The sequence below is a fragment of the Lithobates pipiens genome, unplaced genomic scaffold (assembly GCF_037356315.1).
Source record: "Lithobates pipiens isolate NorthernLeopardFrog02 unplaced genomic scaffold, aLitPip1_a1.2 Scaffold_16, whole genome shotgun sequence".
Lineage (NCBI taxonomy): Eukaryota > Metazoa > Chordata > Amphibia > Anura > Ranidae > Lithobates > Lithobates pipiens.
The window spans coordinates 410,793,147-410,865,235 of record NW_027507748.1 but is presented as its reverse complement, the minus strand read 5'-3'; the positions used below and the strand labels follow the sequence as shown (position 1 = coordinate 410,865,235).

At 45.6% G+C, this 72,089-nt stretch overlaps 1 protein-coding gene across 1 annotated transcript; it reads right to left on the bottom strand.

Moving 5' to 3' along the window:
* Positions 1-33,269: 33,269 nt before the first annotated feature.
* Positions 33,270-70,350, bottom strand: SH2D1B (SH2 domain containing 1B). Its single transcript, XM_077482441.1, has 5 exons — positions 70,157-70,350; positions 60,248-60,311; positions 43,281-43,467; positions 38,485-38,532; positions 33,270-35,555 (listed from the first exon to the last, which is right to left on the bottom strand). The coding sequence occupies exons 1-4, from the start codon at positions 70,288-70,290 to the stop codon at positions 38,492-38,494; spliced, it is 426 nt and encodes a 141-aa protein (XP_077338567.1). The 5' UTR covers positions 70,291-70,350; the 3' UTR covers positions 33,270-35,555; positions 38,485-38,491.
* Between the last annotated feature and the right edge of the window lie 1,739 nt (positions 70,351-72,089).

Below are 72,089 nucleotides of genomic sequence, written 5' to 3'. Positions count from 1 at the left end.
GAACCCCCAGGAGGAAGTCAGCACAGCACAGGGATAGTGTGATCCCTTCATAATAAGAACCCCCAGGAGGAAGTCAGCACAGCACAGGGATATCATAAGCAGCCCCAGTAGAAATATGACACCGCTCAACCTCTTCAAAGAGGAGGGTAGGGGCATATAGTACGGTGTGCTTTTTTGGGTCAAGGAAGTGAGCCAAATGAATTAAGAAGGTCTGTGTGCTTGATTAAAAAAATAGTTTATAGACATATACATGGTCTACTGGTCACATGTGTTGAATTCCTCCGAGATCCATGCCTCATTCATTTTTAGAAATGTGAGGTAGTTAACACTGTGGTGAGCTAGGCGAGTACGCTTATCGGTCACAATCCCCCCTGCTGCGCTGAACGTCCTTTCGGACAGGACACTGGATGAGGGGCAAGCCAACAGTTCGATTGCAAATTGGGCAAGCTCTGGCCAGAGGTCAAGCCTGCCCACCCAGTAGTCTAGGGGTTCATCACTCCTCAGAGCGTCCACATCGGCCGTTAACCCAATGTAGTCGGACACCTGACGGTCTAGGCGTTCCCTGATGCTGGATCCGGATGACACCTGTCGATGGGTCGGCTGAAAGAATGACCTCATATCCGAAGTCACCAACACATCTTCAAACCGGCCTCTTCTTGCAGGCGCTGTTGGATTGGTACCCGCAAATCCTTCTCTGGGAGTGGGAATTGCTCCTCTGCCAGCGCACGCAAAAGCAGAATGCAGCATTTCTCGAAGCAAGGCCTGGAAGTGCTGCATTCTGACAGCCCTCTGCGACGGCGGTAACATTTCCGCCATTTTGTGTTTGTACCGGGGGTCTAAGTACGTTGCCACCCAGTACTGGTCCTTGACCCTCATGCTTTTTATACGGGGGTCCCTATTAAAACACTGGAGCATGAAGGCCCCCATTTGCACTAAAGTGGAAGCGGTGTGGTGGCCTGGCTCCTGCTCATCATCCAGGATAATGTCGTCCTCTTCATTCTCCTCTCCCCATCCTCGCACAACAGGGATCCCAGAAAGGTTTAAAGCATGCTCTTCTTGCTCCTGCTCATCCGCCCCGGCACCATCCTCCTCTGACTCCTCATCAGACTCCTGTTGTTGACTTGTCTCAGATAGAGTAGCCCCCCCTGGGAATTCATCCAGCATTGCGACTTCCTCATCTTCCCGCTCCTGCTCCTCCACAGCCTGATCAATGACACGACGCAATGCACGCTCCAGAAAGAAGGCATAAGGTACCATGTCACTGATGGCGCCATGGCTGCGACTGACCAGTTTGGTGATCTCCTCAAATGGCCGCAGAAGTCTGCATGTGTCGCGCATGAGCAGCCACTGGCGCGGTGAAAAAAAACCCAGCTCCCCAGAACCGTTTCTTTCGCAGAGTTCATACAGGTAGACGTTAACTGCACGTTTCTGCTGGAGCAGCCTATCAAGCATATAGAAGGTTGAGTTCCATCGCGTCGGGCAATCGCAAATAAGACGTCTGACCGGCAGATGGTGTCGCCGCTGAATGTCAGCAAGGCGAGCCATGGCCGTGTAAGATCTTCTGAAATGGGCCGAGATTTTCCTTGCCTGCCGCAAGATGTCCTGGACCCCAGGGTATTTGACAAGGAATCGCTGCACGACCAAGTTTAAGACGTGTGCCATGCACGGCACGTGCGTGATTTTGCCCTGTTTCAATGCGCTAAGCAGATTGGCACCGTTGTCACACACCACTTTACCAACTGTCAAATTGAGCGGTGTTAGCCACTCATCTGCCTGTGAACGCAAAGCTGAAAGGAGTGCCGGGCCAGTGTGGCTCTTTGCTTCCAGGCACAACAGACGCAGCACGGCATGGCAACGTCTCACCTGGCATGTGGAATAGGTTCTGGGGAGCTTGGGCGGTGCAGTGGAAGAGACGCTAGCAGCGGAAAAGGAGGAGGCAGCTGAGGAGGAGAGGGAGGAGGATGGAGTAGGAGGAGGAGAAGAAGAGTCAGGCCTGCATGCAATCCGTGGCGGTAAAACCAAATCTACACGGGTGCCACGGGTTACATGCTTGACGGCCGTCAGAAGGTTCACCCAGTGGGCAGTAAAACTGATATACCTTCCCTGCCCGTGTTTGCTAGACCACGTGTCTGTGGTCAGATGTATCTTGGCACCGACACTGTGTGCCAGAGATACATTCACTTGCCGCTGAACATGGCCATATAGCTCTGGGATGCCCTTCTCTGAGAAATACTTCCTTCCTGGGACCTTCCATTGTGGTGTTCCAATGGCCACAAATTTGCGAAAGGCCTCCGAGTCCACCAGTTTATATGGCAGTAGTTGGCGGGCTATGAGTTCTGACAAGCCAGCCGCCAACCGTTGGGCAAGAGGGTTATCCGGCATCATCATTTTTTTACGCTCAAACATTAGGCCCACGGAAGCCTGCCTTTTTGCAGAAAAATGTGAGCTTGGCGTGATGGAAGGTGGAGTGGAGGACAATTGTGAGGAGAGAGGAGAAGGAGAAGTAGAAGACGAGGCTGGACGGTGAGAGCCTGCAGTGTGGCTTTGTGTGTTCCGTTGCTCCCACTGGGCTCGGTGATGGCTGCTCATGTGCCTTCTTAAGGCGGTCGTCCCTAGGTGAGTATTGGGCTTACCGCGACTAACGCGTTGACTGCAAAGATTGCAGATGGCAACGCTATTGTCAGCAGCGGACACGTTAAAAAAAGCCCACACTGCGGAGCCATGTGCCGGTGTCCTGGGAGCGCCAGATGTGACCGTACATGGTCGATGACTCGCTCCTGATACATTTGCAGTCTGCTTTGTCCCTGCTGTGCAATGTAAGTCATTGCTGCTTCTCCTCCCTATCTGCTGGTCCATATCTCCCTCTGAACTCCCCTCCTCTTCCTCTCTTGTGGGCACCCACGTGACATCACTAGACACGTCATCATCAACGTCACCTTCCCCACCGCTATAAGTAGAGATCTCGGAGTAGGCAGCAACACCGGGGACCAACCTCCTCCTTGGGCTGATCTGGGTACTGGCGTCAGACTGCTGAGTAGCGCTTGTTGCTACCTCCTCTTCCTGATCCAATACCAAGAGTGGCTGCGCATCAGAAATGTCCTCTTGATATGGATCGGAAAATAATTCCAGTGACTCAAGCGGAAGGTATGTGGTGGTGGTGGTGGTGGTCGTGTTGTTGGTGGTAGTGTCTTTGGGGGTGCACATAGCAGAGAGTGAAGAAGAGGGTGCAGATCGAGAGGATGAGGAGGGTGCAGAAGAGTAAGGCTGAGCGAGCCACTCAACCAAGTCTGGTGCATCCTTTAAAGTAATTGAACGCACCTTCTGCAACTTCCCACTTTGGCTCAAGCCTGTTGCTCCTGCCCTACCCCTACCACCCCTGCGGAAGGGCCTGCCTCTTCCTCTGCATGTCATTTTTTAAATGACCCTGTGACAAAACTCTTAGTCCCTATACCGCTGAAGGACTGCTGCAGTATAGGTGAGCGGTCAGCAGTGGTGCACGTCAACCCTATCTATTGTGGACCTATAGCGGTCCTTACAGAACAGCAGACTGTACCGCACTCAAGCCTATGTACCGTAGCACCCTATACCAAGTTACCAGTCCTTATAAGAACTTTTGTGGACCAAGCAGGTTGTGTATTAGTGTTTAGCAGACTGTACGTCAGTCCCTATACCGCTGAAGGACTGCTGCAGTATAGGGCAGCGGTCAGCAGTGGTGCACGTCAACCCTATCTATTGTGGACCGATAGCGGTCCTTACAGAACAGCAGACTGTACCGCACTCAAGCCTATGTACCGTAGCACCCTATACCAAGTTACCAGTCCTTATAAGAACTTTTGTGGACCAAGCAGGTTGTGTATTAGTGTTTAGCAGACTGTACGTCAGTCCCTATACCGCTGAAGGACTGCTGCAGTATAGGGCAGCGGTCAGCAGTGGTGCACGTCAACCCTATCTATTGTGGACCGATAGCGGTCCTTACAGAACAGCAGACTGTACCGCACTCAAGCCTATGTACCGTAGCACCCTATACCAAGTTACCAGTCCTTATAAGAACTTTTGTGGACCAAGCAGGTTGTGTATTAGTGTTTAGCAGACTGTACGTCAGTCCCTATACCGCTGAAGGACTGCTGCAGTATAGGGCAGCGGTCAGCAGTGGTGCACGTCAACCCTATCTATTGTGGACCGATAGCGGTCCTTACAGAACAGCAGACTGTACCGCACTCAAGCCTATGTACCGTAGCACCCTATACCAAGTTACCAGTCCTTATAAGAACTTTTGTGGAACAAGCAGGTTGTGTGTTAGTGATTAGCAGACTGTACGTCAGTCCCTATACCGCTGAAGGACTGCTGCAGTATAGGTGAGCGGTCAGCAGTGGTGCACGTCAACCCTATCTATTGTGGACCGATAGCGGTCCTTACAGAACAGCAGACTGTACCGCACTCAAGCCTATGTACCGTAGCACCCTATACCAAGTTACCAGTCCTTATAAGAACTTTTGTGGACCAAGCAGGTTGTGTATTAGTGTTTAGCAGACTGTACGTCAGTCCCTATACCGCTGAAGGACTGCTGCAGTATAGGGCAGCGGTCAGCAGTGGTGCACGTCAACCCTATCTATTGTGGACCGATAGCGGTCCTTACAGAACAGCAGACTGTACCGCACTCAAGCCTATGTACCGTAGCACCCTATACCAAGTTACCAGTCCTTATAAGAACTTTTGTGGAACAAGCAGGTTGTGTATTAGTGTTTAGCAGACTGTACGTCAGTCCCTATACCGCTGAAGGACTGCTGCAGTATAGGTGAGCGGTCAGCAGTGGTGCACGTCAACCCTATCTATTGTGGACCGATAGCGGTCCTTACAGAACAGCAGACTGTACCGCACTCAAGCCTATGTACCGTAGCACCCTATACCAAGTTACCAGTCCTTATAAGAACTTTTGTGGAACAAGCAGGTTGTGTGTTAGTGATTAGCAGACTGTACGTCAGTCCCTATACCGCTGAAGGACTGCTGCAGTATAGGTGAGCGGTCAGCAGTGGTGCACGTCAACCCTATCTATTGTGGACCGATAGCGGTCCTTACAGAACAGCAGACTGTACCGCACTCAAGCCTATGTACCGTAGCACCCTATACCAAGTTACCAGTCCTTATAAGAACTTTTGTGGAACAAGCAGGTTGTGTATTAGTGTTTAGCAGACTGTACGTCAGTCCCTATACCGCTGAAGGACTGCTGCAGTATAGGTGAGCGGTCAGCAGTGGTGCACGTCAACCCTATCTATTGTGGACCGATAGCGGTCCTTACAGAACAGCAGACTGTACCGCACTCAAGCCTATGTACCGTAGCACCCTATACCAAGTTACCAGTCCTTATAAGAACTTTTGTGGACCAAGCAGGTTGTGTATTAGTTTTTAGCAGACTGTACGTCAGTCCCTATACCGCTGAAGGACTGCTGCAGTATAGGGCAGCGGTCAGCAGTGGTGCACGTCAACCCTATCTATTGTGGACCGATAGCGGTCCTTACAGAACAGCAGACTGTACCGCACTCAAGCCTATGTACCGTAGCACCCTATACCAAGTTACCAGTCCTTATAAGAACTTTTGTGGAACAAGCAGGTTGTGTGTTAGTGATTAGCAGACTGTACGTCAGTCCCTATACCGCTGAAGGACTGCTGCAGTATAGGGCAGCGGTCAGCAGTGGTGCACGTCAACCCTATCTATTGTGGACCGATAGCGGTCCTTACAGAACAGCAGACTGTACCGCACTCAAGCCTATGTACCGTAGCACCCTATACCAAGTTACCAGTCCTTATAAGAACTTTTGTGGAACAAGTGAGTTGTGAATGTTTAGCAGACTGCAGCAGAAGGGCAGCAGTCAAGTATAATATCCTTTCTATATTTGGAAGAAAGAATATTATACATGTACAAGCCTATTACTGTACCACTGATACCAGTCCTGAAAAGAACCTTTGTGGAACTAATAATAACAGCAAGTCTTTAAAATTACCCTCACTGCCTGACAACACTGCTTCCTTCCTGTCCCTATACAAATTGGCAAAAAAAGAGAACGATTAGTGGTTACTGGAACAGCTCTTTTGTGGACCTTGATAGTAACAGCTAATGATGATGATGATGATGATGATGATGAAAGACTAATCTGGCTGTCCCTGTAGCATACACCGTCCTTTCCCTTTCTCTAAACTAACAAAAGACACTCAGGCTGCTGCAAGAATCAGCAGCACAGCAAACCTATCAACACCTAACACCTATACCAGTCCTGAAAAGAACTTTTGTGTACCAAATAGCTAGTGGTTTATCTCTCCCTACTCCACACAGGAACCTGTCCCTATCTTAACAGAAGAAAGAATGTAAAATGGCCACCGGATCGGGTGTATTTATAGGTTAGGGGGAATGTACAAGTGTCCATGTGCTGTCATGTCTCAATTGGCTGTCCTGTATCACATGATAAACGTGTCACCAAAGGTTAAAGTTCTTGTATACATTAAACACGTAAGTCCGCCGCGGCGAACGACGGAAAAAGGCGTTCGAACGTGCGGACCGCGAATGTCGGAAATTCGCCGCGAAACGACCGCCGGGCGAACCGTTCGGCCATCACTATCTGTGAGGGGTTGCAGTGTCGTGGCACCAGCACCAGTGCCTAAAGCCCAATTTTTCAGCCCCTGTTTAACAGGGGCATGTAATTACAAATTTTGATGCAATACTTTGCAGCAGGGCTCATTCCTGCTCTCCAACTAGAGTTTTTGTGAGGTGTTGCAGTGTTGTGGCACCAGTGCCTAAGGCACAATTTTTCTGCCCCTGCTCAACAGGTGTATGTAATTAAAAATGTTGAGATAATATTTCACAGCAGGGCCCTTTCCAGCGCCCACCGAGAGTAACTGTAAGGAATTACAGTGTTATGGCACCAGCAGCACCACCACCACCACCACCAAAGGCCCAATTTTTCTACCACTGTTCAACAATGTCATGTAATTACAATTTTTGATATAATAGTTCACAGCAGGGCGTTCCAGCACCCACCAATAGACACTTTGAGGGCTTACAGTGTTGTGGCAACACCAACACCTTAGGCCCAAATTTCTGCAGAGCATATCCTTCTTTTAATAAAAAAAAACGAAATTTTCAAAAAACATTGGTCATTGGGACAGAAAGTGAGGTGAAATCTTCTGAAGAGGTGCGCAGACAGCAAGAAAATGTTACAGGGGTGATAAGCCTTCCCTATGTTTTCCAAAAAGCTTAAAAATTGATTTTTTGACTGGAGCTACAATTTACAAATGTACCAGTTCAAAATTACAAACAGATTCTACTTAACAACAAACCTACACAGTCCCTGTCTTGTTTGCACCGCCTGTATACTGCTGTTCTGAGTATATAGGACCTGGTGGCCCCATGCCTTTCCTTTTTTTAATTTGGGTACGGGGTTCCCCTTAATATCCGTACAAGACCCAAAGGGGCTGGTAATGGGCGGGGGGGGGGGGGGGTTACCCATGCTATTTTTCTTAATGATTTTCATCCACATTGCCGGGACCAGACATTACATTAAAACCGCAAGCAGTTTTAAATGACTTTTTTTTTCCGTTAGAAATTTAATTTTGTGCAGGGACTGTTCTAAACACGGGAAACACATGCCATTTCACAGGCATACTATAGACACCCGACAGGAAAGATATTTAAAGGAATATTTCAGTTTTTTTTCAATTTAAGTGTCATTAAAATCAGTGCTCCCGAAAATACAGCCGTTTAAAAAAAAATTTTTTGCATTGATACATGTCCCCTGGGGAAGGAACCGGGTCCCCAAACTCTTTTTAGGACAATAACTTGCATATTAGCCTTAAAATTATCACTTTTGATTTCGAGCGTTCGAGTCCGATAGACTTTAATGGGGTTCTAAAGTTCACACAAACTTACGGTCCGTTCGCAGGTTCTGGTGCGAACCGAACCGTGGGGTGTTTGGGTCATCCCTACTCATCAGTGTAGAGAATGTTCACATAACACAGCATTCCGTATTCCAATACTTGAAGCTAGAGAAACCTGAACTTTTTCCTTTGGAAGCTTAAAGAGGAAGTAAACCCTGATGAGTTTACTTCCTCTTTCATTCCCTGCAAAGGCAAAGCATAATGGACTACTATGCATCGCATAGTAGCCCATTATGTGTCACTTACCTGACACAGGAGCCAGCGAAGTCGCCACTGTCCCCTGTAGTCCGCCGCATCCATCTTGTTGGTGGGGTCTAGCAGCTCCGCAGCTGTCATTCGGCGAAGCCGCGATGATGTCACTCCCGCGCATGCGCACGGGAGCCAACACGCGCGGCAGCTCCGTCGCTGAGAATGCCACGCTCAGTGCGCCTGCGCGCCGCTGTCTATGCCTGTTTTCGGGCATATATCTCCTAAACCATATAGGTTTAGGAGATATTGCTTGGACCTACAGGTAAGCCTTAATCTAGGCTTACCTGTAGGTCAAAGTGGTTTGTAAGGGTTTACAACCACTTTAAGGATTGTATATAAGGAACAAGGTTGGTCATATACTGTATAGCATATTGAACAGAAAATGAGATACTTTGTTGCATTTTCAGGGGGGCTCATATAGTCTAAAATCGGCTTAATTTATTTCCCATTGCTAACATTTTGTTTTGCGTTCATTTTTATATAGCTAGTGACCAGGACATTTTATAGATAGGCAACTCCTATCCTCATATTGATTAGTGGTTCCAAATGAATAATAACTACTACAGTAGGGAACAGACATAAAAGATACGCTCAGCATCTTTCCAAATAACTGTTCTGTTTATTATGACGCAATTGAAGGTTTTTATAGACATGATTACGTAGGTATCACATTAATATTACAATTGCACTTGTATGGTAACAAGGGGCGTTACATAGGCAGGCTAATTCTAATCAGGACTCGAAAGAATGCAAACGTACTGAAAACATTATTAGTGCAGTCCACAGTGAGGGCAGTGTGCAATACATACAAAATAGAATACAATTATATACAGAACCTGCAAATTTCCATTACAATCTCCTTTCTTTTGATCAATATTTTGATCACTAACGATACCCGCTATCACCTTTAACCTGGAACCTCCACACGCTTAGGTGGGGGTAGTCCTGGCCAAAGAGGCAAAAAAAAAAAACTCCATTGTGGAGAAAATAATAGCTGAGAAGCTTTTTTCATAACAAAATGACTTTTCATTGTGAAAAACAAATGATTCATAAGAAATATTTACAGAGTACTGGCTGTACACTCCTGTGGCCAGAATTGCCTTCTAGCTGAATTGTTGGCATGCTGACTTCTCAGCACATGTAAACACAGACAATTCTACATAAAATGGAAGACGTACAAAAGACAAATATGACTTCAACATGGCTAAACTACTTTTCAAATCACATTTTATATATATATATATATATATATATATATATATATATATATATATATATATATATATATCCCTTACAATTAAAGTAATTGAATCAAAAAGTACCCTAAATGTGGTTAAAATTAAACACAAATTAAACACAGAGATTTCTATAATTTAGTCATTTTTGCAGTGTCTGGTGTGGATCCAGCCATCCAGGTGACTTTTCTTTCAAGTTTTTCACAACTTGTACATAAAATAGATACTGTATTGAGTCTCCAAACATTTCCTTATATATATATGTCTCTTAACAATCCACAAGTCACATGGCTTTAGTTTTAGATCCTTCCAAACTTTTAGGATCTGGAATTGGGGAGAAAACACATAAATGAGTTTGTCAAAAACCTTAAAAGATCAGCAACATTCTCTCTGATATCCGAATGGAGGGCTTCAGCTCCTGAGACAAAATATAAGCAAGTGAGCAACACACTCCCAAACCAAATCCCATAGGGAGAGAGTCCAACATCCCCTTAGGGGCTTGATAAAATATAAGAAAACGTTCAGGCAAAAGTTTTCTAGTTTCTTACTCTACTTTTTCTGCTACATTGTAGACAGTAGGGGATATAAAAATAAAACCTCAAAACTTCTAGTAAGGACTCTCCTATAAAAATGATTTCCACTGTTACTCTGTGTAGATTCTTTCTCTCTGTACTTACAAACTACTTCTAATAACACTTTTTACTGTGGCCTTTGCAGTAGCATTTGCCACCAGACATCCAGAAAACATGTCCATACTAACAAAATGCATACTCGTACGATCCTGACTTGGGCATCTGGATATATCTTTTTGTAATCTCTGGAATGGATGTTCAGCTTTTGGTAACACCTTTGGTAACAGGTAAAACAAGAAGTGGTATGTTATAAAAACAACTTTGGAGAACCCTGGCTCTATCCCACGCTCATTTACTAAGGCAGCCATAACTTCTTGTGACTGATGTCACGCTCCATCTGTCAAGCTGGAGGGAAAAGAGTGACTGGCAGACATAAATGATCACCTTTTCCAAAATCCTGTTTCATAAGAAGTTGTCCCCTGTAGACCACTTGTTCTTCTCGTTCTGGGGTCCTTAAAGTTGAATTATTAATCCCAGCTATAGTGGGCCAGAACTAGGGTGGAATCTGTGAGTTGCCCAGACCCAGCAAGTGTCTGGGGCTGCAATGCAGCATCCTTAGTCGCCTGGTCTGCTTCCATGTGTGAGTTTTAATGTTAGTATGGCTACCTCAGCAAGAACCTGGAAGGCTGAAAGCATCAAATCAAAATTAACATCAATCAAATTAACTTAGCATGCTTGATTGGTTTACCTGCCGAAGTCAAAACAAACTTCTGGCCCTTCCAATGGAACCAAAAGCTCTCTATATCTCAACTATCTATATAAATATACATATAAATATACATTTATAGCTCACAGGATTTGCTAAAACATGGAGCTCTGCTTATTGAGCTGGGGAAAAGGATCCAATGATTCTGAATACAGAGTATTCTTCTGGGTGATAAACTGCATCCTCAGTATAAAACTGGGATCAAATCTACAAATTTTTTTATATATGGGACTTCAGGGAGTGTGTCCTGCACTGGGCTCACAGCAGCTGATTCCTACGTCATCAAGTTAAAGAGGAAGTAAACTCTGATGAGTTTACTTCCTCTTTCATTCCCTGCAAAGGTAAAGCATAATGGACTACTATGCATCGCCGTGCAACCGTGCAACCTTCGGAGCAGGGAAGCTCGACAATAAAGTCCATCGTGATCATCCTCCAAGGCCGATTAGGTGCAGGAAGAGGCTTCAGTATTCCGAAGGCCCGAGTCATTGTTGCCTTGCTCCGGATGCACACAGGACAGGAGTCGACATACTTCTTGCAGAATTCCTTCAGGCCGGGCCACCAGAAGGTACGCTGTACCAATTCCAAGGTCTTACGAGGCCCAAAGTGTCCTGCTAACGGGTGATCATGGAGAAGGGCTAGAAGATGCTTTCAGGCACAAAAACTTGGCTCTCCTTCCATAGAAGACCCCCTCTGGAAATCAGTGTGACCTCTGGTGGTGCAGGTGAATTAGTGGATGCCTCCCTGATCTGTGCCAGCAAGTCTGGTTGCACAAGTAGAAAGGTACTCGCAGGTAGTATAGTGTCCGGAGCAGCATGGTCTTTAGGGCAATCATACATACGCGAGAGCGCATCTGGTTTCACATTTTTAGATCCGGGACAGTAAGTAATGTGGAAACAGAAACGTGAGAAAAACAGGGCCCAACGGGCCTGTCGGGGCTTCAGACGCTTGGCAGTCCTCAGGTATTCGAGGTTCTTGTGGTCGGTGTAGATCAGCACTGGATGAACTGCACCTTCCAACAAGTACCTCCATTCCTCCAAAGCAGATTTGATAGCGAGTAATTCACGGTCACCGACATCATAATTCAGGGGAAAGTTTTCGGGAGAAGAACCCTATGGGATGCATCAAATCGTTGCCGTCTTGCCTCTGGGACACAACTGCCCCCACAGCTACTTCGGAAGCGTCCACTTCAAGAATATATGGTAGGGAAGGATCTGGGTGGCTGAGGATGGGGGCAGAGGTGAACAGTTTTTTGAGTCTCTCAAAGGCCTCCTGGGCTTCCGACCGCCAGTGGAAGCGTACACACTGATTTGTCAACTGGGTAATGGGAGCAATTATGACCAGGTTCACTGGTCCCTGTCACACCGTGGGGCTCCGCTGATTGACAGTGTGAAGAGTTGCCTCCAGAGGACTGTTCTCAACTAGGTGTACTATGCACAATACTGTTCAATATGGTGTACCTCCAGTTGCGTTTTTGCACTGGATGATGAGCATTGAGACTATAGTTCGGGAAGATATGCTTTTACCATGTTGGGGCGGTGTAAAGCTGGGTGGGAGCGGTTGGGTTATACTGTTTGGTTATTATTTACACGGGAAATACCTATTAACTGTATGCCGGATGCGGTATGAACGACCGAAGGAAGGGGAGGTGGGGTGGGGTGTGTACGGCAGTGGAGGGGCAAGCGATTTGCGCCACTCCCGGGTTGGCCGCGCCGGAGCCGCACCGGCCCCTCGTGTATACGATGGACAGGGATATGGCATCTATGAAGTTTATGACCTGGAATATTGGGGGATGTGTAACAAGATTAAACGAACTGCAGCTCTGAACTTCCTCAAGACCCAGAGGGCCGATGTAATAGTTCTGGTAGAGACACATATAACAGGTCACCTCCAGGCGGCATTGGGACGGCCGTGGGTGGGATGGGTGTTTCATAGCACCCACACAAGCCAATCCCGGGGGTCTCGGTGTTGGTGGCTAAAAAGGCCCCTTTTGAACTGATAGCAATAGAGACAGACCAACAGGGCAGATTCGTGTTTCTGCACGCCCTACTAGGGGGGAGTTTCTCCTTTTGGCCTGTTATGTTCCTCCCCCATTTACGTTTGAGGTGATTACAAAGGGATTGGCATATATGGCACAGAATACCGGCGGTATGGATGGGGGATTTCAACATGACTATGCATCTGGGGCTGGACAGGTCTGGAGGGGGGACACAACAGATTGACGGACATAACTTAACCTGATTTGGCAAACTGATGATGGAATTTGCATTGACAGACACTTGGCGACACCAACACCCAACCACCAGAGCATATACCTGCCACTCTTTTAGTCATGACACGATGTCTAGGATAGATCTTATTTTGCTCTCAAATATACTGCTGCCCAGGGTGGGGGGATCGGAGATGGCACTGCGGGCCCTCTCGGATCACTCCCCGTGTTGGGTGACTATCGCGCTCCCGGGATCAGCGCCCAAATGGGTATGGCGGCTCAATCCTTTCTGGCTATCTAGCCTGCCGGATATAGAGGCCATTGCAGGAGAGCTCAGCCATATACTGTGCGAGACCGGAGTTACATACACTGACCCGACGGAGTGGGATAGGTTTAAAGAACATGTCCGCGGGCTACTGTCCAGAAAAATTGACCGCTTGAAGCGCTCTTCGGGTCTAGCTGTGCAGCTCTCCATGACCAAATTACAAGAGTTGGAACTGGCCTACAATGCTGACCCCAATGCAGACAAACTAAGACAGGTTAAATTACAGTCTAGACTAGTCTCCTATCTCCATATGGAGAAAGCTGAACAACATATATTCTTCAGCAGACAACGGGTATTTGAACACGGGTAGAAGGCCGGAAGACTCCTAGCATACCTTTCAAACCTAAATGACAAACCCCCGGTGGTAGTATCCTTATGGACTCCACAGGGCGCAGGGGTCACCGACCCCACTTCTGTGGCAGACATGTTCAGGGCTTTCTACTGGGAGCTGTATCGGACCCACCTTACACACACAAGTCAGGACATACAAGCAGAATTACACGCGATCGATTTCCCGAGGCTCAATGTTGACCAACTTAAGATGTTGGAAGCCCCTATATTTAGTGAGGAGGTAGCAGAGGCAGTTTCTCAATTAGCCAAGTCCAAAGCCCCGGGCCTTGATGGCCTACCCCTAGAATTCTATTCAACCTTCTCCGAAGTTCTTACCCCCACTCTGACAAAACTATACCATAACATATTTAGCGAAGGGATTCTCCCCCCATCTATGCAAGAGGCGCAAATTATAGTACTCCCCAAGCCAGGGAAGGATCCGGGGTACCCTGAATCCTACAGACCTATATCCCTGTTACAAGTGGATATCAAGATTTTGGCAAAGATCTTGGCCACTAGGCTAGGCTAAATCGAGTTATACTGTCCCTTGTCCACCCCGATCAAACCGGGTTTATGCCGGGGAAGAACACGGCTATGAACATCCGGCGGTTGTTTATGAATCTACAGGCGCGCCATGAAAACGCAGGCTCACGAGTCATTGTAGTGTTAGACACGGCAAAGGCGTTTGGCTCGGTGGACTGGCCTTACCTGTGGGAATGCCTCCGTAGTTTCGGATTCGGGCCCAACTTCCAGAAATGGATACGTATTCTATACCAGTCGCCTAAGGCCAGAGTCTTTGTCAATGGGTGGATGTCAGAGCAGTTTCCACTGGAGAGGGGAACCAGACAGGGATGTCCCCTATTCCCTCTCCTGTACGCCCTGGCGGCAGAACCTCTGGCCATGGCAATTAGGGTATCCCCAGACATAGAGGGCCTGCGTGTTGGCAATACACTGGATAAAATAGGTCTTTACGCGGACGACACGCTATTATATTTGGCTGATCAAGGTCCATCTCTCCGGGCTGCACTGACCATCATTGAACGCATGGGCAATTATTCCGGGCTACGTATGAACTGGGACAAATCCCAAATTCTCCCTATTGACCAGTTTCCACCACCACAGAACACCCCAGAACTTCCTTTGCAGAGGGTGGAGGAGATTAAATACCTGGGGGTACAGGTCACAAGGGACCTGAGGGACTACTACCCACGTAATATAGAACCCCTATTTACGTTGCTCAAACTTAAGACACAGGCCTGGACCAAATTGCCACTGGGGGTTATGGGCAGGATCAATTTAGTGAAAATGATACTCTTGCTCAAAATTCTATACATGGTCTGGCACGCCCCGCTACGTCTTCCTCTTAGATTATTTAAAAAACTGGAAAGCATCCTCAATACCTTTGTCTGGGGTCATGGCTGACATAAATTGGCCTGGCAGACACTTAAAAACCCAGCACAGTTATCCCATCTTCACTATTTTAATACAACAGAGGCCTCTAGGTATCGAGCCCTGGTAGGGGACAACCCGGGTAATCCTATAATGACCCCACTGCAGGCTATCTTCAGGGGCGGACAGGTACACAGGCAGACTTGTAGATATAATGATGGCTTGCTGGAACACCATCAAAAAACCTGGGAAACGGCCTTAAGGAAATTAAACATAGGGCACATCCACTCACGCACACCACTCTGGGCCAACATCCATTTGGTGGAACTACAGCAGCTCCCTGACACGGTACTTTGGGCCTCATACGGGGTGGTACACCTATATCAGGTTATGATGGAGCTGGGTCCGAAGTCGTTTCGCTCCCTCCAGGAGGAATTTGCGCTACCGCAGCGCCTACAGTTTGGCTACCTCCAATTGCGCCAGGCGTTGAAAGCCCAATTTAGAAATACAGAGCTATCTCTAACACGCCCCCCGCTCATTGATATACTCCTAGATGTAGACTCCAGAAAACTAATTTCCAATCTCTACTCCACACTTCACCTCCCCAAGACATTAGTAGTCATCCAGAAAGCCAAGGCAAACTGGGAGCCAGATCTGGGAGACATTACCGATGCTGATTGGGATGAAATCCTAGATAACGTCCCGAAGATGTCTCCCAAGCTCTCGGATAGACTGACACAACTATACATTATCCACAGGTCATACTTAACACCACAGAGACTCGCTAAATTCAGACCGGACCAATCATCCAGCTGTCCCGCTTGTGGTCACAACCCCGGTACGTTCTATCACCAAATCTGGGAATGTGATAAATTGCAGCCGTACTGGCTACAGGTAGTTCAATTCTTACATGATGTCATGGGTTCTCCGGTGGCACCAGGACCAAGACTATGTATCTTGGGACTGTTGCCCGACATGGACATGGACAATCATCAAGCAACATTTATTCACGAAACCCTGTTTGCAGCTAGGAAGGCAGTGGCCCGTGTGTGGATGAGGAGTTCTCATCCAACTATTGGCGACTCGAAAAGGGATATCAACAACACGCTGCCGTTTAAAAAATGTATATATCAACACAGGGGATGTTTGCAAAAGTTTTCCAAAATATGGGACAGATGGATAGGTGATGGGGAAACCTGTATGTAAAATTGGGTGAATGCAGGGGTTAACTACATTAATGTCCGGATAAATCGGCAATGGGACACTGAGAGTAAAAGAAGGAAAAGGAAAACAACCTGCTTGAAGGGGGGGGGAGGGGGAGGGAGGTAGGGGTATGGTATAACGAGTTCACCTTCCCTTGGTTGATCACGGTATAGTGTGTTAGTTATGTATTCTGTTGACTCTATAACATCTGATTGGCTCGTACTGCTATGCCATTGCTCTGTTTCATGTGTTTGTATTATTGAGTGTTGAATATGTTTGTAACCGCATATATTTAATAGTTGGTTTTCCCCAAAAAAAAAAAAAAATGAATACTCATTATTACTTAATTTTACTTAAAGGGGTTGTAAAGGTAAATGTTTTTTCACCTAAGGTGAAAAAACATCTGACAGTGCCTGCACCCCCAGCCCCCCCGTTTTACTTACCTCACCCCTCGAAAGTTCCGCACTCGTTCCCCCAACGTCCTTTCCACCGTTCAGCCTGCCCGCTGATTGGCTGGAGTGGATGGATGGAAAGCAGCGCAGCCATTGGCCCGTGCTTCTGTCAATCACATCCACTGATGCGGAGCACGGGGGGCGGGGCCATGTGTTACAGCGAGCGGCTATACTCTTGCTCAAAATTCTATACATGGTCTGGCACGCCCCGCTACGTCTTCCTCTTAGATTATTTAAAAAACTGGAAAGCATCCTCAATACCTTTGTCTGGGGTCATGGCTGACATAAATTGGCCTGGCAGACACTTAAAAACCCAGCACAGTTATCCCATCTTCACTATTTTAATACAACAGAGGCCTCTAGGTATCGAGCCCTGGTAGGGGACAACCCGGGTAATCCTATAATGACCCCACTGCAGGCTATCTTCAGGGGCGGACAGGTACACAGGCAGACTTGTAGATATAATGATGGCTTGCTGGAACACCATCAAAAAACCTGGGAAACGGCCTTAAGGAAATTAAACATAGGGCACATCCACTCACGCACACCACTCTGGGCCAACATCCATTTGGTGGAACTACAGCAGCTCCCTGACACGGTACTTTGGGCCTCATACGGGGTGGTACACCTATATCAGGTTATGATGGAGCTGGGTCCGAAGTCGTTTCGCTCCCTCCAGGAGGAATTTGCGCTACCGCAGCGCCTACAGTTTGGCTACCTCCAATTGCGCCAGGCGTTGAAAGCCCAATTTAGAAATACAGAGCTATCTCTAACACGCCCCCCGCTCATTGATATACTCCTAGATGTAGACTCCAGAAAACTAATTTCCAATCTCTACTCCACACTTCACCTCCCCAAGACATTAGTAGTCATCCAGAAAGCCAAGGCAAACTGGGAGCCAGATCTGGGAGACATTACCGATGCTGATTGGGATGAAATCCTAGATAACGTCCCGAAGATGTCTCCCAAGCGCGCCCGCAGATGCTTCTCACCATGCGAGGGAGCTCGCATGAACGTGAGAAGCATCTGAGGGAGGAAGCCGAGACATCCGCCGAGGGACCCCAGAAGAGCAGGTTCGGGGCCACTCTGTGCAAAACGAGCTGCACAGTGGAGGTAAGTATAACATGTTTGTTATTTAAAAAAAAAAAAATTCTCTTTAACCACTTGCCGCCCGCCCTATAGGCAATTGACGGCTGCAAAGTGGTTTCATAATCCTGACCGGACGTCATATGACGTGATCAGGATTATGAGCCGCTGCGCGCCCCCGGGGGCGCGCATCGCGTTGATCGTTGTTGCGGGGTGTCAGTCTGACACCCGGCAACTACGATCTCGGTAAAGAGTCTCCGACGGAGACTCTTTACCACGTGATCAGCCGTGTCCAATCACGGCTGATCACAGTGTAAATGGGAAGAGCCGGTGATCGGCTTTCCCTCACTCGCGTCTGTCAGACGCGAGTAGAGGAGAGCCGATCGGCTGCTCCTCTGACAGGGGGGGTCTGTGCTGATCGATTATCAGCACAGCCCCCCCAGGATGCCCACACTGGACCACCAGGGACGCCACCAGACCACCAGGGAAAAGGTAATAAAGGTCATAATCCTCCCTAGACCACCAGGGATGCCACTCAGCACAATGGGTGCCAATCAGTGCCCATAATGGATGCCAATCAGTGCCCACAATGGGCATCACTGATTGGCATGCATTATTGTTTGGCACTGATTGGCATCCATTACTATAGTATAACACCGATGCCGCCTATGAGTGCCCACCTGTGCCGCCTATGAGTGCCCACCTGTGCCGCCTATGAGTGCCCACCTGTGCCGCCTATGAGTGCCCACCTGTGCCGCCTATCCATGCCCACCTGTGCCGCCTATCCATGCCCACCTGTGCCGCCTATCCGTGCCCACCTGTGCCACCTATCCGTGCCCATCCGTGCTGCCCATCCGTGCCGCCCATCCGTGCCAGCTATCAGTGCCAATTTGTGCCACCTATCAGTGTCCGTCCGTGTCGCCCATCCGTGTCGCCCATCCGTGTCGCCCATCAGTGCCGCCTATCAGTGCCACTTCATTGGTGCCACATTGGTGCCCATCAGTGCCGCCTTATCAGTGCCCATCAGTGTAGCCCCATCAGTGCCCATCAGTGAAGGAGAAAACGTACTTATTTACAAAGTTTTGAAACTGAAACAAAAAAAAAACATTTTTTTTTTCAAAATTTTCGGTATTTTTTTATTTGTAGCGCAAAAAATAAAAACCGTAGAGGTGATCAAATACCACCAAAAGAAAGCTCTATTTGTGGGAAAAAAATGATAAAAATTTCATTTGGGTACAGTGTAGCACAGTGTAGCGCAATTGTCATTCAAAGTGCGACAGCGCTGAAAGCTCAAAATTGGTCTGGGCAGGAAGGTGTTTAAGTGCCCGGTATTGAAGTGGTTAAAATCCCTTTAATTTCCCTTTTTTAAATGCACTGTTTCCACTATCAATGAATATTCTATTTGTGTAAGACACGGTTAAATGTAACCTTCATTTTACCTTGTTTGGAAAACAGATTCAAAAATAATTATGATCACATTGTTTATCATTAGATTCGTTAACCCAGCACATTTTGTTATAAATGTTTTGTCTAAAAAACTGAAACTGGCATGGAGTCCTTCCAGCTTATCACTGATCTCTTATCCCAGCCACATTCTTTTATGAGAGCACAAAGGAGGGGGTCACATCTGAATACATGACACACACAAGAGATAGAACTAAAGATCCCAGCATTCACACACATCCACAAATATCTCTCTAAAATCACTTGCATTTTTCCCATTTGTACACAACACCTTCTTTTAACACTTTTAATATTTCCTTGCCTAACTTCTGCTTTCCTTATTTTGTTCTGATATCCTTTGCATCCAATGTATCGAAATACCATACTTCATATACTATTGCTTCTATGATCAGACGGGCAGCCATAGTGCTCATCCCATCTTCCCTCTCTGACAACATATAAAGTATTATGTTTTAACTCTCATTTCTTTGTTTCTTAAAGAGGGATTCCACCCCAAAAAAAAATATTAAAAGCCAGCAGCTATAAATACTACAGCTGCTGACTTTTAATAAATGGACACTCACCTGTCCCGGGTTCCAACGATGCCGGCAGCCGAGGCCGATCGACCGCTCGGGCCTCGGCTGCTGCCGCCGCCATTCGAGGTGAGGGAATCAGGAAGTAAAGCGAATCGGCTTCACTTCCCGGTTCCCTACTGCGCATGCGCGAGCTGCGCCGCGCAATAGGAAATCTCCGCGCTGTCACTGGGACCCGTGTGTGTCCCAGCAGACAGCGCGGCAGGGCAGGAAATGGCGTAGACTCCCGTGGGAGTCTGTGCCCGGAAGTGGGTGAAAATACCTGTCTTTGACAGGTATCTCCACCCCCCTCCCCCCTAAAAGGTGTCAATTGTGACACCGGAGGGGGGGGGGGTTGGGGTTCCGATCAGCGGAGGTTCCACTTTAGGGTGGAATCCCGCTTTAACTTTACTAGTTGTAGTGCCTGACCCCAAATTCATCCCACAACTTAACATCAAAATGTACCTTTCTGTCTAGTGTTAATTGTCACCCTTGATCCATCATGCTCACATAGATAGCTGTTTCCTAGCTGTTTACTCTGCATGATTCTTAGTCCCTGTGGACTTTGGTGGTAACCCAGTTACCCTTTGTAGATCCCTGTCCACTTTAAACATTAATCTGGGGGCTCAGTATTGGCGGAACCGCACCTTTGGTTCATATATAGCGCTCCTCTTGCGCTGGGCATTTTTTAGGGTCTCTTACCCTTCATTCCCTTACTTACTTTAATGCCCATAATGACTGGCCAGTCTTCTCTATGTGTGCCTATACCCTCTTGCCTCTAAACTACTTTAACTAGCAGATGTACTACATATACCTGTGAACAGCACTATTTTTCCCTTTCTTATCTATAACTCTCCAATGGACAGTAGACAGTGACAACATAACATATAACCACCAATCAATACAGTTCGATTAAGGGGAGTAAAATAGGTACCCTTTGTCCCGAAAATGCCTCAAGGAAGTCTGATAACTCAAATGTAAGCAAAAGGCTTACCTCAGCTGGCTGATTATCAGAAATCCCCGGATCATCTCAAGCTCCTCGTTTCGGATATTCAGCGTCACCTGTAAAACCCCTCCTAGGCAAAGCTCGCCACCTGACCTGGACATTTTATAGATAGGCAACTCCTATGCTCATATTGATTAGTGGTTCCAAATTAATAATAACTACTGCAGTAGGGAACAGACACAAAAGATATGCTCAGCATCTTTCCAAATTACTGGTCTGTTTATTATGACGCAATTGAAGGTTTTTATACACATGATTACGTAGGTATCACATTAATATTACAATTGTACTTGTATGGTAACAAGAGGCGCTACATAGGCAGGCTAATTCTAATTTGTACTCAAAAGAATGCAAACGTACTGAAAACATTATTAGTGCCATGTGCAAAGTTAGGGCATTGTGCAATGCATACAAAATAGAATACAACTATATACAGAGCTTACAAATTTCCATTACACTAGCTTGGGAAGAAATCTATGAAAGCGATATTGTGGGTCTCCGCTGATGGCTTGCGTGTTGTGGATGATAAGATGAAGGTGAGCTAAAGAATAATATAGAGTCCACCAGAAGTCTTATTACTTTCTTTAAATTGATGTTTTAATAACTCATATAAATCATAAATACATTGTAGAGCAGTGATGGCGCACCTTGGCACCTCAGATGTTTTGGAACTACATTTACTATGATGCTCAACTACACTTTGCAGAGTGCATGAGCATCATGGGAAATGTAGTTCCAAAACATCTGGGGTGCCAAGGTTCACCATCACTGGTGTAGAGCAACTCAAAATTATTGCTACCAATGCTATACCATCAAACAATATCATAAGTATACTCAAAAAATATAAAACCAATAAATGATTAGGTGCATAAAAGTGTCCATGTAAATATTCATGTCAAACTTTCCGTGGATGAACACCTTGAAAATGTTCACTGTGTTGCAAGATCAAAAAATGCCAGTACCACCCAACACCAGTGCTCATTAGTTGCTCACCTTACAGTTATCACTCCTACATCTCCAGTAAGGTCATAGAAAGCTGCTGTTCCCTTTATGGGAAATAAGGATATAGGTGTAACGTTCCAACTATTCCATGTCTCCTAAGTCAACATGCCGGCCTCAGACCTCAAATATGTGCATATAGAAATTGAAAAATAACCCACCAGTTCTAATGTTCTCCATTTAAAATATTTTTTACGTTTAAATAATCTTTATTTATTTTCTTCATTAATACATCTTTTATACAAAATTACTACAAGTATACAACCTATATATCAAATTTCATCAAAAAAAAACCTAGATGCTAAAAAACAAGACTGGAGCCAAGCATATGACAATAGTGAGCATTTATCCACTCTCATATTTAACAGTAATCCTACTTGACTCTTTACCTTCTCTCCTATCCCCCTCCTCCCCTTTCTCCCCCTTTCAAAAATAAAGAAAAAATATTAATACCCTAGGCAATTTTCCTTCCCCTTTCTCCCCCTCCCTCCCCTCTTTCCTCCCACGTACACTTCCTACAATCCTATATTGGCTATCCCATCCTGTCCAACCATGGTTTCCACATTTTTACAAATTCTTTCAGATTTCCTCCCCTTGTATATACTACCTTTTCCTTCCATACTGTTTCTGTAATTAGGTTCGCCCAATTCCCTACCGAAGGGGGTTTCTCTGCCTGCCACTTCTGTGCTATAAGCTTTCTTGCCTGAAACATACACCTCAATATTGCTTTAATTGTATATAGTGAGCCTCCTATTCCTTCCGGCAGACCCAGCACACATAATCTGCCCCCCCCCCCAATTCCCACAATAAGTTTCTTTCAGAATATCAATGATCTCTGACCAATAGCGGAACAGTTTGGGACACCTCCAGAACATATGGGCCAGGTGCCCGGTATCCTGACATCTTGGACACCTATCAACCGCTCTCCACCCAAAACCAAACAGTCCCTTTGGGGTATAGTATGATCTATTCAACAACATCAAATGTGAAACCTTCTGAGCGGACGAGATTGAGATATAATGTCCTCCCTCCAATATCCTCATCCATTGCTCCTCCGGGAATATCCCAAATTCCTCCTCCCATTTCCTCTACATTTAAGTTTTTCCGGGCTTTCTATATTCCCTTCACATATATATGGGTAAATTTCTGCTATAAATCCTCCTCCTGCCTTTTCTTGGGAATTTAATCTATCATAAAAAGGGGAATTATTCCAAACTGGTCCTTGTTTATCAAATTGTTTATCTAAAGCATGTCGAATTTCCAAATATTTATAAAATGAGTGTTTTGGTATACCAAACTCTACTCTCAATGCGTTAAATGTTTTTAATATGTTTCCTTCATATAACTGGGCCAGCTTATCAATCCCCTTTATCTCCCAGACTCTATATCTTCCGATCAGTTCTAATTCTGACAAATTCCGATTGTTCCATAAGGGGGTATATTTGGTCAGACCTCCTAACCCTTTTACCGCCTTTACTGCCTTCCAGACTTTTAGGGCCAGTTTTATCGTGGGTATTCTATGACTAAATGAATTTGCCTCCAATACCTCTACTATTGTCTTATGGGGTGTCTCTGCTGTCATTAATACCTAATTTATTCCTCCCTCCCCATCCTTGCTTATCCCCAAGTGTTGCAATTAAGCTGCTAAAAAATTACTCTTTGGATGCGGCACTGTCATCCCTCTTTTCCTAGTTGGTAGGTGTAAGGTCTGTAAACGAATCCTTAGCACTCTCCCTCTCCATATAAGTTTTCTAAATAATTCTTCAATTTTCTTAAACCATTTTTTATCCATTTAAAATATTTAATAGTTTCATAGATAAAAAGTATTATATTTGCATTAAAAAGCACTTGAGCAGTGCCAACTAAAAAAGCATGTTTCGGCTTACAGACACTATATAAGATGCCACGGGATGATATCACGCTCCAAGCTCCACCCCTATGCATGTAATAAAATTCGTCCAGTAGTGTGGACTTACTATTATGCATGTAATTATTTTTTGGTTTTATATTTTTTGAGCATACTTTTTTTTTTTTCTCAATCAAAGATTTTATTGAAAATAAGATCAGGTTTACATTCAAAGTCTGAATACAAATATCATTGCAATCAATCTGTAAACAATAAAACATATAAGTACATCTCCACTGTGTTCAGGTTCGGTTAGCGGCTAAGTTGGAGTAAGAACACAATTGAAGATGCAAAGTAGCGTATGATGTTTGGGGACAGGTGAGAATGGTGTGGAGGGTGTGGGGGGGAGGGGGAGGTAGGGGGCAAGGAGAGGGGGGTGTGGGGTGTGATCAGCCCATTGCTATCATTCATAACTGCGTTAATTAGAAATGTTCTATGTCGGCTTAAGCTTTGCTCCCACCGTGATGAGGGTCAAAAGATGCTGAAGAGTTTACTCTCTAAGCGTGCGGAATTCAGGGGAGAGTGTGAAGATCAGCCATGGTTGCCATGTTTTGATAAAGTTCGTGCTATTTTCATGTTTGGTAGCCACGATCTCCTCCATCTTGTAGATATATTGCACTCTGTCTAACCTAATGCTCGGTGTTTTGGTTGTTTTCCAATGGATTGGTATCAGTGTTTTAGCGGCCGTGAGTAAGTGTCTGGACAATGATTTTTTGTAGCGGCTTAAATTGGTGGGGACCAGATTGATCAAGCATGTGGCCGCGTTCAATTCTAGGCGAGTTTCTGTTATGTGCTTTATCCAGGATTTGATTGCATCCCAATAGGTTTGTATTAGCGGGCACTCCCACCATATGTGCAGGAAGGTACCCTTGTGTGTTTTACATCTCCAGCACATGTCTGAGGTGGAGGGAGACCATCTCCTGGTTTGCTGTGGCGTAATATACCATTGAGCTAAAATTTTGTAGGATATTTCCTGGTATTTGGAGCTTAAGGAGGACTTGTGTGCCAGCACGCATGCCTTATTCCATTGCTCCTCAGATATGCTTGTCTGGAGATCACGTTCCCACTTTGTTTTGAATTTGTTTTTGTCAGCTTGTGACACTTGAATTAGCAATGAGTATGCAAGAGACGTGGTGTTCATTATTGGTGATCTCTGTAGACATATATTCTCGATCTGAGTCAATGGGAGGCGAAATTGATTTTTGTGTTTGTTATTTACCAGGAAATCCTTTAGTTGAATGTAGAACCAACTTCCAGGAAACAGCTCCCCCACCTCCTCGGTCAATGTTTCGAATGACTTAACTTGTGTACCTGATATACAAGTGTGCACTAGAAAGTCTTGTGGTAGGTTGTGTTGCAGGCCAGGGATGAATTCGGGGTTATTCGCAAGTGGCGTCAGGGGACCTGGGTTTGTTGCGATCCTTTGTGACTTTACCAGTGTTTGCCAGATCTTTATTGTAGTTTCAATTAGTGGGTGATCTATAAGTTTGGGCTGTCTGGAATGAAGCGACCATGGGAGGTAGAGGGTGCCGCGTTTTGCCAAATTGTTTTCTATTTGAACCCAGTCCTTATTCAGGCCATGGCAATGCCAGTCTATTACTCTTGTGACATGGGTAGCCTGGTGGTACTTTTTGAAGTCCGGCAATCCTATACCCCCATCTCTTTTAGCCAGTGTTAAATGTCGGAATTGGATTCTAGGTTTCTTATCAGCCCACAAAAATCGCCTCTGAATTTGGTTTAATGTTTTAAAGAAGAGTTCTAGGATTTTAATTGGTAGGGCGAGCATACTTATGATATAGCATTGGTAGCAATAATTTTATTTGAGTTACGCTACACTGTATTTATGATTTATATACTCCTGTATTGAGTGTGGTGAAATCACTTTGTGGGTGTTAGCAGCAATTCTTTTATTCAATTAAGAGAAGGGTTGCGCTCCTGCATTACCATCGATAAATTTTATTAAATCCACATAGACAAATGTATACTCACATGCCAATAAAAAAACATCAAGCAGACATGATCTGCTCCAACTTGAACGCAATGTAACCCATCCTAGGAACAGATGGTTGGTCAGCTAACTCATTTTAGAGGTCATGCCCCTTTCCTCAGAGAGGAATTGTCTTAGTATATTTCGAAGTACATGATGTTGTTCCCCTGTGGCTCCCAGGTGGTAACTCATATTTTCTGGGCTGGGGGAACCATCTCTCCATCCAGAGGGCCCCAGGTGCCGCATTGGGGAGGTATGCCACCACTGACAGGAGAAGAGACAGCTGTATCGCTGCTCCTGTGGTCCACAGGCCTGGAAGGATGCTGGGGATGCTAGTGCAGTGATAGCTCAGCCAAGTAAACAAAAAGCGTCAGCAAAGGAAGACTTCCACCACTGGTCTCTTCTGCTGGGCTCTGCATTAGATGGTCATCAGTCAGAGCTTAGCAGAGAAGTGAGTAGAGGAAGTCTTCTTTTGCTTTTGGCTCTTTGTTGACAATTGGCAGCAGAAATCGTCTGAGCTATCACTGCTTTGGCATCCCCGACATCTTTCCAGACAAGAAAGATCAACAAGAAAAACAAAACAAGAAGAACATTGAGAGGAGGATGGTTCTTCTACAGGATTCCAGATGGATCAAGCAGCCAGGCATTGAGCAATAGTGCCCCCCTTCCCACTGACTGGTAGTGCCCCCAATCTGCCCCCACTAAGCCCAACAGGACCCCCCATCTCCCTCCACTTAGCACCGGTGCACTCTTTCTTCCACTGACTGGCAGTGCCCACAATCTGCCCCCACTAAGCCCACCAGGACCCCCCTTCTCTCTCCACTTAGCACCAGTGCCCCCTTTCTCCCACTGACACACAGTGCCTCCAGGATCCCCCCATTTCCCCCCACTAATCAACAAGACCCCACATCTCTCCTCACTAAGCACCAGGACCCCCCATCTCCCCCACTAAGCAGCAGGACCCCCACATCTCCCCTGACTGAGCACCAGTGCCCCTTTTTTTTCCCCCATTGAAGATAAACATTTTTTGCCAGGTATGCAGGAACAGGGGCTGGGATCAGGGGCGAATTGGGGCTCCCATCAACCCACTGGTGAACATAAAAAAATTATTTTTCTATGGACTGCTTTACCTGTCATAATGTGCCCTCTAGCACTATGATGTCACCAATCCCATGGGTCCCAGGCACTTCCATCTTCACCCGGCCTTTCTACCAGGTTCTGTCTCTTTTGCCCCAGTGACATTACTGCCACACATGCGCACAGGAGTTAGATCACTGTGGCACAGATTGGGTGCCTTAAATTAATGCAGTGATGCGCATGCACAGGGCGACATCATCGCGATGAAAGAGACAACGTGACAGCTAACAGGCAGGAGGAAACATTTATGATAGAAGATTGTCATAAAAATCCTACCTTTCAGCAATTTGTTAAAAATAGAGTTTAATAAACAAGAACTGAAACAAATAATAGTGGCCAAAAAAGTAAAACAGACAATGAAAATTTTAGTGACCCCTGTACATTGGAGGTCAGTGCAGGCAATGTGGCAATGCTCTCTTCTTAAGGAACCCCTAACCACCTCTGAAGGAACCCTGGTTGAGGAAGGCTGTTTTATGCATGTCTTTGAACATCAGTTCAGTCCATTCCTCTTCCACTTACATTTTCTTTCTTTCTTTCTAAGGACCTCATTGTAGATCAGACCATAGAGAAAGTTTAGTTCTGCACTCCTGACTGCAAATTTGACAAGGCTTTTTTTATATATCTGGCGGGATGGCACCACCTGACGCTGGATCTACTACTGCTTCTTGGCCCTGAAAGATTTTGTAAGTGAAATGTGAATGTTGGCATTTTAGAATGGTTGCAACGTCTCACTGTATGTCCCACTGAAAGAGCTCTAGGTTTCTGGAAAATACAGAATTAAAGTGGTTGTAAAGGTAAAAGTTATTTTTTAGCTTAATGCAGAGAATGCATTAAAAAGTGGTTCTAAAGGCACAAGGATTTGTGCATTCTATGCATGAAGGTAAGAAAACCTTCTGTTTGCAGCAGCCCCCCTAATACTTATCTGAGCCCCCTCTTAATCCAGTGATGTTCATGAGAGCCTTTCCTCTCTGGGGAATCACACTTCTGATTAGCTTTTAGTGGGAGCCATTGGCTCCTGCTGCTGTCAATCACAGCCAGTGAGCCAATCAGGAGATAGAGGGGCTGGGCTGAGCTGCAGCTCAGGTGTGAATATACATACAGACCCAAAGCTTGGGAGAGCACCTGCTTGGGTGCCCCCAGAGCAAGCTGCTTGTTGTGGGGAACCGAAAAGAGGAGGATCGGGGCTGCTCCATGCAAAAAAAAAGGCCCCTTTCACACAATCGGATCCTCCTGTCCATTTTTCAGGCGGACCCGATTGGGCCATCTATTGTTCTCCTATGGGGAGGTGAATGTCAGCAGACATGTGTCCACTGACAACCGCCTGGCATTTGATCTGACCAAATCCACTATGACGTATGGTGATATGTTCACCGTATGGTGATATGTTTCAGCGGGTCGGATCGGATGACAATTGGAATGAAACAGACATGCAGTCCATTTCCATGTGAGCGCCCCATAGAGGAGAGCAGGTTCTGTCCTTGTCTACTCTGCATATCGGAATGGACAAGACTTGTCATCTACTTGCTCAGCGAGGATCAGCAGAGAGGTCCCACTCTAAGCAGGCAGAGTCCGCTCGGACGGATCCGCCCCATGTGAAAGGGGCCTTACACAGAGCAAGTAAGTATAACATGTTTGTTATTTTAAAAAAAATAAACAAGGCTTTAAATTTCACTTTAAAGCGGTTCTTCACCCTAAAGGGGAAGTTCCGCTAATCTTATCCCTCCCCCCCTCCGGTGCCACAATCGGCACCTTTCAGGGGGAGGGGGGTGCAGTTACCTGGATAATCCAGGTAACTGCACCCACTTCCGGCCAGACCGCCGCAGACCCCCGCAGACGCTCCGCCCCCCCCGTTGTGTTCTGGGAAACACACAGTTCCCAGAGACACAGCGGGGGACCATAAGAGACGCGCAGCGCGACTCGCGCATGCGCAGTAGGGAACCGGGCAGTGAAGCCGTCATGCTTAACTTCCCGATTCCCTGACAGAGGATGGCGGCGGTGGCAGCAGCGAGACGAGCGATCGCTCGTCATCTGCCGCCGACATCGCTGGAACCTGGGACAGGTAAGTGTGATTTTATTAAAAGTCAGCAGCTGCAATATTAGTAGCTGCTGGCTTTTAATATTTTTTTTTTAGGTGCAGCTCCTCTTTAAGTGCAGTTCCCCCCACAGCCCCTCCTAAATACTCAAATGAGCCTGATCTCGTTTCAGCACTGTCTACGTCAGCAGTAGCTCTTCTTCCATCTCCCCCTATTCCCACTCTCACAGGCTTGGCTGAGATCAGTGGGAGTCAATGGCTTCTGCTGCTCTCAGTCAAAACCTGTGAGCAGAGAGCGAGCCCGCATGAGTGCCTCCATAATAAACAGCTTCCTATGGGGGCACTCTTCCAGAGGAGGAGCCAGGAACGCCAGCGGGGGACCCAAGAAGAGGAGGCTCGAGACTGCTGTGTGCAAAACCACTTCATAGAGCAGGTAAGTATAACATGTTTGTTAGTTTAATAAAAAAAAAAAAAAGGGAGGCTTTACAATCACTTTTAATGTTATTATGGATGTATTACTGGAAAACTGCCCCTTTATTTTAATAGTAGTTATATTAACCCCCTCTAAAACCATTGTATAGATACAGTTGAGTCTTGGCCATGCCAGTCACCAATTGACGTCCTTTTTTCCCCACAAATAGAGCTTTCTTTTGGTGGTATTTGATCACCCCTGCGGTTTTTATTTTTTGCACTATAAACAAAAAAAGAGCGACAATTTTGAAAAAAAACGCATTATTTTTTACTTTTTGCTATAATAAATATCCCACAAAAATATATAAAAAAAAACATTTTTTTCCTCAGTATTTTTCTACATATTTTTGGTAAAAAAAATCACAATAAGCGATTATTGATTGCTTTGCGCAAAATTTATAACGTTTACAAAATAGGGGATAGTTTTAAGGCATTTTTATTATTTTATTTTTTTTACTAGTAATGGCGGTAATCAGCGTTTTTTATTGTGACTGCAACATTATGGCGGACACATCGAACATTTTTGACACATTTTTGGGACCATTGTCATTTATGCAGCAATCAGTGCTATACAAATGCACTGATTCCTGTGTAAATGACACTGGCAGTGAAGGGGTTAACCAGGGGGTGGCAATGTAGGGGTTAAGTGTGTCCTAGGGGCGTGTTACTAACTGTGGGGGGCGTGGTTGTGTGTTAGTGAACACTGATCTCTGCTCCAATCACAAGGAGCAGAGATCAGTGTAACTTGTTGCTAGGCAGAACGGGGAGATGCTGTTTACTTCCGCATCTTCCCGTTCAGCCTCCCTGAGAGACGAGCGTGGGCATTCCCATGGCGATCAAGTCCGCGGGACCCACGACCTGACTCACGGGGGGCCTGACCCTTGATGGCAAGCGGCATTCTTAAAGGGAAGTACCTGTACGCCCATCAGCCTGTCCGTGCCATTCTGCCGACGTACATCGCCGCGCGCCGTTCGGGAAGTGGTTAAAGAATTATGTGTCTTTCGTGTTCTATCTTAGTCGTCCTTATTGCATTTACATTTCTTGTTGCATTCTTTATAAAGTCTGAATGCTGATGATCCCTCAACCTTGTATTTTTTGAAGGCCTTCTCCTTTGCTTTTATATGCATTTTTTCATTGGAGTTACGCCATCCAGGACTTTTGTTCGCTCTTTTAAATTTATTACCCAATGGGATGCATTGGTCCCTCCTGAGTCTAGGCTCTGGATCCGCCCCTGGCTGCAGCTAGGACAGTGCCAGAAGGGTGAAAGGAGTCAGGTAAGTGTTTAGGGAAGGGGGTGTGTAGAATAGGTAGTGGGGCATTTTTTTTAAATCTTAATTCAGGGAATGCATTAAAAAAATGACTTTAAAACCCCTTTCAGACTGGATCAGTTGTTGGTTGCAGGGCCGTCTTTAAGGCAGGGCAAAAGGGGCAGCTCCCCTGGGCCCTGTCATTGTTGTGGGGCCCAAAGCAGCTGTCTCATACTTGCCAACTATCCTGGTTTAAATTCCCTTGTCCCTTGAAGTTTTAGTCCTGTGCTGTGTCCCAAAATCTCAGTGTGAAGTGCTGGTACTAATGCTGCCCAGCTCTGCCCTATTATTGTGTACAGATGACTCACCTGCAGACCTTGTGTTTACATGTAAATAACCGGCATTCATATGTAAATAGTGGCAGCATTACTAAATAGCTGCGGCCGGTGGCATAGATATGTAAATAAAGGTGGCATTCATATGTATATCATGTTTCCCTGCAGTGAGAAGATGATGTGCTGTAACCTCTAGCAATCAATCAGTGAACATACAGTAATCTCTAGCAGCAAATAATTTGCTGTAACCTCTAGCAACTAAACAGTGAGCCGTAATGTGTGCTGCAACCTCTAGCAACCAGTCATTAAACAGTAAAGATATCTTGTAACCACTGGCAACCAATCGCAATTGCTGCCTGATCTAATACAGTAAACTAATTTTAAGTCTAGCTGCTATTTATTGTATGTCTCAGAGCAGATGGAGAGTGAAATTGCACAGGGGGGCCCCAAGAATTTTTTTGCCCGGGGTCCAATCGATATTAAAGACGGCCCTGGTTGGTTGTGATGTTCAGTGATCATTACTTGCATTCATAGTGGATTTTGCTTCTATTCGTTTTAGAGTGAAGGAGGGTTGTAAGTAATAAATATTAACTCTTATCTGATACAGTAGATTTTGCAGGTTGTATTGCAAATATAATATTAATTCTGGATAATTTAAAAGATAACAGAATTGCAAGTATGCATGATTTTAAACTAGCAATTTTAAAAGTGTTTTTTTATTAAAAATATGCTTTTGCTCTGAATTAATTATTTGTATAAAATCTTTATTTGACAAATAAACGCTTTCATACAAGGTTCATCCCTGACATGACAGTTTATCAAGTAAATTATACAAAGAAAAAGTTTGTTTAGAAACACCAGAATACCATAGCAGGACAGTCAGACCCTTTTTAGGGTCCGTTCACACAGGGGCAACACGACTTTCAAAACGACTTTTGGAGGCAACTTGGACACGACCTGAACAGGACTTGGGGCGACTTACAACACGACTTTAAGTCGCCCCAGGCCAGGCGACTTTTGCCGCGGCCAATCAGAGAATGAGCTCTAAAGAGGGAACTCCACGCCAAATTTATGAAAAAAAATTTGGCGTGGGTTCCCCCTCCGAGAGCATACCAGGCCCTTAGGTCTGGTATGAATATTAAGGGGAACCCCCTACGCCGAAAAAGCGGCGTGGGGGTCCCCCCCAGATCCATACCAAACCCTTATCCGAGCACGCTACCCGGCCAGCCAGGAAAGGGAGTGGGGACGAGCGTGCGGGGCCCCCCCTCCTGAGCCGTACCAGGCCGCATGCCCTCAACATGGGGGTGCCTTGGGGAAGGGGGGGCGGCGCAGCCCCCCCACCCCAAAGCACCTTGTCCCCATGTTGATGAGGACAAGGGCCTCTTCCCGACAACCCTGGCCGTTGGTTGTCGGGGTCTGCGGGCGGGGGGCTTATCAGAATCCGGGAGCCCCCTTTAATAAGGGGGCCCCCGGATACCGGACCCCCACCCTATCGGAATGAGTATGGGGTACAACGTACCCCTACCCATTCACCTGTGAAAAATATGTAAAAAAAAACACAACACAGGGTTAAAATAGTTTATTGCACAGCTTCGGGGGTCTTCCGTCTTTGGGGGTCTTCTCGCCGGACTCCTCCGCTATCTTCTGCTAGCTCTTTTGCTAGCGGAGGAGCCTGGCTTTCTTCTTCGCCGCCGCCCTCTTCTTCCGACTTCGGGGGTCTTGGTTCTTCTTGCCGGGCCACCGCTTCTTCTTTCAGCTCTTTTACTAGCGGTGGACCGGTCTTCGGTCGCCGCCGCCGCCTTCTGTTCTTCTTCTTCTTCTTCTCCTGGAGATGTTGACTCAACGCTCTCTCCGGCCGCAATGCCAGGGACGCGGTGCGCGGTGACTTATATAGGGACAAGGGGCGGGGTCGCCGGTTGATGTCACATGGTGTCACGATGTCACAGTCCCGGAGGATGCTGGGACTGTGACATCGTAAGGGGCGGGGTCACCATGTGACATCAACCGGTGACCCCGCTCCTTGTCCCTATATAAGTCGCCGCGCACCGCATCTCTGGCATTGCGGCCGGAGAGAGCGTCGAGTCAACATCTCCAGGAGAAAAAGAAGAAGAAGAAGAACGGAAGGCGGCCCCCCCTTCCCTAAGGCACCCCCCCATGTTGAGGGCACGCGGCCTGGTACGGCTCAGGAGGGGGGGGGCGCACGCTCGTCCCCACCCCCTTTCCTGGCCAGCCGGGTAGCGTGCTCGGATAAGGGTCTGGTATGGATCTGGGGGGGACCCCCACGCCGTTTTTTCGGCGTAGGCGGCTCCCCTTACTATTCATACCAGACCTAAGGGCCTGGTATGCTCTCGGAGGGGGAACCCACACCAAATTTCTTTTCATAAATTTGGTGTGGAGTGCCCTCTTGAGAGCTGATAATTCTGTCAGAGTCGCCTCCATATAGACGGAGATCCGACTTGGAGGCTACCTCCATTGAAATCAATGGGTACCGGTCGCCTACAAGTTGGATTCAAGTAGTACGGGAACCTTTTCTGAAGTCGGAGCGACTTCAGTAGTGTGCATTAAGACGGCTCTCATTCACTTACATTGCTTTTTAAATGTTGTCCGACCTGAGGCGACTAGGGGCGCCTGAAGTCGGATCGGAGTTGCTCCTGTGTGAACGGACCCTTAGAGTAGGGGTATACACATAAGTTGCCTGTCATAATTCCTAAAGCAACCTTGTCACCTTAAAACAATCCATTAAAAGATGCCTGCAAAAAAACTTTTAAACATTTATGTGTCTTGCAAAAAGCAAGTCAGAACTTTGCAATCTCCAGGCACTAAAATCCTCTGCAGGATCAACAGCATTTGACACTTCTGAGAGTCCCCTGCCATGCAGCTGTGGTTCTATCTGCCATCTCTAAACAGTTGCAGCACACAGTAAAGACAAAGGGTTAATCAAAGCAGTGTTAGCACACAGGATAAAAGGCATACAACACTCCTGAAGAAAGTGTTTCAGAGATAAAGATTCTGCCTTCTTTTATTGGATTATTTTTAACCACTTCAATACAGTGCATTTTCACCCCCTTCCTGCCCAGGCCAATTTTCAGTTTTCATTGCTGTCGCATGTTGAATGACTGTACCCAACAAATAGAGCTTTCTTTTGGTGGTATTTCACCTCTGTGGTTTTTTTTTTTTTTGCGCTATAAACAAAAGAAGTGTGGCAAGTTTGAAAAAAAAAACACAATATTTTTTTACTTTTTGCTATAATAAATATTACAATTAAAAAAAACAAACAAACAAAGTTTTTCCTCAGTTGAGGCCGATATGTATTCTTCTACATATTTTTGGTAAAAAAAAGAAAAAAAAATCACAATAACCGTTTGCATGCAAAAAAAAGACGATAATTTGCCCGATATTCTCATTGAGTGTACAAGGCTTCACACAGGCACAATAAAAGGGTCAAACTCTTTCACAATGTGTTTACCCTTCTCATCTCCATTACCATCTGTGTTAAAAACAATAAAAACACTTTTGTGATAGAGTTCCACTTTAACACAAGATTACATTTTTTTTTTTACCCGAGATTTTAGATGTATTTTATTCATAAACATAACATAATCAACAAGTTCAGTGTATGTAACAATTACATTCAATTCACACACAAAAACATTTTTTGAGTCATCTATAAATAAAATGTGGTTTTAACTATACATTTGCATGCCTATGTTTTTTTTTTTTTTTCATTTTTAACAAATCATGTTTTATTGAAAGTACACAAAAAAGACATGTTGGGCTTTTAAAAGCATACAGTATATTCAAATCATAGATACAAGTTGGCATACACATCATAGAACCATAATGGTAGAAGACAATAAACAGCTGAATAAGTAAGCCTGACCATACATTATACAATTTTCTTGTACAATTTTCCTTTAGATTTACCAAAACCATATAGTATGAGGTCAAACCTAAACACTTTCAATGTGTATGCAATCAGTTGAGCCCTTGCAATACATAGTTGAAGGTCTCTAAATCTATAGGAAAACGAATAAGAAAATTGTATAATGTATGGCCAGTTTAAAGGAGATGTCCAGCCTGAGCTTGTTTGGCTGGACTTCTCCTACGGGTCACAGGAGTGCAAATCGTTTTGCAGTCCTGTGACCCATTTCAGCAGAGAGCGGGCTGAAGTCTGCTCTCTGCTGACATCACGGATATCAGTCCAGGCACCTCGCCATTGGGACAAAGTCTGGATCTGTCAGGTGCATGGACTGATACCCGCCTCAGCCTCTCAGCGAGCCACTGAGAGACTGAGATGGCCGCCACAGCTCAGCACTCGGGAGCTGATTGACAGTCAGTAGATTTCTGCTTGGGGAGCTGCAAGAACCGAGCCAACGGCGATGTTCGATCGCTCGGTTTGCAGTGCAGAGCCCCTGGGGGACAAATGCAGCATAGGACTGATGCTGCATCCACCTAGGTAAGTATGAAACTGCAAAAAACAAAACAAAAAAACATACTTCTCTTTTAAGCCAGAGCAATTTTCAAGTTGTCCCCAGCCCTCACCAGTGTGCAAATAGTTATTGGTTGTATTGGAAGTATCTTGTCATATGTCCTTGCTATTTTTTGGAAGGTGATTAAAATAAATCCACTATACTGAGACTGTTCTGTTATCTTTTTTCCAATATTCTCATTACCACATTTCCTGCAATAAAAAGAAATATAATTGTGAGTGATCGTGCATCCCAACAATCCAATTAATGAAGAAGCTGCATGGCCAATGCTTTACACCAGAGGTCTGTAAACTTTCTATACAAAGGGCCAGTATACCATTTCTTCAGACTGTAGGGGGGCTGGACTGTAGCTATTGGGAGTAGAAAAGGTCCCAACATCAGTAAGAAAAAATAATGCCCCAACGTTTGTTTCATTGGGAGGTATTGTGACCCATTGTTGGTATCAGTGGATCAAATAGTGCCCCAAGGGTGGGATAAAAGCGAGCAAAGGGCCACATCTGGCCCATGGGTGGCAGTTTGGAGACCCCTGCTTTACACAAAAAAGCCCCCATCCAAAGAGATGTTATTTATAAATGTGCTCTCCACTTTGCTGACTATTTGAACAAAAGCAAGCCCCACTTTAATGTACAAGGGGAAAAAAAAGGTTTTCTGGAGGGAGAAGAAACCTTTAACATGACTTTGACAGGTCACGATTATGTCTCTTCTCCTATCATATTCAACATTATGCAGGCTTAAGTTAGGTAAAATGTGGAGTACAGATTTGATTGCAACAAAATACACTTCTATATACATTACCAACTTATACCAGACCCATTGAGGAAGATTATATTTGATATTTTGCTTTTTATTATTATTATTATTATATTTATTATTTTACAAATTTTTACCGTATGCCTACCGAAGTGTTTGATTGCTGACATTTTTTTTCCACCAAAGCATTTTCAATGTGCCCTACCAATCCTAAGCCAGAGACGATTCATTATTTTTATATGAATAAGATGCAAAACTTTCTCCCTAGCTAAACATCTTAACTTGCCCCATTTTATATTTTTTCCTCAGTCCCTCTACTTTTAACCTTTTTTGTTTACATGTTCTCATCCCTACCCTGCTTTTCCATATTATTGAGACATTGATTGCTGTGGGTATACATGCATGTTTCAGGTCAGTGTCTCACAAAGTAGTACCGTATTTGCCGGCGTATAAGACGACTGGGCGTATAAGACGACCCCCTATTTTGCCAGTGAAAACTTAGGTTTTGGGCTATACTCACCATATAAGACTACCCCCCTTCGGAGGCAACACCATTTAAAAAAAAACATCAGAAACGTAAAAAAAAAACACATCAGACTTAACATCAGAAAAAACTTGTGAACTACAAGTCCCAGAGATCCCACAATTGGCAGGCAGCAACAATGAATCCTCTCCTCCAAAGCACCATAAATCTAACCTGTATTTTTGGGGAGATCTGGAGCTGGATGTGCAGTACAGGATGCTTTAATATGTAGAGCGCCAGGTACACAGTATATGATGCTGTGTTAGTACAGTAGGGCCAGGAACACTGCAGAATACAGTGTGCATACAATGTGCACCGCTAAGCCAATCATGGTAGGCAATGTATTTTACTAATCTGTTGATTATACAAAGCCTGTTCGAATTTGCAGTGGCTGTGACGTCATCAGCCCGCGCCGCTCTCATTGTACTGTATCCTGCTCGGATTGGCAGAGGTTGTTACTCCAATCCGAGCAGGCTTAGCAAGGCTGTATTCATCAACAGAGTGCATCGGCCGCCGGGATTGGCTGAGCGGTGCATACTGTATGTATACAGTATTACCGAGCACTCGGCGGGCTGAAATCCATTGCGGCCACTTCATACCCGGCGTATAAGACGACCCCCACTTTTTGGCTGTGTAATTTAGGTGTAAAAGGTCGTCTTATACGCCGGAAAATACGGTAATAGGAATATTAAAATGACAGCTCTGGACAATTTTTTTTTTAGGTGCAACATCAGCCCAAACAGTCTTTTTTGATTAGAATATGTATTTTCCCTGTTTGCTGTGACCATCAGGGCCACATAAAGCATTTATACAGCAATAAAGCATTTATTTGTGAGCGTAGGAATGGGTTAGAAACCCCCTTATATTTTATTTCTGTCTGTGCCCTCCTTGGGGAGATTCCCTCTATTTTCTGTGTAATTATTTAGACAGGAAGCAAGTGGGGAATTTGCAAGTGGCATGGGATGTAGCCCTTCCCTAATGCAGGGCTGCATTGACTTTGCTGGGAATGCTGACATCACACTTAAGATGGCGGAGCCCAGCAGCAGTCTCAGGGATGTCTATACAAAGAAAACTTTTACAAATGCTGTATTTATTGGCGTATAACACGCACCTTTTCACCCTGAAAATCGGGTGCAAATAGTGTGTGTGTGTTATACGCCAATACTTCAATTTTATCTGCCTCAGAGGGGGCAGGGAGGGGCGAGATGAGCGCCGTCAGATTACATACAGTGAGAATCTCCTGTTTACTTGGTTGCCTCTGTAATAGGAAGTCCCTTCTCCTGGGCTGCCATTGGACCACGGTTCTGTCTATCATAGGAGATTTTCACTGTATGTAAGCTTGTCCCGCCCCCCTCCCGGTCCCCTCTAGGCTGCAGATGGGCATTGATCAGGCTGCACTGATGGCAATGGTGAGGCTTCTGCATTAAAGGCAATGGTGAGGCTGCTGCATTGATGGCAATGGTGAGGCTGCTGAATTGATGGCAATGGTGAGGCTGCTGCATTGATGGCAATGGTGAGGCTGCTGAATTGATGGCAATGGTGAGGCTGCTGCATTGATGGCACTTATGAGGATGCATTGATGTGGACTGATGGGGCTGCAGCATTAATGGCACTTGAGATGCTGCAGATGGGCACTGACCCTTATTTTGCTTCAAAGTTCCTTATTTAAAATTATAATTTTTTCCCCGAAACTTCCCTCTTAAAATAAATGTGTGTGTTATACGGCTAAATAACATTCCTAAATTACATAAAATGTACATATGATCTTATAGGAATATTTTTGTTTAAATGAATGGTCTGCAAAGGTCATTTTAAGTATTGCAAGTCCTAGTAAATGTTCTTCCTACCTCTAGTTCAAGAAGGCAGGACCTCCACATAGTCTCTTTCATCAACCTCTGCAACAGAGAAATTACATCAGTGCACAGTGTAAATGGTGCTGCTAAACAATAAACCTAAATTCATGCATATATTATCATTAGTGGAGAATCACCCACAAGCAATTGTAAGCAGGTTCCTGGGTTTGGATGCTACCCTTGGCAGATCAGCCTTTGCCTGCTCCCCCATATTACATCTCTTATTTTGCCCTCCTTAAAGTGGTTGTAAACCCTTACAAACCACTTTGACCTACAGGTAAGCCTAGATTAAGGCTTACCTGTAGGTCCAAGAAATATCTCCTAAACCTAGAGATATTTGCCAAAACACAGGCGCCGCTGTCAACGGCGATATGCCGCGAGTGACGGCTCCCGTGCGCATGCGTGGGAGTGATGTTATCGCGGCTTCGTCGAATGACAGCACCGGAGCAGCGAGACCCACCGAGAAGATGGAGGCTCCGTACACAATTGGACAGCGGTGACTTCGCTGGCTCCTGTGTCAGGTAAGTGACACATAATGGACTACTATGCGATGCATAGTAGTCCATTATGCTTTACCTTTGCAGGGAATCAAAGAGGAAGTAAACCCATCAGGGTTTACTTGCTCTTTAATGAACAGTAATGCATTCATCTTTTGACTGATGTGATACAAACGGAATTGGTGTACTTCCAGCTAGAATTAACTATTCAAAAGCTGGCTGAGGGTACACAAAGTAAATTCTATTAATCACAAACTTTTTATAGGCTAAGTGAACCCAAACAATACAATAGGCATTTAGATCACACCCAGACTAATTTTGGAGAGCTAGTGTGCCAGCAACTTAATTAGAAAAAAGGCTTCTGCTTTAAGAATTCATTAGAGAAGGAGTGGTTGTGGAGACTCACTACTGGCACTGTTCTTTATTTAATTTTTAACCTTAAAGTGGTAGTGAACTCCTGAATTTTTACCTACAGGTAAGCTTATAATAAAGTTCAACAAAAGCTCAGTGAACAGCCAAAATTTCTGTGCGTTCGGCAGGATGTTCGCCCACTGAGCGCAAAATTAATATGTTGTTAGGTGCAGGGCCGGGAACCAGGCCGCTGCTTCCTTCAAAATGAATGAGTCATTAGCTGTCAGCGGTCTTCCCCACTGACAGCTGAAAGAAACAAAAAATTGCCGGCAATACAAAATAAAAAATGCTGTGGGGGCCCCCCCAGTCCATACCAGGCCCACGTCAAACTTACACAAAATTGGCATGGGGTCCCCCCAAAATCCATACCAGACCCTTTTGCAAGCACTCAGCCTGGGAGGCCAGGACATGGGGGCACGAGCTGAACCATACCAGGTTACACGTCCAGATTATCATAAGCCCCCTGCCCACAGACACCCACAACCACAGTCCAGGGTTGTCAGGAAGAGGTCCTTGTCCACAAGGTGCTTTGGGTTGGGGGGACGCATGTGGCCTGGTATGGTTCAGGAGGAGGGGGCTGCTTGCTTGCCCCCCCCCCCCCTTTCCTGGCCTAACAGGCTGCATTCTCAGATAAGTATCTGGTATGTATTTTAGGGGAGACCCCAACAGCTTTTTAAAAAAAAATTCAATAGCCTGTGTCACGAAGTACATTTAAATGCATTTAAAAGCACCTTGTCCCCATGTTGATGGGGACAAGGGCTTCTTCCTGACAACCCTGGGCTGTGGTTGTGGGTGTCTGCAGACAGGGGGCTTATCAGAATCTGGAAGCCCCTTTAACAAGGAGGCTCCCAGATCCCACCCCCCATGTGAATAAGTAGGGCTTTGCCCCCTTGTGATATCACTGACCGGTGCATGCTGGTTGGTGATGTAACAAGGGGAGGTGCCACCAGGTGATGTCGCTAGGTTGCTCCGCCCTTACCTATATAAGAACTGTCAAACGACAGAGCCTGCAGTAGGCAGTTAGCCTTCACTGATGTTTTTTTCTTTTTGGGTTCCACGTTAGCAGCGGGTGGAGGATCTACATCGGGGGACATTGTTTTTTTTTTACTTTTTTTTAAATAAAGGAATTGTCAAAGACTTGTCTTCTGATTGTTTTTTTTTTTTTTTACACTTTTTTTGGTGAATAGGTAAGGGTACAATGTACCATGGGGGGGCAGGATCTGGGGTTCCGATAAGCCCCCTGCCCACAGACCATCACAACCACAGCCCCGGGTTGTTTGGAAGAGGCCCTTGTCCCCATCAACACGAGGGCAAGGTGCTTTGGAGTATGGTTCAATTCGTGCCCCCATTTCCTGGCCTCCCAGGCTGCATGCTCGGGAAAAGGGTCTGGTATGGATTTGGGGGGGGGGGGGGGGGGGGGCAGACGCCAATTTTTTTTTTATTTTGATGTGGGCCTGGTATGGACTGGGAGGACCCTTGATCTTAAATTGCCTGGGTATAAACAAAGCTTATTATGGCACAAGAGAACAATGCAGAAGGTTGTAGAGCTCACAGTCATTGACCTTAATACTTTGGTAGGAGTGCTTATAGAGAAGGTAGTATGTGAGAAATGAGAAAAAAACTATTACTTTAAAAATACTTAGCATAAAAAAACAAGACAGTACTGAAATTAATATATTTCAGAAGCATCTCCTGAAATTGCCTATTGCATTGGCCTCCTCTCTTCCTCCTAGCACACTTCCAATTGATTGATTGATTCCATTCAGTGTGATGGGCCGCCTAACTGACCAATAGCAAAATGTGTGATGGACACAAGGCTTGTAGTGAAGAAATTTGCATAACAGATCACCCTAGATTAGGCATCACTAAATGGCAGACAGTGGTCCAGATTCAAACCGAGCCACGGTCCCATCCAGATCCACCAACACGACACTGGTTAACGACATGAGTTAACTGGTTGCTAGGATGCAGGGCAGTCCTGAAAAACAATCACCAACTTGTTAATATGAGAAGTGCAACCCAGGTGCTCCTGCTTTTGCCCTCTACCTAATGCTGCTGTGCTTCCCACCTTCAATCCAAAATGTTCCTACCTCTTGCTCTCCACAAGGTAGGAGAGTGAAGGTGGAGGGGGGGGGGGTGATGTGAAGGGGGGCAGGATACAGTACTGTGTGTGGGAGGGGGGTGATGTGAAGGGGGGCAGAAGACAGTACTGTGTGTGGGGGGGTGATGTGAAGGGGGCAGGAGACATTACTGTGTGTAGGGGGGTGATGTGAAGGGGGCAGGAGACAGTACTGTTGGGAGGTCATGTGAAGGGGCAGAGGACACTACTGTGGCGGAGAGAATGACTGGCGTGAGGGTTGAGGACACTGCTGTGAATAAAGGGAGTGTGTAAAGTGAAGGAAGTTCACAACACTACTGTGAATGGGGTGGGGTAATGTAAAGGGGGCCTGAGAACACTACTGCAAAAGGGAAACCGTGATGTGAAGTGTTTTCTGCGGGGGGGGGGCTGAGCACACTAATGTATGAACAGGGTTGTTATATAGGAGGAGAGGGCTGTGATGTGAAGGATCATTGCAGGAAAATGTGATTCGGACCTCTGCAGGAAGAAAATTTTACTGACTGGACCTCTGACCTAGATTATAGGGCTCCCAGGTGCTCAGAAGTAAATGTATAGTTTGCATGTATTTTTTTGGTTGCAAATTAGACTATAATGTTCAAAAAATTAATTAAAAAAATATGCGAATAAACTTAACAAGGACTGATGACTTTTGCCACTGCAGCTGTTACCTGAAGTGCATGGCAATACTCCCAAAGGTGTTTAAACAAATTTATATAGTATAAGCCTCCAGCACTTCCAGATGTTTTTTTTTTTCCCATACTGCAGTGTTCAAAAAGAAACACCTTGTAAACCAAAAAGTACACAGGGTGCCTCACTGGTCCCCTCCTGGAAATGAAGGCCCTCCCTGACCCCCCTAAGACTAATGACTGGGGCAAGACACTCTGGTTCACCTAGCCAAAAGGCCTGGTAGACCCCTCTCCTGGTGGCTAGCCGAAGCCAACCACCGAGTACCAGGCAATGCGACGTACACACGAGCGGAATGTCTGGCAGAAAAAACTCTTTTTTTTTTTCCAAAATTCTGACGGACCTAGAAATAAAACATGTTCTAAATATTTCCGACGGAACCAATTGCTATTGGGAAAACCGCTCGCCTGTATGCTTTTTCCAAAGGACCTAAAACGACACATGCCCTGCAGCAAGTACGAGACAGAAGCTATTGGCTACTGAACTCCCTTTTTCTAGTCCCGTCGTACATGCTGTACGTCACCGCGTTCTTGGCGATTGGACTTTGATGTGATCGTGTGTACGCAAGACAGTTTCAATGGAATTCTGTCGGAACTCCGTCGGAAAAACCTTTATTCCGACTGGAAAACCGGTCGTGTGTAAAGGGCATAAGGAGCTCTCCCGAAGAGAGCCCACCCCAGTCAGGGGAAGAAGGAATCTAAGGGTCACCCATCCTTCCCCTAGACCTGCACCCTACCATCCTTGGTGAGTGAAAATGACACACATAAAAAGTGTAGTGAAACAAAATGTGGAGAAAAAATAAATAAAGGTGACAATGTGCAATACAATTGTTAGGCCTGATAACAATAATTACCCAAAAGACTCCATAAAAGGTACAGGTTTGTTAAAAAAGCATTAAAATGTGTTGATGAGTATTATTTAGTGCCCAGTCTTTCTTGGCTTCATGCTGAGAAACTCACAATGCAGTGCATTCAGTCCTTCGGTGAAAAAGTGTTTGTCATAAGTATCCTCAAAGGCAGAAAAAAACTGCATCAAAAACCTGGACTGGGCACCAGTTTAGTACTCTCATAATGACATACCTGCATATGTGTCTCCTAATAAAAGTATGCGCTTGAGTGATCCTTTAAGCTGCATTTGAGTTTTCTCTGCTTCATTCTTGTTTACAGGGTAGCTCAGGGAATGCATCAACCCTTTGTTTGATTTTTCATAATAGGCGATGAGGTCCTTAAGGTTGGGGAAGTATTTTTCTTCTACACCTTTAGCTGCCTAAATAAAAAATATCGACCAAAATTTGAATTTGTAGATCACATAAATTAACCTATCTTGATTGTGATAACATTGGACCTTCCAGTAAATATTCAGCATTTACAGACTCAATAAATCATTTTTTATTTTAAATGTGAATTATTTCACTAAAGTTTCAGTTAGTAGTTATTTGAAGATATGATTTCATCAAAACTCTCTTCATACACATTAAGCAGCTGAATTCTTAGTAAACTAATTTGCTTTGCTCACAAGTAAGGCCACACCCCTTTCTGGCCTATTGCATAGTGACTTTATACAGTATATCTTAGCATAGTGTAAAATAAATGGTAGTAATCAAGTACTGGGGACATGTACATATGCACATTACAGAGATTGGTTGGGCAAACAAATTGGATGATGACTGAGTGCAAGATTCTCCATATACCATTTTTTCAATGACATGCATGCACACAGACTGTGGCATTATGATTATTAAGTGGTACATTTAATATATTAATGACATTATAACAATTTAATATCCTTTTATAAATGCATGTTAATGTAGCGCCGGCTTCTGAGGAGCATGAGCTATAGCTTTTTGAAAAGCTACAGTTGGATTTTAGGGCTAATTTTGCCAAATGATGGTTTCAGTGCCAGTCTAGCTGGACTGCACTGAGTTATACTTGGCTGTGGGTGTCACCACCAGCAAGTGGTAGAACGCAGTCTATTTAGGTGTATTGAGTACCATTCTTGTCTCAGAACCAGCGTAGTGGGAGGGTTATCCTGCTGTGCATTCTGGGAGGTGGTATTTAAGGTACTGCGATCACGTGCTTCTGGTTTATGGTCCAGAAGAGATTTTCTGTCTGTTCGGTCCTTGTCCTCCTGACCAGCCCCCATGGCCCTCCTGGCATGGGGTGCAGATCCATGCAATTCCGAGTCTCTTGGCTGGATAGCCTGAGGCGAAGCAACTGCAGGGACAGGCCTGAATGGATATGAGGTCATAGGGATTCAAAGGTGGTCTGGTGCCATCTCAGATAGGGAGAGGCCCAGCAACTGGAGAAGCATCCAGGGGAGGACACTTTGGGAGAAGGCCATGCATAAGGCTGGTTTCTCAGAAGGAGCCTGGAGGTTCAGTTGAAGGACACTTTGTGGATCTATATTCATACGGTATTGCCGGACCGGCTGAGAGATACTGGTACCAGGGCTGGACTGGGACAAAAATTTGGCCCTAGACTTCATCATGGCCGGCCCACTTTAATTTTGAGTGTCTCCATCAGCACTTCCCCTTACATCAGAGTGTCCTCCCTCTCCTCCCCCTCCCACGTGTACTCACAGTTTTGAAGGTAGCTTCTCATTCCTCTCTCCAGTCATGTGATAAGTGACAAGTAATAAGGGGAGAAAGGATGGAACGTCTGCCAGCTGTCTATCTCCCTCTGCAGGCTGGAGGGAGCAGAAAGCCTAATGCTCTCTCCAGCAAGTGATGGCAGCCGCTCCTCCTAACAGGAGTGAAATTGCAATCACTCACTCTCAGAGAGGAGTGGCTCCAGGATTGCACCTGACCGGCCCACTGAGCCATCGGCCCACCGGGAAACTCCCTGTAGTCCCAATGGCCAGTGCATGCCTGACTGGTACCGTATCATAGTTCTCTAAATGTATCTAGGTACCTCAGTTACATTTAAGTCTGTGGCAGAGACTTTTATTTCTCAAGTGTTCTACATTCAAGTCTGTGGCAGAGACTTTGCTTTACTTAACACCTTGCTGGCTGCTAGGCCTAGTAAGAGGAGGTCTGTCCGGAGGTTGTGAGAATCCAGCTGTGAAATGTTTATTCTCTGGATTTTGCAGTTCCAAAAAAAGTACTTGAACTCTTTTCTAACTCTCTACCTTTTATTAAGAAACTGTGTTATCTTCTAAAAATAAATAACCAGAAAGAGGATCCAGTGTCAGTTTCTGCATTTCTTTGGGCCATCTACCACGGGAAACCCTAGACAGAGGCGAGATCAAGAAGGTAACGGTAAGCCCAACAAAACCAGCAGCTCCTTCGGGGGTCAGTGCTACATCATTGTGCTAATATATATAAAAAAAATTGCTGATTTGGTAATGCTGACATGTCTGTTTCATAACTAAAGGTTTACATTTTAATGGTAGATCCACATTAGGGGCACGTTTTAAAGCAGTAGATTTGACATTCACAAAACATTCATTGCAGGAAAATCAGTCACTGTAAAAACACATACATCTGGGAGATACACTTGCAGTGAATGTTTTGTGAATGCTACTGCTTTATAAGCAATACGTGGAATACTATAACTAAAATGACATACACAATATTGTATGACCCTTTCCTTTACACGCACATGAACGGTAAAGGCATCCCAGTCTTAGTCCGTAGGGTTCAATATTGAGTTGGCCCAACCTTTGCCGCTATAACAGCTTCAGCTCTTCTGAGCTGTCCACAAGGTTTAGGAGTGTGTCTATGGAAATGTTTGACCATTCTTCCAGAAGCGCATTTGTGAGGTCAGGCATTGTTGTGGACGAAAAGGCCTGACTTGCAGTCTCCACTCAAATTCATCCCAAAGGTGTTCTTTTGGGTTGAGGTCAGAACTCTGTTCAGGCCAGTCAAGTTCCTCCACTCCAAACGTGCTCATCCATGTCTTTATGGTCCTTGCTTTGTGCACTTGTGCGCAGTCATGTTGGAACAGGGAGGGGTCATCCCAAACTGTTCCCACAAAGTATGAAATTGTCCAAAATGTCTTGCTATGATGATGTCTTAAGAATTTTCTTTACTGGAACGAAGGGGCCAAGCCCAAACCCTGAAAAAAAAACCCACACAATAATCTCCCCTCCACCAAATGATTTGGACCAGTGCACAAAGCAAGGTCCACAAAAACATGGATGAGCGAGTTTGTGGTGGAGGAGCAGTCCTGACCTCAACCCGACTGAACCCCTTTGGGATGAATTAGTGCAGCGACTACGAGACATGCCTTTTCGTCCAGAATCAGTGACCGCAAAAATGTGCTTCTGGAAGAATTGTCAAACATTCCCATAGACATACTCCTAAACCTTGTGGACAGCCTTCCCAGAAGAGTTAAAGCTGTTATAGCTGCAAAGGATGGGCCAACTCGACATTGAACTCTATGGACTAAGACTGGGATGCCATTAAATTTCATGAAGACTGAAAAAAACAAAACAATGAGCTACCAGGTGTAACCAAAATCATTTGTATGGATAAATAAACTGACGAATAAAGCTGTAAAAGTACTCATGCACTATTCTGTGTCTAAAACAATACATTTAAATATAAAAGATGGTGTACTGCCTAAATGTGATTAAACAATAACTAATCTTCAAAATGATAAAGCTGCCAATCCCTGTAGTGTCACCACATACATAAAGATAGTCCCGCAGCTGAGGGACAAAGAGGGAACGGCGCAGGGACAGCATGACTTGTGTGGACTACACAGTCATGCTGTGAGGAAGAGGGGCACAAGAGGCTGACTGGATGCAGGCACAGGTGGCAGCTATAATAGACGAAAGGAGAGCAGCACTAAACGGGGGGGGGGGGGGGGGGGTCCGGTGACTCCACGTGGGCGACGTTCACGGCTGCCAGAGAGATTCAGCCCTGATACCTCACCTGGTGGTCACAGGATTCAACAGGAGTGCAGGAGGCAGAATGGCATCCAGCCAGGGGGATACAAGCAAGATACAGCACAGAGACCGGAGTGCAGGTATGGGGGAGCACATGGCCCCTCCCGCAGATGCCATGCCATAACCAGGCAGCAGGGGCTGCGCAAGGAGGTCCGAGCAGCCATCCAGCTCGACGGGGGTCAACAGGGTCTCAGGTGGCTGGCCAGGGGACCGTAGTGGCCAGCAACCCTCCAGTGCCCAGAGGGAGAAGAGTGAGGAGCATGGTGACAGTAGTGAGCGGAGAAAGGGAGAGGACGAACGAGGCCCACACTGGGCGGAGAACCAGAAGTCCTTCGAGGCGGGCAGCACATGAGTCTGGCGTGACGGCACAGAGGGAAGGACGAGAGCAACTACGCAGACCCCCGGCAGCCAGAGCAGGAGCTTCTGGTGTGCAGAACGTGGTCGCTCGGCGGGTGAAGAGCAGCGACAGATCGGAAGGGGAGCTGTCCGGGTCGGAGAGGGACAAGGACCAGGGACATATGTCAGCGGGGGATTCCTGGAATGGCAGCTGATGGGCCCAGTCCAGGGCAGCACGGTGAGTGCACTTCTTCTTTATCTGTTTGTTCTTTATTGGAAAAGCTATTGCAGTAAGGCAGAGAAGTGGGATCCCAGAGGGAGGGAGGCTTAGTGGGATCGAGCGGTGTCAGGCCCTCAGCAGAACAGCCCAGGGAGTCAGCAAATAGGGCGGCGGGACAGGCCTGCAGGAGTTGTTGTTGGGCTTGCAGGACTTGGTTCAGCGTTTTGAGCGGACATCGGGGGTCAGGTCGTCGCCAGCATGTATGTTTAGGATTGCTGAGTCGCATATTTGCCCGGTGATCGCGGTGCATTCATTCAGGGACATGCGGCCAGGTTTATCGGGCTCCTTTTTAATGCACGAGGATGGGTCTGCCTTGTCCAAGTTTCAATTTATCGCAGTGTTTAGAAAATGTTTGTCAGCGGCCGGGTACAATCCAAAAAACGATTTTTCGCATTCTTTCTGTATAGGTGCGGCCACGGAGGAGGCGCAGGCCGGTCTTAGTGTGGAGGCAGTGAAGCGCATTGGGAGATTTAAGCTGTATATCCGCCCACATTTATTACAGATTTAGGGAATTTAGTTTCAGGTTGAGTTTAAGATTTTTTGTGGGAAGTACTTACTGTTTGTGTTGTCATTTTATTTGTTCACAGTTGAAGAAGTGGGCCTGGTTTGGATCTTGGGCCACTCCTCCGTTTACTGGGGGCCAAAGGGGCCGATGTTCGGCATAATGGTAGGCAGCTGGGCATCCCCAGATAAGAGGCTTAGGACAGATGGATTGGGGTTCCGGGCATGCTTTGGAACAGGGTGTGGTCGGAGGTCCATAGGTTCGCTTGTTGGGACAGGGCCCCGGCCGTTCTGGTGTTACATGTGGATTGGAATGACATGGGCGCCAGTTCTATGAGCGATCTCATTCGGGACGTAAAGTGTGATTTTTTACATCTACGGGCAGCCTTTCTGGGTATGGTTATAGTATGGTCGGATATGGTGGACAGGACGTCCTGGAGGTGGGCTTTGTCAGCTAAAAAGGTTGATAGGGCCCGAGTAAAGTCAATAAGGAGGTCAGCAGGTTTATTAGGAATGGGGGTGTAACTATTCGAAATAAGGGAGCTGGAGGTGGAGACATGGAGATACCTTAGGAGCGATGGTGTGCACCTTAATGAGGTGGGTACCGATCTCTGGGTGCTAGGTTTACAGGAAGGTATACAGAGAGCTTTGAGGGTGTGGAGGTGCTCACAAGGGTAAGGTTTTACCCCTTGCGTGCTGTGGCAGTGTTTTGGGTCTGTGAGGAGGAGGAAATGTATGTTATATGGATATATAACATGGTTGGTACCCATCTGTGGCATGGGGGTTATAATGTACCTTCCAGTTATGAGGGGTTAACCAGGAGGGGGTAAAAGTTAGATCACTGCGAAGGTTGGATTACCGTCTCACAGTCTGGGAGTTTGCGACTGGAGGCCTAAAAAGTTAAACAAAGTTTGTCTCAGTGACCAGTGGTGGGTGTTCCCCTCCATGACCCCTGGAAATTACTAAAGGTTATTTAAAAGTTATTTTAAAAAGTTATTTATTTAATTTATGTTAATTTGTTAATAAAAAGGCCGTCAAGGCCATTTACTCCATAACCTTGTCATGTAATTTGTGGGATGTTGTTGAAGGGATTAGATATGGGGTTTATGGGTGGCTTGGCAGACTGGGGGTATAACTCCTCCACAGGTCATGAGTGAAATCACAATGTGTGGAAAGGCACTGAACCCATATAAATAATCAAGGGTTCACATATATAAATACACAGGCAGGATATTATGCTGGAAATTAATATCACAAGTGTAAAAAGATTCACATAAGTGGTCACCATAAAAATATAAACCAACCCAGTGAAAAGTATATAACATCTATTCAAGTGCCAAATATTATAAGGTGACTTTAAAAAAAATGCAAAATATGTAAAAGTTCAGAGAAAAAAATTGTCAAGAAAAGCACAGTTGAAAGTGACAGTGCTGAAAAAAAAATCCACGTCCAGTGATGCTGTATTGCTCATGCAGTGTTTTAATCCAGGGAAGTGAGTGAAACCGATCAATAATGCAATAGCCACTCACCTCAATAAGGAGAACATCAGGCAATGATATGCGATCTCCGTCATTCAATCAGGTGACCGATCAGTTCATATATATAAAAGGCAATTAAACTCCTTATGGTGTAGTATCAAAGCTGAATGTATTATAAAACAATGTAGCAATTTACAGTTTAAAAATCAGACATCCAGAAATTTAAATAATCTGAACTTCCGGTCTCACCTTTCCATCTCGTTCATTCAGAGGAAGCTTTCTGTTCATTGTGAAAAATGCAAGGCATTCTCTGAATGGTGCCCATGTTGAGCGAATTACCCCAATAGCACCTTGCAGCAAGGCAGCAGCTCGGCACAGGACCCAGAAAACAGCAAGGATCACTGTAGTATTGGCAACTACTACAGCGACTCTCCATTTCCACTGAGACCGACCAAGTATGAATTATGTATACCCCCATTGTTCCAAGCTGGACCAATATAACGATGCAAAACATATCTGGAATTCAGGTCTAAAGAGGAAGTAAACCCTGCAAGGAAAAAAAAAAAGTTTTCCCCTTCCCTGCAAAGGAAAGGCATAATGTGCTAGTATGCATCACATACTAGCACATTATGTGACACTTTCCTGCAAACAAAGCCCACGCCGTCCCCTCTGCAGACCGCATCCATGTATGCCCCTCTTCCTTCTGGGACCTCACTCCTGCACATGCGCATGGGAGCCGCCAATCACGGCACTCGCTCCTAAAGAAACGTCATGTCATCTAGGTGAGTATAATTGTTTTGTTTTTGTTTTTCCAAATTCCATACTTCTCTTTAAAAGAAAATGTTTCAAGTAAGTTTATATTGAATTGTCAAATATAAACATTGTTTGTATTGATTGCTATCGCAATGCAGATGTTATAAAATGAAAGTTTATGTGGTGACCATAAATGTCTTTTTAGCAATGTTACTTTATAAAACCCATTTAAGCAAATGCATTGAGACTATTCTATGATAGCATTTTAAATATTAGCACAGGGACAACACTGGGGGGTGGGGGACCTGTGCCTTAGGCACCGCATTGAGAATGGCGGCATTTGTTAGAACCGATTGACAGTATTAAATCCTCCTGCTTCTACTGAAAGCCAGCTGCTCCTCCTCTCCCTACCACCAGCTTTCAGAGGCTGCTGGAAGGAAATAGAGCCCATCGGTTCTAGCAAATGCCGCCCCTCTGCTTCATGTCCCCCTTCCTTTTGCAACATGGCATTCTTCTATGGTAACACCCTCTGCAGCACCTGGCAGGAGAAGCAGCACTGTGGGGGATGTTGAAATGTTAACAGTGCACCTGGAACCTTCCTTTTACTTAACCTTTGGCGTGCAGGTATCAGCTCACAGACTCAGGATTGAGGTGAGACGGGCATCTTTCCTGGGCAGATAACGTCCTGTGTGGAATCAGGCCACCCTCAGTGTGTATTCCTGCCTAGCCTGCTGGCACCAAAGGAACCGCAGCAACATACTGTAGGAAGTGGCACAGTGACTGCAGAGGTGGGTGGCAATTGGGCAAGATGTGGTGAAGGAAGGGATATGGAAGTGCTCTTGGCGGGTACTGAGGTGTACTAGGAGATGAAGAAGTGTGCTGAGGGGTAAAAAGGTGTTTTGGGTGTTCAAGGGTTCTGGGGGGTACCAAAGTATAGTGGGAGGTCAGACGTGTACTAGGGGTACAGAAATGTGCAGAAGTGTGTGCCGGGGAACAGAGATGTGTTGCGGGGTACAGATGGGCTATGGGGAACACATACGTTTGCTGGGGGTGGGAGGAGTTACAGAGCTGTGCTGTATAGGGCACAGAAGTGTGCTGACTGAGGTACAGACGTGTGCTGGGGGACTTATCACTCACATGTTCATTAACCACTTTCAGACCTGACCATTTTGCTGGCTTAAGACCAGACCACTTTTTCCGATTCGGCACTGCGTCGCTTTAACTGACAATTGCGCGGTCGTGCAACGTGGCTCCCAAACAAAATTGATGTCCTTTTTTTCCCATAAATAGAGCTTTGTTTTGGTGGTATTTGATCATCCCTGCGGTTTTTATTTTTTGCGCTATAAACAAAAATAGAGCGACAATTTTGAAAAAAAAAACGCATTATTGTTTAGTTTTTGCTATAATAAATATCCCCCAAAAATATATTTAGACCGATACGTATTCTTCTACATATTTTTGGTAAAAAAAAAATCGCAATAAGCGTTTATTGATTGGTTTGCGCACAATTTATAGCGTTTACAAAATAGGAGATAGTTTTATGGAATTTTTATTAATCTTTTTTTTTTTTACTAGTAATGGTGGCGATCAGCGATTCGGACATTTTTGATACATTTTTGGAACCATTGTCATTTATACAGCAATCAGTGCTACACAAATGCACTGATTCCTGTGTAAATGACACTGGCAGTGAAGGGGTTAACCAGGGGGGTGGCAATGTAGGGGTTAAGTGTGTCCTAGGGGAGTGTTACTAACTGTGGGGGGCTGGGCTGTATGTTAGCGAACACTGATCTCTGCTCCAATCACAGGGAGCAGAGATCAGTGTCACGTTGCTAGGCAGAACGGGGAGATGCTGTTTACATCGGCATCTCCCTGATCAGCCTCCCCGTGAGACGACGTGGGGATCGAGTCCACCGGACCCGCGGCCGGACTCATGGGGGTCCCTGACCAGGGGTCCCGATGGCAGGGCGGCAATTACAAATGGACCTACCTTGTACATCGTCGTGCGCCGGTCAGGAAGTGGTTAAGCCTAGGTTCACACTAGAATGCTGTGCAGGAAACCTGCGATCCATGCATGTTTTTTATCATCAAATTTAAATCTTACTGCCTGTGCAATATGCAGCGGTCATCAGTGCAATCTTAACACCCCATACACAGGTCACAAAATCAGTGCATTTGGGGGCGTGGTTTCGCTATGCAGCAGTGAAGACGTGTTGTCTCTGAGCTCCGGCCCTGACCCCGTTTTCAACGCACTTTCTCGCCGCATGAACACCGCCACACGACCGGGAACGATGGGCAGGAGAACCGGCAAGTCCTTGCCGAAAAAGGGCGCTCCCAATGGCTCGATTAGGCGCTTCTTAGCGGAGCCGGACGAGGTAGGAGATATGGATGGCCTAGGCCGCTCTCCGTTGAACTCGAGCGGGATGGCTGGTCCCGCCCCCCGCCTCAGGCCTGAACACAGATCTCAATCCCCGGCCTCGTCGGCGGGCTCTGACGGGGAAGAGTGTGGAACGCGGCACTCGGAAGTGGCATCACTGGTGAGCGGACTCCCCACCAAGTCTGAGCTGGCCTCCATGCTCTTAGGGCTCGAGAAATCTATTAAGCGGGAGGTGTCCGCTGTCCGCTCGGACCTTGCACAAGTTCTGGACCGGGTGGAAGAGACGGAGCTGCGACTGGACAGACATGCGACCGCCATTAGGTCCTTACAAACGACCACCCGCTCGCTTGCTATAGCTCACCGGTCGGCCCTCTACAAGATCGAGGACCAGGAAAATCGTAATCGACGGAATAACATCCGTATCCGTGGACTACCGGAGGCGACCGGTGATGAGGATCTACTCCCTAGGGTCCGGGGTATTTTTAACGGTATCCTAGGGAATGCAGCGGATCACCCTCTAAAAATTGACCGCGTTCATAGGGCCCTTCGGCCGCGTAACATGGCCATGGAGAATCCGCGGGACGTGATCTGCAGGGTGCACTACTTTGAAGAAAAGGACCGCATCATGAACAAACTCAAGGGGACGCAAGTTTTGGACTTTGATGGGGCATCGCTTTCCTTTTTCCCCGATCTAGCCAGAGAGACTCTGGAGCGACGCAGGGCACTGCGGCCCCTAACTGAAAAGCTGCGCTCAGCCTCCATTAACTATCGCTGGAGTTTCCCTGCCGCATTAATCGCACACAGAGATGGGAAAACAGCGATTCTGCGATTCCCAGAGGATCTAGAGAAATTCTGTGCGGATGTCAACATTTCCCCACCGGAGCTGCCGGGTTGGCAGGAAGGCATTCCGCCTCTGGAGAATACCCCTGAGGGGACATGGCAGAAAGTATCCCGTAAGCAACGTGTCTCCTCTTTCAGCCCGCCTGCTAGCCACCCCTAGAAGGCACACCTACTGATACTCTTCTGACAGTTTTTCCGTTCTGTTGACCTGTCGTTCCTGGTTCCGCAAGTACCTACCATTGCCTATATAATTTTTTTTATGGTGTTTTTTTTTTGTTCCGGTTTGTACACCTTCACTCTCACAGATGCCCACGGGGTGCTGATCTTAGGGACTCTGAGTTCCCAGGCTCTTTCGGTTGGACCCGCCTTGGAAAATACGTTGTCTATGGACCTGTTCACGTATGACTTATGATAAGGGGTTCACTTATTACAATTATGGGTGGTTAGTGTTCTTAAGTCTTAGTTATTCCTTTGTTTTTATTTTCTATGTGTGGCTAATTTGGCCTATGCGAGGTGCTCTTTTACCTGAGTGCGATTATGTGTTTGGTATTTGGGGGTTGGGGTCGGGGCTGCGGCCTGCGATGTCTGCCTTGGACGGTTGCGGGTTGCTGCTGGCCGACCCCTCGTTTTACCCAGATGGGGGGCGTCGGGTGGGTCCCGGGCTCCGGACCCCCGCCGGGTTGTCGGCGGGGGGCCTGGGGGTGGGGGCCCGGTCAACCGCCCCTGTACTATATTACGGGCGGCTGCATGTTCATGCTGCCCTCGGCCCGACTGGGGCTTTGCCTCCTGTGCCGCAGGGGTTGTTGATACTGTTAATGCTGACCTGTACTCTTTCCCTTATCATTACTCTCCTTTTTCTTTTCTGTCTTCTTCTTTTCACCCCCTTTCTCTCACCCCCCTGTCTCTTTGCCCCTCTGCCTTTGGTCCTGTCTCGTTGTGTCAGTTTGTATGTGTTGGGCTCTGATGGATCCCCATGGCCACGTTAGAATTAATTTCGTTTAATGTGCGGGGTCTCCACGCCCCTGGTAAACGCCGTAACCTATACCGAGAACTGGGTCGCCTGCGGGGTGACGTGGTCTTCCTGCAGGAGACCCATCTCACTCACACCACTTCGGTGAAGTTGTTCTCCCCGCAATACCCAACCTGGTATTACAGCCTTTCTGATGTGCACAAAGCGAAGGGTGTGGCCATTGGGTTCCGCAGGGGTACCCCCTTTAATTTGGTGGACATGATGAGTGACCCTCACGGACGTTTTCTGTTCCTCAAGGGTAGTCTGGGTGGGTTGCAGTGCACGCTGGCGACCCTTTATGCACCGGATCAGGCCACTTTTATAGCATCCATGCTGAGGAAGCTGGGGGACTTTGCTAGCGGATGTGTTGTCCTAGCAGGGGATTTTAATACTCCGTTAGAACCTGTACTTGATACCTCCCTGGGGAAGTCTTCGGTGCCCCATAAGAGTCTCGCGTTTATCCGTAAACGCCTGTTTGACGCTCAGTTGCTGGACGTGGGGAGGACGATGCATCCGCGGGCGAGGGACTACTCATATTTCTCGAGCGTTCACCAATCTTATTCTAGGATTGATTTTTTCTTTCTTGACCACCATCACCTTTCCCTTTTGACAAATTCAAGTATTGCTTCATCACCCATTTCAGACCATGTCCCTATTTTGCTTACCCTTAATATTTCGTCGCTGCCCCATAAATCCACCAATTGGAAATTGAACGAGAACCTTATTAGTGAGGAGGCAGACATAATATCCATGCGAGAGGAACTCACACAATATTTCATTGACAACGCCCACCCAGAAATTTCCCCGGGTGTACTTTGGGAGGCCCACAAGGCCCACATACGGGGTAAATTCATGGAGTTGGGGTCCAGGAGGAAAAGGGGAGGCTCTTGGCGCATTCCCTACGACAGGCTAAAACTAGGGCGTTTATAGAAAAAATTAAAACACCTTCTGACACCCTTACATATGAGACCACTAAAATAGCTAAAGAGTTCCAAGCATTTTATCAAAGCCTATATCGTGTCCCCTCAGCTGTGCCGGACTTGGAGACTAAGAGAACCCTAATCCGGGATTATTTACAACAAGCTAATTTACCCAGACTTGACTCAGAGGTCCTCGCTACATTAGATGGGGAGTTCTCTGTCCAGGAATTCAGTGTGGCACTGAAGGCCATGGCGAGTGGCAAGGCCCCCGGACCAGATGGCTTTACGGCCTTGTATTATAAGACTTTTGCGGGGACTTTGTTGCCGCGCCTCGCCTCATATGCTAATACGATCTCACGGGGGGGGGGGGGACTTTTCGCCCAGAAACCTTGCATGCTCATATCTCAGTGATCCCTAAGCCGGAGAAGGACCCTAGTCTCTGCGGGAGTTATCGTCCCATATCCCTCTTGAACTTGGACGCCAAACTATACGCCAAAGTCATTGCAAACAGATTGCTCCCTCTTCTTCCAAGCTGGGTTTCTAATGATCAGACCCGGTTTATTCCGGGTAGGGAGGCACGCGATAATGCCCTTCGCACCCTTTCCCTGATGGACTACGTGCGGAAGACCTCCCAGTCCACCCTGTTACTTTCCACGGATGCGGAAAAAGCGTTTGACAGGGTGGACTGGGAGTATCTGATGGCTACCCTATCCCATTTGGGAATTGGCCGCACTCTCCTAACTCACATCTCAGCATTATATCATTCCCCAACAGCTCAAATTCGTATTAATGGCTCCCTAAGTGACTCTTTTACTCTCCATAATGGCACGCGTCAGGGGTGCCCCCTCTCTCCGATTCTCTTCGCCCTCTCCCTGGAACCCTTCCTCTCCACAATTAGAAACAATCCGAACATCCATGGAGTCACAGTTGCTTCTACCGAACATAAATACGCTGCATATGCAGACGACATTCTGTTTTACATCCAACAACCCCTGATTTCCCTCCCTAATTTGATGTCTGACTTCTCACAGTTCGGTCTTATATCTAATTTTAAAATTAACATGTCCAAATCTGAAATTTTGAATGTCACTGTCCCCATGGAAACTGTTCATCTCCTTAAAGCTTCCTTCCCTTTTAGCTGGCAAGCCCACAAAATGAAGTATTTAGGCATTTATCTCACATCCAAGCCCCAGGCCCTTTTTAGTGCTAATTACATACCCCTTATTAATGCCATTAGATTAGATTTACAACGTTGGTCCCAAGTTGCTCATTCGTGGTTAGGTAAGATTGGGGTGATTAAGATGAATGTCCTGCCCAGGGTGCTATTTCTCCTCCAGATGATCCCAGTGGGTATCCCGGCGAGTTTTTTCACGCTCATGGAGTCTCTGATAGGTAAATACATATGGAACAGAAAGCGTCCGAGATTGTCCAGAGCCCTCTTATTCAGGCCCAAACGGCTGGGGGGTTTGGCTCTACCGAACATTAAACTTTATTTTTTGGCAGCTGTTCTAAGCAGGATATCGGATTGGAAATACCACAAACACTCAAAACTTTGGGTTGCTCTTGACCAGGCGCTCAGCGGCACAGATTTATACACCCAAATTTGGATCCCTCGGAAATATAGGTCGCTGGCACCCACCACCTCCCCCCTCACCCACTCTACGCTACAGAACTGGGACTTGATATGTAAAAAACACAAGTGGCTCTACAACTCCCCCATTATGCCTTTGACTGGCCATAATTACTTCCCTCCGGTAAACATTGATCCTAGAATATATTCTTGGAAATTGGACAACACACCTCTTTTACACCACGTCGCCAATCAAGCTGGCATTTCACCCCTATCTCACCTTATACCCCCTTCGCAGGTATCTCCCATGGATCACTGGACTTACCGACAACTGGTGGACTTTGTACACTCCCTTCCGAAACCACTTAACTCCTTAACTGACTTAACACCAATTGAATCTGCTTTCCTGGACGACCAACCGATGGAGCGGCCTTTGTCTTTTTTTTTATCACACTCTACAGCTTCTATCGATCAAAGGCAACCCCACCTTTTTGTCCAATTGGGAGCAAGATCTGCACAGTACGGTTTCGGAGGCACAAAAATCTACTATGTTATCCATGGCTCACTTATCTTCTACAGCCTCTAAGACGGCAGAAGTGAACTATAAGTTGTTAACGAGATGGCATTATACTCCTGTTGTCCTAAATAAATTCTTACCGCAAACATCACCTCTCTGTTGGAGAGGCTGTGGGGAATATGCCTCACACTCCCATATTTGGTGGTACTGCCCCTTTATCAGGCTTTATTGGTTAACTGTTTTACACTGGATGAAAATCATTCTGGGTTATGAGATACCAAATGATCCATGGGTCATATTGTTTCACTGCACAGGCTCCCCAGCAGGACCCTATAAAAAGTCTGTGACCCCACACTTGCTTAATGCTGCAAAGGCGCTTATCCCACGTCATTGGAAGCAACCCACAATCCCATTTCTACGTCAATGGCTTGTGGAGGTTGACCGCACATATCACCTGGAGGACCTTACTTACTCCCTCCGGAAAAAGGCAGACCTGGGGAAACGGATTTGGCCCTGCTGGGTAGCCTTTAAATATACTTCAGATTATGCAGAGGTTATGGCGCAAAATGGTTAAGTTCATGTGACTTTCTGTGTTTTATTCCTAGGACGGAGACAGGACCGGCAAGATCCCTACTATTTCTCCTCCTTTCCCCCTCTTTTTCCCCTTTTTCTATCTTTGACTTTCCCCTCTTTACTCTCTTTTACTATAATCTTTTTCTTTTCCCTTTTTTCTCTCTCTTCCTTTTCAGTGACTTGGTTTACTGCGCGCAGAGTGGTACACCAGAGGTTATATGGTTATGCATTTACTATCCCAAGCTTGGGTTGGGGAATAATTCTGTCATACAGAATGGGCGGGCTTCACATGTCCTCAGGAGTTTATTCTTAGTGTTGCGCTGTTGGCGACTTACTGTTACATGTCCCGACCTATGTTTTCTGTAGCACTGGTGTCATTCTGTATGGTATATTGTATGTAACGCGCTGTTTGTCACTATTTATTTCTACTTCATTCTTTAATAAACACAAATTAAACAAAATCAGTGCATTTGCCTGCACCAGATCGCATGCTACAAAACAATCATGTGATCCAGTTGCATTGAAGTTCAAAAACTGTTAAATGCACAACTTTGGTGCAATGCAGTGTGATTCAAGTCCATTCAAAATGATTGGGCTCAAATTGCACCGCACTGAATCGCACAGGAATTTGATTGTACACTATGCTTCAGTTTGTGAATGAACAGGAAGCCGCCAGCACAGAGCACTTCCCATTCACTCACTGTCCAGTGCAGCTGATGTTGCAGAGAAAGGGACTGAAGAACCTGTCCTTATTCCCTTTCTCTGTCTCAAAAGTGAGACATCAGCAGTCTGTTTAGATCCCTGATATCTCACCAAAGCCCCCAATGGGGTTCCTAAAAATTGTAAAAAAATAATGCTAAATAATGTTGTAAATAAAAAAACAAATAATGAAAAAATGTAATTGTAAAAATAAAAAAAATACTGAAACCTTCCACTGCTCTACTGATATCATCCACTGCCCTTCTGACATTGTCCACTGTTCTGCTGATACCATCCACTGCTCTACTGACACCGTCCATTGCTCTACTGACATCATCCACTGCTCTACTGTCACCTAACTCTGCCCTACTGACACCAACCTCTGCCCTACTGACACCAACCTCTGCCCTGCTGACACCATCCACTGCTGTACTGTCACCCATCTCCCTCCCTACTGACACCAACCTCTGCCCTACTGACACCATCCACTGCTCTACTGACATCATCTACTGCTCTACTGTCACCTATCTCCCTCCCACCTATCTCCCTCCCTACTGACACCAACCTCTGCCATACTGACACCAACCTCTGCTCTACTGCCATCATCCACTGCTCTACTGTCACCTAACTCTGCCCTACTGACACCAACCTCTACCCTACTGACACCATCCACTGCTCTACTGACACCATCCACTGCCGTACTGACACTGGCGACTGCTCTACTGACTGACACTGTCCACTTTTAAGGTAAGCTAAGTTCATATCTTTACAGTGACATTTGTTTTATTAATCTAAGCATACCTTATGGGTCCCAGAATGCTTTTGTTTTAATAACCATACCCCTTTAAGCTCCATCCCACTGTTAATGCAATTTGGCCACACCCACCATTCATGGCAGGCTTCACGCACTGTACTACTTTTGTTCTTGGGGAACAATCCTATAGTATTCCTTAAGTTTCAAGCCTCAACTCCGCAGTAGATTAGGATGGGCGCTGCCAGTAAGGAAGGCAAGCACACAGAAGCAGTCCCTATTAAAGATCCACTTCTTGGATCACTTCTTCATATTTCGTGGCACGCCTCCTAATCCACTATGGAAGTTAGGCTTGAAATCGTCTCATTCAAACCTCACCTACGCGGTGATTGTGTAGGCCTTCTCTCTCGGGTGATGGTGGGGGTGGGGGTGGGGGTGTGTAACTGTGTCTTTGCCCTGCGTGAAAGAATGTCTAGCTTTGCCACTGTATTAGCATATTATATTTATATTAATATTGTGGTCATAAATATAACATTTATTTGAATACCTTACCTCAACCATGTAATGACCTTGACTGTTTTGAAATATTCTGTATGTGTAGATTATTCTTCCAGACCTATCAATGAGAGAAAAACATAAAACAATGTATTAAATAGATGGGGAAGAGAATGTTAGGCCCCTTTCACACTGAAGCACTTCTAAACTGCCAGTAAAACACTGAGCTCTTTTGAAGAGCTTTTCAGGCGTTTTGAAGAGCTTTCCATTAATTTCAATGGAGAGGGGTGTTTTTTCATGGCCCTGCCAGCGCACTGCCCCAGTGTGAAAGCATTCATTGATTTTAATGGAAATAGGTTTTCATGAGCTTTTCAGGCGCTTTTTTTTAGCGTGAAAGCTTTTGGACTAAAAACAGCACCTGCAAAGCGCTTGAAAAACTACTCCCCTGCAGTCTCAGTGTGAAAGCCGGAGGGCTTTCATACTGAGGCAATGCGCTGGCAGGACCTTCAGCATCTTTGAAGTGATACACCACTCCTACCCATTGAAATGAATGGGCAGCGGCGACAAACCACCGTCAAATCGCTGCAGAGGCGGCGCTTTGCGGGTCGTTTTAAACGTTTTTCGGACGATAGTGGGGGTTAAAAGCGCACCGCTAGCAGCTGAAAACCTCCGCAAAAAATGTCTGAAAAACCCAGGCGGCCCCCAGCTTTGCCTCTATTCATTATGTTGGAACTGATTGACACCTAAATCACTAAGGCTACTTTCACACTGGGGTGGGTGGGCGTCAGTTTTAGTGGCGCAATTCAGCTGCTAGTGGGGTGCTTTTAACCCCAGCTAGCGGCTGAAAAAGGGTTAAAACCACTGGCAAAGCGCTGCTGCAGTGTATACACCGCTCCTACAGTGTTGCAAAGATGCTGCTTGCAGGACTTTTTTTACCGTCTTGCAAGCGCATCGCTCCAGTGTGAAAGCACTCGAGCTTTCACACTGGAGAGACAGCCTGTAAAGCGCCTCAGTGTGAAAGTAACCTAATTCCACATACACACGAGTAGACTTCTCATCGGACTGAAATCCAAAGGACTTTTCAGTGGAGTTCCAATGGAGTTCTGCTGAAACGGACTTGCCTACACATGATCACACCAAAGTCCAATAGTTTAGAACGCAATGACGTATGACGGCACTAGAAAAAGGAAGTTCAATAGCCAGCAGCCAATAGCTGCGCTTGCGTAGTTTTTGGTCCGTCGGAACAGCACACAGACGAGTGGATTTCTTGATAGGAACTGGTTCCGGTGGAAAGATTTTTTCTAGGTCCATCAGAATTTTAGAAAGAAAAAGTCAGATGAAGCCCACACACGATGGGAATGTCCAACAGAATGATTCCGTTGGACCTTTTCTGCCGGAAAGTTCGGTCGTGTGTACAGAGCATCAGAAAAAGGCTTTATCAATGCTAAAAATTTGAATAGAATCTTTATTTTACAAATAACAAATTATTTTAGGAAATGCTTTAAAAACATGTGTTTCTAAATAACCCAACATTACTTACAATGCCTTCTGACAGACGGTATGAAATAATAGTTAAAGTGATACTAAACCCACAACAGAGAAATCAGCCTCTATATGCAGTAAAGCATGCTTGTTATACTCACTGTGGAACCTAAGGGGTTAATCTTCCACATTGTGCAAAAAGACTGTTCAATCCTGTTCTCAGGGCTGGGCTCAGCCCTTTCTTCTCAAAGCTGGCCGCTCAGCTGTCGCCTAATTGCCAGCTCCTCTCTCTTCACAGTGACTCACTATCATCAAAGAGGTACTCACCGAGGCCAAGATACAGAGAGCGGTGGCTGTTGCGACTCAGCGCACACAACCCCTGGAGGTGGTACATGGAGTGGGTTGCACCAAGAGGCTCAAGCCTCCAGCGGGACACCTGATTTGTGTGAAGGTATGGAAGATGGCTCGTGCAGGATAGACCGGACCAGAAGGTAAGTAGCAAGCAGGTCTGTAAAACAGGTAAGGAAAGCCCAGAAACAGGCCGAGGGTCAAACACGGGTAAGCAGTCCAGGAGCCAGCAAGGCTAAGTGCAGAAGGCAGAAGATAATCCAGAGGCAGGCTGAGGGTCAAACACTGGAGAGAGCAAGAAGTCCGTTAAACAAGCCAGGGGTCAGGTCAGGAGAGAATCAGTGTAGTCTTCAGGCAATGCGGGTCACAAAAGGTAATGGAAAACAGGAACAGGAAGCAGAGGAACACAGGTGAGCTGAGACAAACCAGCAACTTGTCTGTCTGCCAAGGTTCCTTTTATAGGCTGGTCAGGGGATTTGCGTTATGCGTGCGCTTGTGCACACGCGCCACTCAGTAGGGCCATGAATGCACGTGCACCGGAGCGTCAATCCATGGCGAATTTGTGTGCGCAGGGAGATGGTGAGATTGATCGAAGTTACTTCCCTGATAGTGCCCCCCGAGGGGTGGCCTCTGGACGCCCAAGCTGGCCATCAACTCCGGATGTTCCCGGTGAAAAACTCTAATCAATCTTGGAGCATGAAGGTTACCGGAAGGTTCCCAGGAGTTGTCTTCCGATGGGTACCCTTTCCATTTTTACCAGGTACTGAAGTTGTCTGCCCATCTTCCTGCAGCTAAATATGGCTTTCACTTCAAATTCGTCTTCCCCATCTATTACAACTGGAGGCGGGGGAGGCTCCTCTCTCCCAGGAAATGGACTAGGGACCACTGGTTTAAGAGAGATACGTGAAAGACTGGATGTATTCTGTATGATCTGGGTAAGTCTAGCTCGAAGGCCAAAGGATTCACCATTCTTTGTCATAGTACTTCCTGTAGTCGTCTTGAGCTCTTTGCATGGTTTCTTGAATTTTTTGAAAATTTGATTGGATAGAGAACAGCAGGGACTGACGTTTCAGGGATGGATTTGGGGAGGAAGGAGAGATGGGATCCAAAATTCGACCAAAACGGTGTTTGGTTAGTAGCCGTGTGTACAGAATTGTTGTATGCAAACTCTGCATAAGACAAGAGGGAAGATCAGTCATCCTAGGAGCCAGAACAGAAACAGCGGAGATACTATTCTAGAGATTGATTTGTCCTCTCTGTCTGACCATTGCTCTGAGGGTGGTATGCGGATGAGAGACAGACCTTGTTTTCCAGGGCCTTACAGAGTTCTTTCCAGAATTTAGAGGTAAACTGAGTGCCCCTATCTGAGACTATACTGTTAGGTACTCCGTGTAGTCTGACTATTTCCTTAATAAAGGTATTGGCAGTGTCCAAGACAGAGGGAGTACCAATCATGGGCAAGAAGTGGGCCATTTTTGAAAGACGGTCAACCACGACCAGGATGGTGGTGAACCCTTCTGAGGATGGCAGGTCCACAATAAAGTCCATAGAGACGTCTGCCCATGGCCAATCAGGGATAGGTAGGGGTCTCAGTAATCCCCAAGGTTTGGCTTTAAATCCTTTGTTGCGTTGGCACGGAACACATGAGGAGACAAATTTCTGACAGGCCTGCCACCAACCAGGCCACCAGAAGGAATAATAAATTAATTCTAACGTCTTCCATATTCCGAAGTGGCCGGCCAACTTGTGGTCATGAAAAGTCTTTAAGATTGCTGGCCTTACTTTCTGAGGGACAAGATCTTATCCTGTGCCCAAAGTAGATCATTACGTCTCTCCAAGGAAGACACTACTGGATCGGTACAGCGGCTTGAGGCTGTTTTAATGGCGGTTGCCAGATCGGATTGTGTGAGAAGAAGGAAATTTTGCGGTGAAAGAATGGTGCTGGGCTCGGTTAACTGGGAGGATTCAGGGAACATCTGGGAGAGTGCATCCGCTTTGCCATTTTTGGACCCGGACAGTTAGAAATGTGAAAGTTGAAACTAGAAAAAAAAAAGGGCCCAACGGGCTTGTCGTAGTCTTAAGCTCTTGGCTGTTCTGAGATATTCTAGGTTCTTGTGGTCCGTAAAAATTGTAATAGGATGGGTTGTGCCCTCTTAGCCTGGGTTGTGCCCTCTTAGCCCTTGTACACATGGTCGGACATTCCGACAACCAAATCCATCGGATTTTGTCCGAAACTGTTGCATACACACAGTCGGACAAAGTTGTCAGAAAATCTGATCGTACTTAACGTGATGACGTTATTTCGTTAGGACAGGACTACGTTCAGGCTAGTAGCCAATAGCTTTGGTCTAGGAATTTGATCTGAGCATGCGTGGCACTTTCTCCGATCGGAATTCTCTACACATGATCAGACAAAGTCCAATCGGATCATGTTGTCCGAAAATTTTATAGCCCAGCTGGAAAACTTGCAAGTAATGTTGGGTTATTTAGAAACACATGTTTTTGTTCATCGATATAGGCTTTGAGAGCCTTTAGTTCAGTCTTGGATAGAGGGAATATGCGCCTGAAAGGAATTTCGGAGCCTGGTAACAGTTCAATGGGGCCAGGGCGGCCGTCTTTAACATTGACTATACCCTGGGCAAACATTTTCTTGGGCCTCCTCTTTCACTCTCCACATGCTTTGAGACACACAATAAATATCAGCTATACTCAATATCAGTTTAATGAATGAGATCAGGCAGCGATTTCGAATTGGTTGCCAGAGGTTACAATGTATCATTACCGCTCACTGACTGGCTGCTTGAGGTTACAGCACACATTATGGCTCACTGTTTATTTTCCAGAGGTTACAGCACATGACTTCTGCTTGTTGATTGGTTGCTAGAGATTACTGTACATCAATACAGCTCACTGATTGATTGCTAAAGATTACATACCACTCACTAATTGGTTGCTAGAGGTTACTGCACATTGTTACTGCTCACTGGAATTTGCACTGACCACCATGTAATGGGGGATTTTATGCCACCCATCAATAGAAATTAGGGATTTCTACACTGACACCAATGTAATAAGAGCATTTATACCAATCACCAGTGTAAGGGGGAATATACAATGACCTCCATGTAAGGGGGAATTTACACTGACAACCATTGTCGAGGAGATTTGTACTGACCATCAATGTAAGGTGACACTTCTACACTGACCACCAATGTTAGGGGGATTTACACTGACCACCAATGTAAAGGGGGATTTACACTGACCACCAGTGTAAGGTCAATTCTGCACTTACCACCAATATAAAGGGAAATGTACACTGATCACCAATGTTATGAAGAATTTACACTGACAACCAATGTAATGGGGGTGTTGTGAATTCATGAAGAAATACATTTAATATTCATTGGCAGAGACGAGAGATTTCAGTAGGCCTAAAAAAAAAAAGTAGATGAACTATAATTTTGATATTATTGAACTGTACTGGAACAATGGTACCTTTTGTAACCAAAACAAAATGATGTGTACTTATTTTGTTGGTTAGATTGAGAACACCAAACTTGCATAGGGAATGATTAACCACTACAGATCCGCGCTATTGCCAAATGACGGCATCAGCGCGGACCTACATTTCCGGGACGACGTCTATTGACGTCGTCCCGGATACGAGCGGCCTGCGCGCCCCCTGAGGGGCGCGCGCGGCGCGCTCTGTGATCGGCGAGTCCGTGAGACTCGCCTGATCACCGATCCGTGCAAGGGGTCGATCCCGACCCCTTATCACGTGATCAGCTGTCAGCCAATGACAGCTGATCATGTGATAGAACGGAGCCGGTAATCGGCTATTATTCCTCCTCGCGCTGACAGCGCGAGGAGAGAAAAAAAAAGCCGATCACCGGCGGCCGTGATCGGGACATCAGTCCCGATCACGGCCAGCAATACAGCTGACCACCTGCCCCCTGCCAGTGCCCACCTGCCCACCGCCGTGCCATCCTGAATAAAAGTAAGTGCCCCCCATCAGTGCCCCCCATCAGTGCCCATAGTGCCCACAGTGCCACCTACAGTGCCACCCACAATGCCACCCACAGTGCCATCCAGCAGTGCCACCAACAGTGCCACCCACAGTGCCCACAATCTGCCTCAAAGGTGCTGCGACCCAGTGCCGCCCATCAGTGCCCAGCAGTGCCGCCCATCAGTGCCCAGCAGTGCCGCCCATCAGTGCCCAGCAGTGCCACCTATCAGAGCCACCTATCAGTGCCACCTATCAGTGCCCATCAGTCCCATCTATCAGTGGTACCTATCAGTGCCCATCCGTGCCACCCATCCGTGCCACTTATCCGTGCCACCCATCCATGCCATCTTATCTGTGCCCATCTTTGCCCATCAGTGCCACCTTATCTGTGCCCATCGGTGCCGCCTTATCTGTGCCTATTAGTGCCGCCTTAACTATGCCTATCAGTGCCCACCAGTGCAGCCCATCAGTGCCCACCAATGCAGCCCATCAGTGCCCACCAATGCAGCCCATCAGTGCCCATCAATGCAGCCATCAGTGCCGCCTAATCAGCGCACTTCAATGAAGGAGAAAAATGACCCGTTTGCAAAATTTTATAACAAACTATTAAAACATGATTTTTTTTTTTTTTTTTTTTTGCATCTTTTTTTGTTTGTTTAGCAAAAAATAAAACTCCGAGCTGTAACTAAATACCACCAAAAGAAAGCTCTATTTGTGGGAAAAAAATGATAAAAATTTCATTTGGGTACAGTGTTGTATGCCCGCGCAATTGTCATTCAAAGTGCATCAGCGCTGAAAGCTGAAAATTGGTCTGGGACTGAGGGGGGTTTAAGTGCCCAGTAAGCAAGTGGTTAAGTATTTATCACATGGAAATAATCCTTAACTAGAAAAAAACATTGTGCTCAAGTAAAGACTGTTTGGACAATATACAACCATGAAGACAAAATTCAATAGCTGACACCTTGTCCAACAAAACCTAGTGTGTGAATTTTTAAGGACTTGTGGACACAGCTAAGCTATGTAAACATTTATTGGACTGCTCAAAGTCCATCTCAAAACATGGTATTATAGAGCAATGCCAAGCAATATGCAAGTCAGACATATTTTAAAAGTACCTATGATTATGATTATAAGTCATTCAAATTATATGTGATATTTTTAGGTCACAAAAGAGATATTATATTTTTTTCTAATGATCTAAAGAACTTTGTTATAAAGGAAATATATATGAAAGTGTGATTATAAGTAGAAGTGCTTTAGCAACAAATTAGTATTATGAAAAACATATAATTATGATTATAACGGTATAAGAATTTAACCTATATTTAGATAAACAAATATTAATTGGATATATCAGAATTATGCAGTTATCCATATAAATAATTGTATGTGATATCGATTGATATCTAAAACCTGTGTCCTTTCTAAATGGACTAAATTTTTATAGATATACATTGATATACATATATAATAAGAGGATATTTAAGAAGCAAGAAAGATGCCATAAGAGAGGGAGCTCAGGGACCCACCCTGAGGGGGACACTAGGAGATACACACACTCCCATACAGACTGACACTCCTGCACCATGCATGAATACATATTTTTACATTCATGGAGATCCCTGCTCCTTGGCACTCGGAGGTCACAAGAAGTAATTCCTCTTTAAGACAATCCATGTTGAAAGCCACGGCAGCCATCTTAAAAATCCTGGTAACCAACAATCCAGACAGTAGCCATTTGGAATGGGTAAATATGCCATGTTGATTATATCTTGTATGTTCTCTTAAATATTGATGTATTGAATATCCTACTATTGATAATTTGTTCTCCCGAATCAATAACCGCCTTTTAGTTTTTTTCTCTAGATTCAATTTTTCATTATATATTTCTTTTTGCATAGTTGCCAATTTTATTGACAAACAAACGTCTAATTTATTTAACATTGTTAACCACTTACTTGCCAGCAGTATAGTAACAGTTGGATGTGTGAAATACAGACGTTCTGTTTAATTGTCAATTATCTTAAGGTTATTGATTCTACTGAGAAGTTATCATGGTGATATTACGTCCAAGGTACTACACTCCCATTTTGTGGGTGTTTCCATTAATTGTCAAGGTTTTCATGTGACACAATTGATATTTTAATTTCATGTAAATATTTGTTTTTTTGTCAACCAATAAATGTAACTATTTTGTATGATCGCTTATCTCCGTGAATAAGTTTCACATGTATAGACTGTATCACATAGATTGATTTTGTATCTTAAAAATATCTTTGTTAAAAATTACTTAATAATAAATACTGTCCAGGCAACTGTCCTTAAAAAGCACAACAGGGGATTTTACATCAATTGGGTAGCATTAAGCAGAAGTGATGATAGATACTCAGGGGGACCTGATATACATATGAATGCTGCCTCTATTTACATATCGATGCCACAGTCCGTGACTATTTACATATTAATGCCGCCGCTACTTACTTATCAATGCAGGTTATTTACATGTAAGGGTCTGCTGGTGAGTCAGCTGTACATGACAATAGGGCAGAGCTTGGCAGCTGCAACAGAACTTTACAATGAGATATCAGGACACAGCATGGGAACTTCAAGGGATAAGGGAATTTAAACTGGGATAATAGGCAAGTAAGAGGACGCTGCTTTGGGCCCCAGAACAATGATGGTGCCCAGTGCACCTGCCCTTTTTGCCCTGCCTTTAAAATGGTCCTAATTGTATTCCCATTTTATATTCACATGCCAAGTGTCTATTGTTTTGTCTATGACTAAATGCTACGCAAACTGTTGGTGTTATACAAATCCTGTATAATATTAATAATAACACAAATGTATTGAGTACCCTGAAGATTCCAAGGAGGGTTGCTTTTACATGCTACCCCCTTTTCTCTCTCATGAGAATGCAATAGCGGAATGCCAAATGTATTTGGAGGAACAAAACATTTTTGCAGAAATTGTCACGCTTTAAATACAATACATCCTAATGTACAACTGTTTTGTATGCAGCAAATGGGAACGGCAATAGTTTGTGTCACATTATGCAAAAAAAAAAAAAATTTCTATAGTGAACATGGATGTTCTTGTCAACTTGCACTACCAAACCCATGATATACCTTTGATATATTGATACAATTCTGGTTATCTGGACTGCAAGTGAAAGATGCTTTTGAAATTTCTCAAGGACTACAATAACATTCAGTAAACCTGAAACTACACAAAAATGCATTTTTCTGACATCACATATGGTTATTAATTCCTACTAAACCTCAGGAGTTTATACAATGATAGCCACAGTGCAGCACAATGTCAGATTAAAAAAACTCCATTCCCTTGAACAGAATATCAGCCACCCATGTGAGAAAACCAAGTCTCTTTGGTGGTCATTTATCACCTTTTTATTTTTTGTAAGCAAAATCATACAAAAGTATGCAGTACAATGCAAAGATGACAACCTATATACTCACAACACAACCCTTCTGTCTTTCAGGCAAAATAAATATCTGAATGGCATATATCGAAGCCTGCAAAGGTGGCCTAAAACCTGCAGACACCTGACCACCACTACCTATGTGCCTGCACCACGAGTAGGTACAGAGAGCAAGGTGCACATTTTTTTGCAGGTTTTTTGGTGTAGTGGGTCTAATTACCACACATACTTGCACATCTTTATCTCTCAAGACTTTACGCTGGTGAGACACCACAAACATTTAATCAGGGAATAAACTGGCATCATTTTACATATGCCTCACTGGTCACATTACTAAGGATCTGATATGCATTTGTAAATAGCTTCTTTGTCTCACCACCTATGGTTTTTTTTTAGTTTTAGTTTTTTTAGTTTTTGTGCCATGTAATGACATCATACCTGACGAAAAGAACTGATTATTCTAGAAAGCCAACACATAGTATTGCCTATATTTACACTTTCCTACGGCTGGTGCAGTACACCACTTTACTGTTTAGATTACAGTTGGGCAATTTATAATATATTACAATGTACAGAGATGGCACAGTTAAATAAGAGTAACAGTTATATTTTGTTTATGTTTTATTATACTGATTTAATTATTGTATGCTACCTCCCAATTAATTGACCCATCATGGAACTATAAACTTACAAGATGCAGAGACATAGGGCTCCAGAGACCGATTCACTGTCCCTCAGCAGGTAACTTCCATTCTTTCCTTTATGCAGCAGAAGATTTTCACCAGTTTGCTTACTTATGCCTCCGTGATAATATGGAAGATCCATGTAGTAAGTCAGAGAACTATTTACACGAAGCAGCAAAAAATAATGTGCATTGCAATCTGTGTGCTCACCACTTGCAGCTTTATTAGTACTCGGTTTGGATATGCTACAACTATATACCACAGACAGGAAATACTAAATCACCAGGTCAGAGACTTCCAGTTTTCTCTTACTTTACTGTACAAAAAAAATGACCCTTTTAATCGTATATATTCCAGCTCTGCCATATACTGTAAAATCCACTTCATTACATACCAGATATTTACTATTTTGTGGGAAAAATATGATCAACCCATTTAGGAACAATTAGTAAAGTGTTCCAATCCCAGAACAGGTAAGACTACATTTACAAGGGTACTCCTGTGTTTTTTTTTTTTTTTAAACAGAAGTATTGTTTTAAAGTGATACTAAAGTCTATTTTTTTTTGTTAGAAAATAACAAACATGTTATACTTACCTGCCATGTGAAATGGTTTTGTACAGAGCAAACCAGATCCTCTTATTCTCGGGTACGTCTTCGGTGCTCCTGGCCCCTCCCTCCTGTTGAGTGCCTCCACAGCAAGCAGCTTGCTATGGAGGCATCTGAGCCAAGCCACAGCTCCCTGTGTCCATTCAGACAGGGAGCCGTGGCCCGACCCCACCCCTTTCACTCCTTATTGACTGACTGACTTTGACAGCAGCAGAAGCCAGTGGCGCTGTCCTGCTTTCTCAGCAAATGAGGAGGTGAGTCTCAGGCAGCCGAGACACTCCTGCAACATCACTGGATCTAGATGGACCTCAGGTAAGTATCAGAGGGGCTAAGAGGGGCTGCTGCACACAGAAGTTTTTTTTATCTTCATGCATAGAATTGAAGATAAAAAACTTCTACCTTTACAACCACTTTAACAACCTCCGTATCCCTTATTCCTGCATTGACATTCCTATTTAATGTGGGTTTGGCTGCATTTACGTGTGTTTAAAGTTTCTAAGTGGATGCTGGATGCACAGAATTTAATTTTCTGGCATCATTATTGCTCTTGGCTGGCAGCCAAGCCTGTGCATTTTTCTGGGTCAGGGTTTGAGTGACTCATGTAGGCTGGATGGCTCAGCAACAGTATCTCTGGTGACTCCTTCCTTCTTGCTGGAAACTTGGAGAATGTTCCAGAAGAAGTCAGGAAGGTTCTAGGATTTGCTGGCTATAATATTCTAAGGGCCCTGACCAATCCCCAACAGATGGGTTGGTGGGAGGCAGGCCTCCTCAAATACTCAGGGTCAGCCCAGATAGGGTAGTGAAGTTCGGGTGGAAGATGGAGTATTAGGCTGTTGGAGGCCTTTAAGAGCAACCCCCTAGTCTGGGGGGGGGGGGGGGGGGGTGGTGTGAACTCAGGCATGGGCTTGGGTGCAGAAGGGACCCATTTCTCATGACACATGGAGGGATCCTGACCAGGAAGCATGGGAGAAAAGAGAGGGCAGCAAGAGGACACTGCCAGGCAAACCTCCAGGGGGAAAGACAGCCAAGAGGGCTGGTGAGTGTGGCAGTCAAAGGACTGAGAGCCATGCCTAATAGGACTGGGTGCAAGCAGTTTGGGATGGATGCAGAGTCAGTCTAGTAGGACTGCGGAGAAGTAGCGAGGAGGGCTAGTAAAGGGGCAGGCTGGCAGTGCCTGAAGTGGTGGTACTGGGAGCAGTAGCCACAGGATTAGAACAGCTAGCACCAAAGACCTCTATTTGTGCTACACAACCAAAGGGGCCCACAGTCCCTGCCTCCAAAGGGCATTTACTTGGATCTAATTGAGATTGTGTCGGATCAAACTATCAGTGCTA

Excerpts from the sequence above, each read along its gene's own strand:
- SH2D1B (XM_077482441.1), bottom strand. The coding sequence starts at position 70,290 with ATGGATCTTCCATATTATCACGGAGGCATAAGTAAGCAAACTGGTGAA. Across the intron at positions 60,312-70,156 it reads GCCCTATGTCTCTGCATCTT|GTCTGGAAGAATAATCTACA; the intron begins GTAAGTTTATAG and ends TCTCATTGATAG. Across the intron at positions 43,468-60,247 it reads AAGGTCATTACATGGTTGAG|GCAGCTAAAGGTGTAGAAGA; the intron begins GTAAGGTATTCA and ends TTTTTTATTTAG.